The following is a 71,252-nucleotide window of genomic DNA, read 5'->3' on the forward strand; positions in this document are numbered from 1 at the left end:
GTCATTGGTAGCATAATAACCGAACTATTAGATGAAGGAATGCGTAGTTTAGAATATTATTAATCGCACCAAGTTACTGATGCTATTAGGTTTTTGGCTCTTAGATGAAGGGATGTGCATTAGAATGATAGTGGTCCTCTAGGGACGTGGGTGATTGGTGGAATAGTGTGATTTAAAGGATGAAAATGGAATACCTTTCAGTAATATTTGGCACATTAGAAACGTTAGATATAATAATAACATTGACATACTTATGATCATGTGAGGAGGTTCTTACTAGATTGGTATTGACAGTAGGTTGAGCTATGCTTAGATGCTTTCCATTTTCTACTGTACGAGATTTTATGGTTGTTGTCTTGATCATGCATATGCATAATATATATGATATGCGCAAAAGATTCTAGAGGCAATGACATGTGGAAATTCTACTAAGTGGTAGCCGGACATAATAGATAGTGAGGTAGCATGCTGCCTTTCTCATTTTTTCTTTTTTCTTATTTTATTTTATTTTATGTTATTTTATTTTATTTTATTTTTTGCGCCCTTCCCGAGGCCCGCGATGCCTCACCCATGTAGCTTAGTTCACTTCTTCAATGAATAAAGCAGGTAGCATGCTACCTTTCTCTCAAAAAAAAGAAAAAAGAAAAAAAAAAGATAGTGAGGTATATGTGATTGTTGGAAAGAACATTGCATATATTTTTTACACAATTGTTCTACTAATCTCCGACTTTTTCACCCTCAGGCTCTTTGGAATTATTTTTTCGGGCGTTTGATTTTTCTCGCTTTTGACCTTCCATGTGTGAAAATATTTCTTATACTTTTCTTCTACCATTTTTTCCAGTTTGCTGCCCTATATCTTGTAGGATGGGTATACTTTTATTTGTTGTATGTTTATTGCACTTCTATTGTTTTTGTTTTCGCCTTTCACTCCTAATGATTTTGATTCTGGTTTATACTTCTTTATTTGCTACCTCTATTGTACAACTTCGTTAACTACTGCTACTGCTACTCTTTCTTGGTTACAAGTTTTCTTCATGTCTAACTATTTGTGGCTAAAAAGGTGAAGAAGTACATGAGCCCTGTATTTGGAACAAGTGGAAGTTTGGACGGCCTGCTCATAGGCAACCATTTCTTGTTGTTCTTATACTTGGTGTCTACTTCTCATGTTATTGTCTTTTTTCATTACGCCTATATTTTCTTTGAGTTATTTATTTATTCTTTTATTTTCTTTCACATTCTATCTCTTCTCATGTTACTTTTAAATGGCGATGGTTGTTTGCAATAACGTATGTTTGGTTATGAAGAGAAAAGATATATGGGGCTTTTCCTGTGTGGTCTTTATTTGTTCCTGTAAAAGAGAGGTTCAGCCCCATGGTTTAATGGAATAACGGAAAAGAAAATTGATAAAGAACCATTTATTTGGCTCCTAGAATTGTTGGAAATGAATACATTGTATAATTTTAAATACCTGTATCTTTTATATGTAGTCGATCTTCTATTATGTAAAGAAAATAGTGATTTTACTTAGATATTGCTCTTCCTAATTTGAGCTCATGTCGAACTTAGAATTCTGCTAGGCAATTCATAATACAGCCAGGCAATTCAGGGGAGTCATGCAAAAGGAGTTTCATGCAATTTTTATGTATTTCCGTCATTCTCTATGTTTTTGTTGGGTGTTTATTTCTTCATTTGCTTTACCATCTATGTCTGTTACTTCCCTCTAAGTTTTATTGCTTTTTTGTTTGCTTACTTATTTTTTTGCACACTATTTTTTCTCTTCGACTTTTTCATATTGTAGGTCGTTTGATTGTGTTGGCAAGGGGTCAAACTTTTGTTTGATAGGAAACGGGAAATTTGTGGTCAAATTTTTGTTGGTGTTCATTTTGAAAAGGGCCTATTATATAGAATTCTAAACTTTGAAAATTCTGACTGAATTCTAGAAGGCCGTTGGTGCAATTCTGAATTCTTAATTTGAACCTTTTATATGCATCAAAAAACTTGATGCAGTTCAAATCTGAATTCTGAATTCTAAACTTTTATATGCATCGAATATCTTGGTTCAATTCAGAATTCCGAATTCTGAATTCTGGATCCAGAATTCAGATATGCAATTCAGAATTCATCTAAGCAATTCGGGCTGCCGTGAGGAAGGTGAGGTAGTTGCTCTTGAATGTTCCCATGCTATGATCATCTTCGCCTAAAATGTTAGATAGTTAAAAACGGACAGAACCATTTTGGTTGGTGATGGGTGTACTTTGGACGGCCTACTCCGTAGGCAACTAGTCACTCTTATCTGTGCTGGGAATACTTTCAATGTGCATGTGGCTCCTCAGTCAGTTAGCAGTAATAATGTTTGATGACTTGGGGAGTCTGAGCAAAGTATATTTATATTCACTATATTCTTCGTGGTATTTCGAATTGCCTAGCTGAATTCTGAATTGCCTAGTTGAAATCTAAATTATCTAGCTGAATTCTGGTGTGTGAAAATGGCATAAAACTCCTTTTACATGCCTCCCCTGAATTGTCTGGCTGAATTCTGAATTGCCTAGCAGTAATTTGAAGTCAGAATTGAGGATCCTAAATTGCATCGATTAACCCGAACATTTTTGCAAATTCCACCCTTTGCTTTGGTTAACTGGTGGAGCTTCTATGCATGCAAGTTTTTGCAGGAATCTAACTGGGCTTACTATACTCTATACCTGCAAATATGGGAGCATTAGTTTTTGCCCAGCTTGCTGTCAAATCAACCTTATTTGCTTTTGCTTTGTATCTTAGATAGAAAGTTTTAGCTTCTCATAAAATTTTTATAAGCCTAATTTTTTTTATCGTTTAATATAATTTGTTGTTGCCTTCTTGCAAACAACCGGTGGCTCCCATTTGTGCTAGGAATAGTTATATATATCGGTTTCAAATCAATATTTGATAAATAGGGGAGCTTGGGTGAAGTTTTTTATGTTGCCTATTAGATTTGTTCTTCCATGAAGAAAGTGAGGCAGCAGCTCTTGAATGTTCCCATACTATGATGATCTTCCCCTTAAATGTCAGATGTTTGCAATAATCAAGAGCGGACTCTTGAATGTTCCCATGCTATGATGATCTTCCCCTTAAATGTCAGATGTTTGCGATAATCAAGAGCGGACCGGAGTTTTTTCCCTTCCGATGGGTGTACTTTGGATAGCCTACTCCGTAGGCAACTGGTTACCCTTATTTGTGCTAGGTATACTTCCGGTTTGCATGTGGGCCCTCACTCAGTTAGCAGTATGGGTTCGACGCCAATCTAATAATGTTCAATGATCTGGGGAGTCTGAGCAAAGTATATTTATTTTTACAATATTGTTTATGGAATTCCAGATTGCCTAGCTGAATCCTGAATTGCCTAGTTGAATTCTGAATTATCTAGCTGAATTCTGGTGTGTGAAAAATGACATAAAAATCCTTTTGTTTGTCTTCTGTGAGTTGCCTATCTGAATTCTGAATTGCCTAACAGTGAGCTGAAATTGGAATTGAGAATTGTTATGTGCACTCTATAATACCTTCTATTTCAGCTCTTACTTCAATATTTAATATTATTATAACGAAATTTCATTATGTAAAATCTTGATCTTTTATTACAAAGTATGAGACGGAATGGTTCAAATTACCCAATCTTTACTTTGGTCAACTGTTAAAGCTTCTACAAATGCAAGTTTTTGCAGGAATCTCATTGCGATTGCTATACTATATTTCTGCAAGCATGGAAGTATTAGTTTTTGCTCAGCTTACTGTCAAAATAATCTTATTTATGCAAGCATGAAAGCATTAGTTTTTGCTCAGCTTACTGTCAAAATAACCTTATTTGCTTTTGCTATATATCTCAGATAGAAAAATATAGTTTCTCATAAAATTTTTATAGTCCTAATTTGTTTTACCGTCTTCTATAATTTGCTGTTGTCTTCAATTATATGGTTTGATTCGGATACTATATATCTTGACTTTCGAGACTTTATCTGGCCCTTTTTTGTGCAATTGTTTTGTTTGTTTTAATATGATTACCATAAGCAACATTTTATATGAATTCGCATTCTAAATTGTAGATTCTAAGGTCTAAATTTTGAATATGATTCTGAATTCTCGAAATTGTTTTGTGGGAGAGACCTAATGTGAATAGCCTTTTTCCGACATCATACACAAACACCTTTCCAATAAGTTCAGAACTATAGTAGCAATGTAGCCTATCAATGACCATCCTGCCTAACCCCTTACCCTCAACAGCTCAGTTATTCTCAAATTTGGCCGAAACATGAAAATAAGAAATAAATTGGCTAGGGGACTTTGAGCAAAATATATTTATTTTTCCTATATTCTTTATGGAATTTCGAATTACCTAGCTGAATTCCGGATTGTCTAGCTGAACTCTAAATTATCTTCCTGAATTCTGGATTAGAAATTCAGAATTAATTCAGAATTCAAATTTGCAGCGAGTTATTCGATGCATATAAAAGTTTAGAATTCAGAATTCAGATCTGAACTGTATCAAGATATTTGATGCATATAAAAGGATAGAATTCAGAATTCGGAATTGCATCAACGGTGTTCCAGAATTTTGAATTCTGAATTTTGAAAGGTTAGAATTACATAAAAAAAATTAGAATTCAGCAGAACTTCATATTTAATCTAATATTTCAAATTTAGAAACTGAAATTTAAAATTTAAAATTATAAACTTTTAAAATTTAGTTTTTTAGTAATTAAGATAAAATATAAAATTTTTAAATTTTAAGTTTTAAATTTTAAATTTCAAATTTTAATATTTTAAATATTAAATTATAAATTGAATTTAAAAAATTCAAATATTAAATTTCAAATATTGAAATTTCAATTTCATATGTCAAAATTTAAATTTTAAACTTCAATATTTTATATTTTAAATTTAAATTTAAATTTTGGATAATAAAAATTTTAAATTTTTAATATTTAATTATTTATTTTGATTTTGTTTAAATTTTATAATCAACTTCATTAAATAATAATATTGAATAGTCTATTTAAAAAATTTTAGAAATTACGTAAATTTTTCGCCCCCAAGCGCGGCCTATATATGTAATTCCAGAGTCCGGCTACTATGCTATTAATAGCACGAAGTACTTGGTACTACCAAGTTTTCCGCCGTTAGATCTACCCTTTTGATCATTTTTACCCGTTAAATTATACTATTCAACCAACCACCTACTCAACCCTAGAGAGCCCATATCATCCTAATCACACATCTCTTAAACCAATGACCAAAAACTTGGTAGCACTAATGACTCAGTGCTATTAATAGCATTTGATTATTCAATTTGTACGTTTGTTAGGCCTACCTTGGACGCGCAATTAATATTCGTAAATGTACTATCATTGTTCTCCCTTCTCCAATTAGTAGTACTACATCTAGGTCGTCCAGGTCGTCGAGTGTACTTCCCCGTTCCTAGAAAAAACAAAGTACATATCCAAAGAGAGCACCCTCCTCCTCCTCCTCCTCCTCCTCCTCTCACGTAACTCCATTAAATTCCAAAACCAAGAAGAAGAAGAAGAAGAAAAAGGAGGAGGAGGAGGGATTGTTGATTACCTTTTCCTGCAGGCATGGGAGACATGGGAGACATGGGGGACATGGACATGGGCAACCACACGCACGGCAGCGGTGCGCCGCCATCGCCGATGTCGATGGGCGGCATGAAGATGAGCTACGTCCACATGACCTTCTTCTGGGGCAAGAACTCCGAGATCCTCTTCTCCGGCTGGCCGGGCGCCCGCAGCGGCATGTACGCCCTCGCCCTCATCGTCGTCTTCCTCCTCGCCGTCCTCGTCGAGTGGACCGCCCGCTACGACGTCGGCACCGCGGCGAGGCTGGTCAGGACCGCCGTGCACGCGCTGCGCGTCGGCCTCGCCTACCTGATGATGCTCGCCATCATGTCCTTCAACGGCGGCGTCTTCATCGTCGCCGTCGCCGGCCACACCGTCGGCTTCCTGCTCTTCAGGAGCCGCCCGGCCTCACCCGCCGGCGATCGCGGAGAGAAGGCAGCGGATCTCTCTCCCATGGCATGCTAGCTGGCTTGATGATGAGTATACGCTTCTTGATTCTTGAAAGTGTGGTGTGTGTGTGTGTGTTTTTTTCTCTTTTTTTTTTGGGTTTCTTTTGGTGTGCATGCAATAAATATTTGATGTATGTCTAATGCTTTGTTTCATGCATAGGTAAATTGCACCACTAGTCCTCAGAACTTTTAAGCGCTTTTTGTTACTTATATTTACTATTAGAGGAAAAATTATTATCTCGAAATGCATCACGCATCTAACCAGCCCTGATTCCATCTTAGAAATCGCCTGTTGGATTGAGAATATGAGATGAATGAAAGGTGTGCAACTGAACAGGAATTAATAGAGACAATAGTTTTTTTGCTAATTAAGGTAGGGACAAAAGTAAAACATTGATGAATCTAAAAGATCGGGAACTGAAATAAAATTTGACTAAAAGTTCATGAACTAGTGGTGCAATTTATCCTTGTTTGAAGATACTGCAGTAAAGTTCTCTTCGTAATTGTGTGACCACAATAAGGTGCAGTGATGGACACAAATCAAATTCTAAGCAGAGCTTCTTACAGGAGTTATCATAAGATTGGATTGGATTACCCTTCACCCAATATCTTATTTCAACTTTAATCATAAATCGAAAATATAGAAACAATACTCTGATTCCATGAAGGAAATCCAACTCCTCCTTATGCTTCTTCTGAGCGGAGCTTTGTATAAAATTTTATACCTGTTATTCTTGTTGTGTGAGCTGATCAACTATATATACCTTATGTTATTTGTGGAGACTTAATTTGGTAATACCTATATTCAAGTGCAAATGAATATGTACTCGTCTACTTTACGTACATGCATGATTCTGAAATAGCTCCTTTTAACTTTTCTTTTTGATTTGCATCTTCTGCATCAAAGATTGTTCAAACTTAGGCTCTTTCATCAGAAAACAAGAGTATTCCCGTTCATCTTAACCGTCGATGACCGGCGGCGGCGACGGAGGAAACGGATAAAATTAGTCTTCTGTTAATTCCTCCAGTAATAGTGAAGAACTGAGAAGTTAATTGGAAGGTCAGGCTCCTCCTTTTTGTCTCTGTCACAGCCACAAAGATAAGGTGTCAATTTATGATTTTTGTTTTCTTTTTTTCCTTTTTTTTGGGGGGTCTTTCAATTTGAAATGAATATCGGCTTTCAGAAAGATAACCCTAATTCCTATATAAATCATTTCGATTCGACTATTCAATCTTTTAAAATTTTAATTTTAACACTCAACATTTTAATTTGTTTGAGTTAAATAATAAGATGGCTTTTCGGATACAAAGTTTAAGCTAATTACTTATATTAATACAGTTATATTTACATAAATTGTGTAAAATAAACTAATTAAATATATAAAAATAAACGATGCATTCAGATTTTTAAAGAGTCATTAATTAGCTTAAATGAAATAAAATAAAAGATAATATAGTAAAGTAAAAAAATTTATAAAATTAGATAGTCAAATTCAAATATTTTTACCTTTAAAAAGTGATGAGAAAAATAGAATGCAGAGTGTGGGAGGCATGTTAGCTCTCATATTTCATCCCTAGTCTAGCATCAGGTCATGTTGCCATATATGGGCTAGAGTTAATTAATTAGCATCCTACAGAATAGATTCTATTAGTTTCAGCAGAAAAAGGCTCTGCCTAGTATTTGATCAGAGGACGAAAAAAAAAAAAAAAAAAAGTTAAATTGTACCATTAGAGCTGTCAATCAGTGAGCCAGCTTACATTCGACTCGAAATTGGTTTGAACTCAGCTCGCTCGATCAATAAACAAGTCGATCACCAGCTCACTTTTGAGATGGAAAAATTAATGAACCAAACATGAGGTGACCTCGGCTTGCTTATAATTGGCTTGACAGAGTTCAAATAAATAAATAAATAAATAATATATACATATTTATTTTAGGTCGACACGTTGTAAATTTTTTTTTGTCTTTTTAGTTTTTGTTTTTTTGTTAGCATGACTCTTAGTTCTAATATTAATTAGTAATACTAAGAGCAATAGTTAGTTTTAATATTTTATTAAAATTTAGTTAAAGCAATTAAACTCAAAAAATTTTGAGCTTCCTCAAATTAATTTCAAGCCAAAAACGAGCTTGATTATCCTAGCTTTTTTAATTTCGAGTCGAAGATGAACCGACTCAAATTAATTTTGAACATGTTAAAGGAAAGGATAATTATTTTCCAGACCAATTAAGTAGAGGATTTTTTGAAAATACTAATTATGAATTTAACATAATGAATATTAATTAGTTTTAGAAATATAAAAAGAGTTTTAGAAATATTAATTTCGAGTCGAAGAAAAGATAAAGAGTTTTAGAAATATAAAAACAAAATTTTATTATAAATTTTTAGAAGGGAGTACCGTACGGGACCTAACACCCACTTTGAAAAAGACATCTTAATCACGGAACTTTTATCATTAAACCTCTTCTTATTATTAGCCATAATTAGAATCTCCTTTAAAATCTATATCTATCTATTTCCTTTTCTTTTCTACGGCGAGCTTAAGATAAAAATTAAATTTTCAGACATAAACTTATCCATCCCCGTTAAGCTAGGCTTTAACAGAGAGAGATTTCGCCTAGAAATCCCTTTCGACTTAAGTTTTTAGTATAGTGAATAGTATCTCGCTAATTATAATTAGTGTGAACAGTGTCACGTGAATAGTGCTCGGTGAATAGTGCCACGTGAACAGTACCCTAACGTAAATACGTGAATAGTACCTTATGAACAGTACCATATTAAAAAAAAAAAAAAAACCTCTTACGTAGCACCCACCTTTAATTACTATTCCTTAATTAAGCACCCTTTCTTTTTCTTCCAAAAAAATTCCAGAAAAAATTTCAAAAAATTCGTCTTCTCCTGATTCCCAACTTTAGATCTTTTCTCTATTTTCTGTGTTTCAGTGCTCTTCTTTCGCTCTTTATTAAATATTAGTTTAATATTACAATTTCATATTACATAGTCTGATCCAACCTCCTCCCACTCACGCTTTAGATTCTTGTCTTTCATCTTTCTCAAAAAATCAAAAAATATTTTTCGCTGTTGTAGGGTAATTTGCTTCTTTCAAAGGTTTGTCCAGCACTCTGAAAAAATCAAAAAATATTTTCCAACCTTTGTATAAAAATATCTTTTCTTTAGGGTTTTTCCTGCTTTTAGGGTATTTCTCCCTTTAGGTTTATCACTTTAGGTTTTTCTAAAATCAGAAAATCCAAAAATATTTTCTGTTTTCGTTTGTGTTTAAAAGCTTTCTAGTTTTTACTATTTTCTTTAAATTTACAGAAAACCCAAAAATATTTTCTAAGACTTTGCTCCCCGCTTCCCTCTTCAAACCTTCTCACCTCATCTTCGTAGCATCCAAAACCCTAGCCCATTTAGAAAAATCCAACCAACAGAGATTGTTCCCATCCAGCCAACCACAAGCACCCAATCACCCACTTTCATTAAACCCTAAACCCTCTCTCTCGTGTTCAGCTCGTTGACAGCCCTAAGTGCCACTAGTGCTTGAACTATATTTAATTTTGGCCACTAATACTTTGGTGCTTGAAATTTTAAATTTAGCATTTGACATCCAAAATTCCAAAATTATATCACATTTGCCATATCCTTATTTACTCCTACACCTGATTGTAATGGATTTAGGTTTTCTTTCTGCAATGACCATGCGGTATTCCCCTTTCTTCTCAAAGATGGACAAGCTTTGTCCTGTATTAATTTGTAAACTTGGGTCTACTAATAAGCGCCTCATTACAACAGAATTAGATTATAGGGACACATGTTTGGGACACTTTTGAGTAAGTGTCCCATTTATGCTAAAACTTAAAAAAAACATCTACTAATGTCTAAATATAAAGTCCAATCCAATCAAGAATAAAAGATTACTCTACTCAACCTACCACACCCAGTCCATTTGGCCCGATTACAAACAGAAAAGAAAAAAAAAAGAAAAATCAATTACCATCTTTTTTTCTCTCTTCACTCAATCCACTGAAATTCTAGACGAAGAGCCTTTTCTGTCGTCCTCCTCCGCCACGGCAGCCAACGAGATAAAGTTTCGGCGGTTGCTAAATGCTTAAATAAGTGTTGGTAAATTAGCAGCACTCTTTTAGGTTATAACGACACTATTTAACTGTCACTATATACCTAGCGACTCCACATATAGCAACACTTTTTAAAAGTGTCGGTAATTTTAGCTAGCATCACCTTTTTGACATGTACCTACATTTAAAAGTGTCGCTATAGACCGTTTTTGTTGTAAAAATAGAGAGAACTTTTGATGAAATTAGAGATATCTATATCTATATCTATACATTATTCCTCATAGCTTTGCCATATGACAATTTCTCCTTCATCCTTGTCTTCTCCCTCCTTTTCACTTCTTGGTGCTTCACCTTCCCATCTCCCATCTCCGTCTGATATTTTGTCTTCTCACTTACTTACTTTCTAATTAATGCATGCATATGGTCAATTGTTATATGAACAAATCACTTCCACAAAAAAAAAAAATGAGTAAAATAAGATCTCTTCTTACTTTTGTTTCTCATACTATTTATATTTATTAATGTCTCATTGCAACTCAAAAATTTTAAAATTGTTAGTTTATCAATCTTTTGTCTTTTTTATAGTATTAGCCCGCTGCAATGCATAGGTAACTTCATTAGTATTCCACTATTTTTGCATTATTTGGAGAGAGAATATTACAGCTGACTTGGGCTATAGTATGGCTTGAGGCTTTTTATTTGTTCTGTGAGCCTCAAACCTCGAGGAAGTCTACTATATAACACTTACACTACATTATCTATTCCCAACCAATCACATATCTTCATTTGAGAGAAAAGGATAATAAAAATATTTTTTTTAAAATTATAATGGGATGGATGAACCCCAGTAGAGTTTCTGTATTAGTTTGGAATATCATGTCAACAATATAAATATTGCATTAAACCGCCCACTAAGTATACTAACTGCGGGTAGCATGACGCTTATATGTAGACTATAAAGAAAAGGGAAGCAAATATCTACTAACTTTTTTTTTTTTTTCGAGGGAATAAAGTCGGTAGATAATTCATTAAAAAGTAGAGTTTGATTGTTTTGGAAAAGCAAGTAAAATTACATTCTCACAAAAAAAAAAAAAAAAAAAAAAAAAAAAAAAAAAAAAAAAACCCATAAAAAANAAAAAAAAGAAAAAAAAAAAGGGAAAAAAAATATCCCCAAAACTAAATGAAAAAAATAAAAATGACGGTACACAAACCTAAGAAACGAAAAGGAGAAGATATATGTATATCGGCCCCCCAAAATCTACACATCTAACTAAAAAAAGTAAATCAAGTTTCTAAACTAGAAGCCCGAGATAAAAATGAAAAACAAAATAAGAAAAAATATGAATAAAAAAAGCAATCAAAAGGAGTTGTTTATGCCTTCGAAAGCAGTACAGCTCTTTTATAACACAATCTCTCAGAGATCTGAGAGTATCAGCAAATCCTACACATGTAGAATGGTTTATAGAGTTACAAAACACCAATCCCATCTGTCAACCAAAATTCTCATGGGCTGAAAATCAATACCAAAGTCTCAAAGCAATCTAAAAGTAGCAATTATCTAACAATAGCGAATTTCTGATCAGCGAAATGTTTTTCAAGATTCGGAATTCTCATATTCCGACATGAATTCTTCTAAAGGTTCGCTAAAGGTTCGCTCCGTAAAGACGCGTGCCCACATATTCTAGGTACGTTTAAGAGCTGTAACAGAAGCTCATGGTTACAAAAACAGGAATTTTATTCATCCGACTCATTTGGAAAACATAAATGGGCAGAGTAATGCTCTGCTTTCCAACAGCCCGAATAACTCTACACACAGTAAACTCTGATACAACAAGTCAGGGCAATTGTGTCTTTACCTTCATTATACAACACCAGGAGACAGGGAATGGATAAAGGAAAAGGAAAAAAACCAAAAAGAGAAGAACCTCATACAGCTACAGGGACAGCTTCATCCAGTGCAACAACACCTGGAAGCTCCTTCCCTTCCAATAGCTCCAAGCTGGCTCCTCCACCTGTCGATATGTGGCTCATTACATCGGCCACGCCCACTTTCTCAACAGCAGCGACGGAATCTCCACCTCCGATGATCGTTGTAACTCCTTTCCCGCTAAGCTCCGCCAACTTCTTTGCAATTGCCTATGAAAGAAAACACGAGTCAAGCCTCATTTGGCGTTGAAACTGTAGTGCGACATGGAAATTAGTAGCTAAACAAGGTGCTGTTCGATTACCTCGGTTCCAACCGCAAACTTATCGAATTCGAAAACCCCCATAGGTCCGTTCCAGATAACAGTTTTGGTCGTTTCAAGAGCATCACTGAAGGTCTTAATAGAATCTGGTCCAATATCTAAGCCCATCCAACCGTCGGGGATTGCGGAGGCTGGCACAACCTACATAATCAAATTGACAGTTAATCAAGAGCATTCCAACTACATACTAGGAACTTCATTAGATCTTAATGACTGAATAAATAAAGCATAAATAGCATACCTTGCTTTCTGCATCGGGGGCAAACTTGTCGGCAATGACAACGTCAGTCGGCAACAAAAGGGAGACCCCCTTCTCTTTTGCCTTTGCGAGAAGTGATGTTGCAAGATCGAGTTTGTCATTCTCTACCAAGGAAGAACCCACTGAAAGCCCTTGTGCCTTGTAGAAGGTGAATATCATACCGCCACCCAAAAGAAGAATATCGACTTTCTCCAACAGCGATTCGATGACTCCAATCTTAGATGACACCTTTGAACCACCTACTATGGCAGCGAATGGGCGCTTGGGGTTTGAAACAGCTCCAACGAGGTAATCAAGTTCCTGCAAATTTATAACAAGCCGTTTAACCGAAGTTAAGACACAAAATAAAGAAAGAAGAAAGAGAGAGATGTTGCATATCATACAAGCCTCCTGCTTAAACTTGAGTTAGGTTATGACAACAAAAATATTTAATAGTAGGACAGGGACCTTTTGCAAGAGGAAACCAGCAACAGAGGGCTTCAAGAACTTTGTGACACCCTCTGTTGATGCATGTGCTCTATGTGCAGTTCCAAATGCATCATTCACGTAAAGGTCTGCAAGGGACGCAAGCTTCTTTGCAAACTCTGGATCGTTCTTCTCCTCCTCCTTATAAAACCTTACATTCTCAAGAAGTAACACACCACCCTCTGGGAGCTCGGAGACCAATTTCTCAACTTCCGGACCGATACAGTCATCGGCTTTCTCAACCTGTTTGATGTGCATCAAGGAATCCACGAATACACATAAATGTTAATAACTAGAGAACGCAAAACTCTAGAAGAGAAAATTTAAATGAAAAGACAATAATACCTTTATGCCAAGGAGTTCAGATAACCTTGGCACAAGAGGACTTAAGCTATATTTGGGTGTGACACCCTTTGGGCGCCCCTGTATACATTGAAGAGAAAAAAAAAAACATGCATTGAAAGTTAGATATATAGTTATTTGCAGCAAATATTTAAAAAAAAAAAAGATAAAAAGGATACATAAATATCTTTAGCTCAAGAAACATGATTTATGAGAGGAAAAATTATGTAAAAAATACACTATTATCCTCCTATAATTACTATGCATGATCAATGCAAAATGATGAGTTGCAACATCACAACATGGAAGGACGTTACTTGTTAGTAGGTTAAGCATTGGCAAGTTTTCCAAGTAGTTCGAACGGTAAACCTCAGTTACACTCCTTCCAAAGATAAAGAAGTCGAGTTCAATGATGCAACTTTTTGAAAATGATCTACTGGTAGTTTTAAATATGATCTACCAGTTCATATTCAAGCCAATTAACTGACCATAAAGTATGACTGAACAGACTACAACTAATCAAGCTTAATTAGAATAAATTCCACTTCTTATAGACCAATATGCAAAGAAACACCACATATCCACTAGCCAACCTATTGTACTTGACTGTTGGTCAAGTATTCTCCTTATCCTCTTAGTTCTTTTGCAGAAAACCTCCACAGTCAGCCACTCAACGTATCTTGCAGCACTTTTTGCATTTTCTTATATTCCCTTTACCAATTCACAGTCGGCTAAGCCACTAAGCCATAGAAAATATGGAGCCTTAGCTATTTGATTTCTACTGCAACAGCGTAGGTTATACATATCCTGATGAAATTTTCATTTTCATTTTCCTTAGACATTTTAGTCGGTAAGATTTCATGTACCCAATTCAAAAAAATTTCGAAAGTATGATTAGGTTAGTCAGTAAAATCAAATTTCTCGAAGTTCAGGTACCAATTTCGAAATTCAAAATGCGACAGTTCAACTACGATGCATAATATATTTTTTTTGGCTAACATGTATAAAAGTTATCTAAACTACTGTCCAACCTTTAAAGTTTTGATGGTGGTACCCAACCTTTGATTTAAGCCATTTAATAGCTCTTTAAGTATAAAATAAAGGCTCATCAATTGGTTTTTAATGGAATTCTAGTCGCATGAAGCATGCTGATTATGCCCGTAAAAATAATCATCGCATTCAAATTTCAAAGTGAAATAGTCATTAAATGGCTTGAATCAAATATATTCAAAATCAGAATATCAGTCATAATTCTAGTTCAGATAAGGTCTATACATTTGTACATTTTTTTGGTAAAAAAAAAAAAAGTATAAACTTACCTGAAAACATGTCCGTTTTGGATCTTTTGATTGAACTATCCAGCATTTTAAAATTTTAATTTTGGTACCCAAACTTTCAAATTTACTTTACTAGCAATTTGATGATTATTCCGGTACAAAATTTAGACTGATTACTTACTTTTATAAAATTTCAGTTGCATGAATTACACGAAATTTTGGTAATCAAGCCCGTAAAAACAAACACTGTTTTCAAATTTTGAAATGTAAGAATCACTATAGATGATATCAAATCAAAGAGAATAAATGGTTAAATAAAAAAATCTAAAATTCTCAAAGGACGAATGGTCAGATCAAAATCAAATCAGTCATAGTTCAGAAGCAGAAGTGATAAAGAAAAAAATCTATTTTGTAACATTTACATCACACAATCTCTCCTTAGTCAATCATATTTTTTTACTTGTAGATGGATGAATTCCGAAAAACCTAGAACTTTTCGATGGATGAATTCCGAAAATCCTTAGTCAATCTAAAATCTCTCCTTAGTGGGATGGATGAATTCCGAAAAACCTTTCAATTAGTTGGTGATAGCACATCATCAGCAATATTTATATTGCATTCTAGAACTTTTCGTGTTGCAGTGGGAAGTCGGACTTCGAGTAACTAGTGAATATAACGATTCAGAATTCGTTCCCCATCCCACCGAAGTCGAGAGGCCAATCTCCGTGAGCGAGTGAGTGAGAGTTTAGACAATCTCACAATTTCGGTGCTGAAACAAACACCAGGGAATGCTAATTTCACGAAGTCGCGAGTTCAGCGTCTGAGATCCACGAGAACGGAGAGGAAGAGGAGAAGCAAGAAGAAGGAGGAGGAGGAGGAGGAGGAGGAGCGGACCAGGTGGCTGGCGAGGATGACTTTGGCGCCATTGCTGATGAGGTGCTTGATGGTGGGCACGGCCGCGCGGATCCGGGTGTCGTCGGTGATGTTCAGGGCGTCGTCCAAGGGCACGTTGAGATCGACCCTCACGAACACCTTCTTCCCCCTCAGATCCGCCTCCTTCAGATCCCCCACGCTCTTCTTCGCCGCCATTGATGGNGCCATGGACGTAGAGAGAGAGAGAGAGAGAGAAGGGTGGTTCTGTGAGTTGGGAGGGGCGATTTAGAGGAGGAGGAGGAGGAGGTGGACTTAAGAGAGTGAGGGGAGGGGTGGGTGTAATAAGAGAGAGGGGATTTTGTGGCGGAGAGGGGGATCGGGGGATGATACTTTTTCTTATCGTCGGGGAGAGGTGGAGAAGAGGGTGTTGGAGGAGGGGCTTCGATGTTTCCGCTGCGATTCGTGGTTTCTTCTGACTTACATTGTACAAGCCGGGGTGCGGCGATCGCGATTGCGATTGCGATTGCGATTGCGAATGCGTGATTCGCGATTAAGGATTTGTTTAGGAAAAAAAAAATACAAAAAGGAAATTTACTATCACAAGTCTTTATTTGATGCCAAAATAAATAATAAATAATAGATAATAAATAATAATAAATAAATAATAAATGTAATAACTAATATACTTTCCAAATGTTTATTTTAATTTTTTTTTTTATTTCTGAATAATGACCAAAATACTTTAGTCGACTTTAAAAAAAAAAAATAATTGCTTACATACTCTCAAAACATCTAAAATATTTTATATATCCTTACTTTTTCTTTTCTTTTTAATATACCCCTTCATATGTTATTCTGTCATTTCAAAATATTCTTACAGTTACCATATGTTAAGTTAACTTTTGTTAAAAAAAAATCAAAATACTTTTTATACTCCTAACTTAAAAACAAATAAAAAAAATCGGTGATGGTGGAAGGGTATATTTGAAAGGGTAAAATAGTATTTTCATATTGATAACAGCTATTACTAATAATTTATTAACAGAATTTAACTTCAGGGGTATATTTGAAATAGGTTGGAACGTATAAAGTATATTTTCAATATTAACCTTCTAAGAGGGATAAATTAGAAAGTGGAGGTACATAAATAATTGCCCTTAAAAAAAATTATCTAATATCTATTTTTTATAAGGATTTACAAATATAATTAAGTTTTAGAAAAATATTTTGGATGGTGAGGATTATATTTAAAAGTTTTCAATAGTAACAAAGAGTATACAAGTAAAAAGCTTAACCCTTAAATGAGAATATATTATGTATAAAATCTTTTTGTACAATTAAGGCATCGTTTGGCATTTATGTTCTTCCTTCTCCATTTTTGATCTTTTCTATAGTGGCGACGGTACATAATTTTCTTTTCCTTTATCTACCAGCTCTACATCTTTTTATGCTATCACACCCTCTCTCTCACCCTCTCTCACAATCATTGTCCCCACCCCGACGCGCTCTCTGTCACGCCCCGAGCCTCGCCTATTTGGTCGAGTTCGGGCGCGTCGACAGACCGCCGAACGGACAGAGTTTCCCCTGTACGTCCTAGGCGTCGCAATCAATACAATGAACATTACAAGGGTTCCAACCAGGAACAGATATCAATCATGATTGCATAAGGAAAGTATCACAACATAACACATCCTATGTTATTACAAGCTTTCACATTCAAACATTTTACATTGTTCATTACATACAACCTCTGAATGCAATTAAGTTATAACAATTAATATTACAGGTTTGATACATTGTTTTCTTTTCATTTCCTCTCTACCCCTAGGCTATGCCGACTCGGGGTACCGCTATTTCTGGTCTCTGGGGTAGGGCGCTATCTATGAAGCTACGCCCTTGCCTCGCGCCGCCGCGCCGCTCACGTGCGAACCTGTAACACCCCAAAACAACGTGGGGTGAGAACCAACTCCATGGTTCCCAGTGGGTACGGCCACCCAAGGGAGAGCTCGATAATAGGTCCAGCCAAGGCCAGCCTGCAGGTTTATTCAATTATAAACAGATGAGCTAGATATTTGAACTATGCAATTAATAAAACCATAAATTGCTCGCATGCAATATGCAACATTATGCCACTTCGCAACCTAATAAAACAACTAGTGATCTGTATAATTCTACATTTACTTGCTAATACTAGTCATTTATCATTCATTGTAAGGTCTTCTATTACCCTTATGTTTAACTCAAGTCAACTTGCTTTAAGGTTCCTATTAACTAGGTTTTGCATTCACATCACATAGCATTATAAGGTTTCCAATTCCCTAAGTAAGCTAACCACCGACTACGTCGAGTCAATCATCTGCGATAGTCAGCGACTACTGCTGCAACTGCTTGTCGTCGGCGCTACCGCAGATCTGAATTAAACGATACTGCGGCGCGAACTCGTCGTTCACGCCAACAACAGTCAGGTCATGATTAGCCATCTGGCGGACTCATGAGACTACAAATGTTCAAGTCATAACTTAGTCATCTGAGGACCAACGATCGTCTCACCCACATGGTTCAAGTCAAGTAGGCGCGCCCGCCGGCGGCGGCATATCGATAAGCATAATGCCGGGAGACGAACCACACATCGAACAATTCAGCTTATTCTTAATGGCATCCCAGGGGAGGAGAAACAAATACCGTTGAAATCATGCCCAAGCGAGGAGAAACACAATACTGCAGTAGGATTCGCTTGGCCATCTCTTTACCACAATTTTCACCGCTCCATGTGCGGCCATCAGCTAGGGATTCCGGATCCATATCAAATCAAAGGGTTGGTTCAAACCCTATAGATTGAAATATTAAGTCAACTTTTTCACTCTAGAGTTCACTGACTCTAAGTTCAACGTCGTCGTATCACATAACCCTAGGTTTACTTAACTCTAGGTCTCAATTCATAACCTATGTCTTATAAACTAGGTTAGTATGCACTCATAATTCCATCCTAACAGGTTCAACACAGCTAAGTTCATTATGCATTCATAGTTAACCTATGTTTAATAAATAGGTTAAGATGCCACTCGATTAAGTTTAGATGACTTAGATTCATTAACAACCTATGATCTTTCATAGGTAGTGCACCTCGATTATTTGACATCCTATTGTCCATGTCGAGTTCCATAAACTATCCAATTGTTATCTAAGCATGCATTATTGATGACACAATGCATAATCTTTTACTGATATACATACATGTTAATATGCATGTACAACTCTAGCAATTCCATATGTAAATACATGATATTACAGCATATTTATTTATGTGCATTAACCATCATTTTTTTACCGATTGCTTTCACAATGCATTATATACATTTCATATAATATGTCATCATGCATCTATGGGTAGTCGTCATGCAATTTAACATGCATTCGCATAGATTTAATTCTTGCATTATTACCATTTATATGCTCAATATGAAATTTACATTATTTAGATACATAAAGAGGCAGACTAGGTGCTTCGTAAGACAAACCACTTAACACAGTTCGATTGCTATCTGTTCGAAGCCTCGAATGCCCTTCGCGGGCAAACCGTGACGGTTGGCCACAACTCTTCGCGCGAACCACACGACGGCCACATCCGCGATCCGTCTGTATCGGGAGTTTTATTCCGACATCGTGATCTCACGACTCATTTGTCATGCATTTTTTGGAGCTTTTTCGCGTGCTGCGGTATCTGTAACCAAAACCGATTGTTATACAATACTTGGCAGTACGCATCGTCGGATTGCTGAGCCGAGGACCAAGCGTTCGTTATACCACCAATTAGGTTGATATAGGGTGTCAATTGAGATCAAAACCCTCACAGCAAAAGCTTTTTTGGAGCTAAGTGCAATTAAACGGCAAAATCGCCATTAAAGCTTTGAGATTCATAGTGTATAATACATCAATTAAGGCTTGCTAGGATTCCATCTTCAACTATTCATAAGAGATAAAACACATCCTGAGAATCTACCATTACAAGGTAGCAAGTTAACTCTCAAGATGGCTCATGGCAAGGAAGGAGAAGAAGAGATGGAAGCATGACACTTTTGTGCTTTTCTCCTTCTTCTCTTCTTTCTTATCCTTTCTTCTTCTCTTTATTCTTCTTCTTATTCGTAGGAGAGAGAGAGGAACGTGAGGGAAGATGAGGAATGAGAGAAAGAGAGAAAGAGCTCTATATATAATCATATTAGATAATAATATATATCACCCCCACTCTTCTAACTCAAAAAACAGCAAACACAAAGCAAATGGGCGTTTTTCGCGTTCTGGACGTCCTCTGGGTGCAGCAGACGGTCGAAAAGGCCAGAAATTCCAGATCTAGCCAATTTTCAGATTTTCAGCCTTTACCACTCCTTTTTCGTCGTTTTCGCTCGTTTTTGCTGTTTGACCTCCGTTTCTTTTAGATGACCGAGACTTCTCCAAACATGGTTTTTTTTCAGCATGTTTTCATCATCTTTCACCTAGCGTAATGCAGGATTTCGGCTCAAGAGAACATAGGCCTTTGGGTCTGTTTCCCCGGCCTATGCGCACGACAGTGCCGAACGTTCCGGATTACGACTATCACCCGAAGAGCATTCAAACGGTATCTACCATGTAACAACCGTATTAATAGTTTTAGAGTCCGATACCTTTACACTTCCCTCATTATCTCTTAATCACGCTACTTTGTCGTCATGCATTGTCCATCCGTATGGCATCCGTCGTCATGCGGCAAGCTCATCTGTCGATCAGTAATCATATCCTACGCTGGCGTCGCAAAGATGTGGGAAGCAGAGAGAGAGCACCAGCGTCGAAGTCAGGAGTGAGTGGAGGAGGAGAAAGGAAGCAGCGGGCGGAAATAAAAGAGAAGAAAGGGGTGATGATGAATAGAAAACATACAGAAGGAAAAAGAGAGAAGAAAACATGAGTAAAGAATATTTTCTGATCGTTTACTAAATGTCAGACGCAAATCTAAATCTAAAGAAGAAGGTTTAAGTCAAAACTAGTGAAGTTTTAAAATGCAAAAGGTCAATTAAAAAAATATATAAAATTATATGGAATGTTGACCAATTTTTTGATTAGATTTACACGACCTTTAAAAATTTTGAATTTAATATCAAACATTTTAATTTGTTGATTTAAGTAATATAATATACTTTAGATACAATTTTAGCTAGTATACATATTTAATAATTTATAGTTAGTTCTGATTATATAATATATTAACAAAATCCCATAAAAATAAACAGTATTTGAAAATTTTAATAAAGAAATCACTACGTCAAATTAAATAATTCCAAACATAAATAATTAATTAACCTTGTTTAAAAATAGATAATTATATAAAAATAGGTGACAGTTTGAGATAATTTTACACATCATATCTATTAAGCTATATAAAAGTCAACCTATTGTTGAGTATCTTTGATCATTCCCGAATATTACGTTGCGAAGAATTGGCGGGTGCGGAATATTCACTTAAGGAAAAATAATTTACGTCAAGCTCAAATATAGATTTTTCTACTTTAGAAAATTAAATAGATTTTTTAAAGAAATAATATTTAGGAAATAAAATATAGATTATTTTTTACGAAAATATACTTTATGAAACAAAATTAGATTTTTTAGAAGAATAATATCTTTTACTATATTATAAAAATACTTGGAAGGGGATTTTATTTCCAAAGTCAGATATAATTATGTTGAGATAATTTGAGAATTTACGGATTTCACGTTGCGAAAAAATTGCGGATCGGATATTATATATAATAAAATTAGATTTATTTTATAGAAAATAATATTCGCCGGATATTACGTTAAGAAAGAAATTGCACTATAATTAGGAAATTTTATTATCACAGTCCTTATAATTATGTTGTGATATTGATAAATTAGCGATATTACATGGCGAAAGAATTGGCGAAAGAATTGGCGGTAACTTAGATTTTCTTAATGAAAAATATTCACGGATATTACTTGAGAAAAGAATTGACCACCTACAATTAAAGGAAATTTTATTCAAAGTCGGCTTTATAATTATGTTGTGATATTTGATAACATTATATTATGATTGCGAAAAAATTGGCTGGCGGATATTAGGTAAGGACAAAAATATATTAAATTTTAAGCCAAATATCTTATTTACTATAGTAGAAAATCTACGTCAAGTCCATATAGATTTTCTAATTTTCTAAAAAAACTTAAATTTTTATTAGAAAATAATATTTTTACTATATCATATAAATTAACCTATATGAAGCATTTTATTTAAAGAAGTCAACTATAATTAATGTTGTGACGGATATATTATACTGCGGTTAAAAATCATTTTATTAGTAGCGTGGATTTAAATGAGATATTTGAAAAAATTTTTCCACGATATTAGTTGCAAAGATGCGAAGTAGGACTACTACGCATGAGAAGAAAATATATAGTGACCGAGCATTTTTATTTTTGAATTTTAAAAGTGCAGTAGGAAAATACATATAACGTCGTGTTACTCTAATTATGTGTCACATAATGAAAGTTTAGTTAATCTCATTATACTGCTTAAATATTAATAGTCAATTGTAATTTTGAATATCATTTTAGTTTACTTATTTGTTTTGCACACCACCTATGTAATGTTAAATTATTTTGCAACACTATTCATAGAAAATAGAGTGGGTTGAATTCTTGCATTCTTACTGTGAGTATTTGACTGCTTGGTTACTATATTAAAGTTGATAAGTAATAACCACTTTTTTATTATGTTAAAAATAATAAAATTAATTAGAATATTGTTTTTATCATCAGTAATACTTCTTTAATTATTTTATACTTATTATATTAGCCGCTGCATCAACGGGTGAAAAGCTATGTTTCTATGTAAAATAAAGCTAAATATTAAAGAATTCCTAAATAAGTCTTTTTTCATACTCTGGCGACTTTCAAATTCCTATGTTTCACATCCCTAACCAAAATTCAATTGATGCACTTTAGTCGAATTCCTTAGGATTTCATTATTGTTTCGTCTACTTCATATAATTTAAAAAAATAATCTCTAGATATAAAAATAGATTAAAAATTATTACTTAGAAAAATAAGGACAATTTGACTCTTTCACTTTATTCAGATCATAATTTTTGAAAATATCTTAAAATTTTAAGAGAAAAATTGATATTCTCTGAAAGTAAAATAAAAAAAAACAATATTATTATAATCAGATTTTTCTGTATACTAATATTAGATAAAAAAGCAGAAAAAACAGAAGTATTGTGTGATGGATGGATTGAGCGCTGTTGCAAGTTACAAGGGATGAGCGGTGAACAAGCGTACGTTAATTGATTATCGTGGAGATAATAAACTTCTGGAAAGTCAGGAGACCACTGTTGGCGATCTAAGTGCAGCAAATGTAATCCTAGATCTAGCAAATTGCGGAGTCGAGTGTGTGGAATGAATTGTGGAACTATCAGTACATGTTGCTATAAGGAGTTAGACAAGTTTTTGGAAAGTTTTTGAAGTGATTGGATGGCTTAAAAGTGAGAAAGTGATTGAACAGCTGCGAAAATCGGCCTTTTTGGGCTTGGTAGTACACCCGGTACCGCCACTTATGGTGTACGGTACCACATGAGTAAACCAAACCCGTGGCAGCAGGGTATTTTGGGTATTTCACCACTATTGATACCTATCTCTTTCAGTCCAGACCGATGCTAGGAACTCTGTGGAAGGGTTTTGAGAACCAGAGGAGGGTTTTCACGTTATTTCTCGTCTCTCTCTCTAGGTTTTTCTCTCTCTAGAGAAAACCCGTGGATTCGCGGTTTGACCGCGTTCGTTGCTCGCGATTGGAGGACTAAAGAAAGTTTTGGCACGTGGGGAGAAGGATGGTTTTGCTGTTGTTTCTGTGAGGTTACTATGAGAAGCATGAATCTTCAGCCTTATAGAGAGGTACCCAACTAGATTTCATATATTTGACGTTCCTAGTATTGAATTCACGCTGTTTTGGTTTTGTTGCTTCTACTTGATTTTAGAAGATGTTTAGCAGTAAAGATGAGTTATTTTGGCTACCAATTACTTACTTAATATCAGGGAAAACTTGTTTACAGTTGATGAAGATAATTAGTAAATTTGCACGAATTCGAAGATATACGCGGTTTAATCGGGCGGGGGGGGGGGCCGTAAAGGTTGACAGCAGCTTCGTATGATCTCTTCGCAGCAGGTTGTTGAGCTCTTTGGGTAAACTTATACGCATTAGAAGGCTGGTTTGGAAGGTGTTTCCAACTGTTCGGTAAGCAGGAATTTCAGTTGGAATTATTATTGCGAGACTCTCGACTATGTATAGTTATTGTCGTTGCCCATGTTTCGTAATTGTTCGCAAAGCGAGAGGGTCTCTTGCCTTGGACGTCTTCGACTCCGGCCTTGGAGGACCTTTGTGAAGGCTAACGTCGAGGTATATAAGTTTCCACGAAAGAAAGCAAGTTTGGATTTTCAGATCTTTGGGTCAATGTACTAGAATAGATAATCGCAGTGCTCGCCACGAAATTGGGGCTTTAGGATAAGAATTTATTGAAGTAAGTTTTGATACGATATGTATGCTTGTGTTCAGCAGGATTGCGACTAAAGTGGAGATGAATTTGAACTCCTTGGCTTTTGGAGCTAGTTAACTAAGTGGGTCCGTGACCTAACCAGAGCAAGTGGAGGCTCCTAAGTTCTATATGTGCTATAAGAATTATTGTTTTTGTGCGGCTTTGGTGTTTGATATAGGAATTGAGAAGTAATTGACTTGAAATTCCTCCTCATGAAGTAGAGAAACATTAATGAACGTATTTAACTTATATCAATTCAGTTGAATGACTATATTGAACAAGTGTAGATAACTTATGAAAGTTAGAGACAATGACATTCTCCTTTACTCGCTTGATTACATGTAAGAAAACTATGAGCATCTTGTTTTATGTTATAGTGCTATGATAGTGAAAGATCCTAATCCATATGTAATTAAGCATTACTCCTGTAAGTTACTAATTAGTGGATTCTAGGTTGTTAATATTTTGTTATACTGACAATGTTCGATCAACAGGATGAGAGCGAGAAACATTGCAAATGGAAAACATGATAATCTGAGACAATGTTTGGACTGTGAACTTGGATTGATTCTGCCCATGTGCTCATTCGCAACGCTTGCTGAGGTATGCTTCCCTACAAGCCGCCATCGGAGTTTGCTAGCGACAGTTGGCTGCCCGTTGCGGCGGGATTGGGTTGCCGAAGTGGCATTGGCGGTGGACAATGTTAACTACACGGGCTTAGGTCGCGGCGCAAGCTGGACTACCTGAGTAGGTCCCTGTGAATGTAAAGGAAGTATAATAAAAGGACAGTATATGATGTTTATTATTTAAAAGTGACAGTTAGTCACTTTTAATGTTAGTGCTATAACTCGAGTCTATGTTCCTTGATTACAGAAGTTGCAATATCTCTTTTTATGCAATGGTCATTACTAGTTATGAAGCTATTACATGTTGATTACATGCTTATTACGTATTAGCATCATGCTTATAAATCATGCAATTATTGTTATTGCTTTCATTTAGTACATCTTGAGCCTAGTGGTGTAATTCGCCGAGACTGGCGGCTTACCCACTGGGAACTATTGTTAATAGTTCTCACACCCTTGTTGGTGGTTGTTTTTACAGAGCCTGCTACAGGAGAGGCTAGGGATCGTGGCAAGGGAGTCGCGCCTAGCTAGGGACTACTAGGAGCGTGCTAGTCGATCACCTTGCTACTCGGGCTACGGCCGAGGGTGATGTCCCTTTGTATAGAGAGACTACCATTGTACCTATTTTTGTATACCCATGATGTATATTTTACCTTCGGGGTTGAGATTATAGTGGTGTTACTTTCTCTTTTAGTTGAGATTTTGGTTTATGTACTCTTTGTCCTCTTGTTGATAGTCTTTGTGACTGGTACTTTGCTCTGATATCAGCATAGAATTTTCTATGATTTTCTTCCTATTGACTTGCTTGTTTGTAGACGCCTTATATACTGCAGGTGTATGGCGGGTCTGTTCACGTACCGGATATGCTTCCGCTGGTACCCGGGCGTGACAGCAAATCTCTTGGCAGCAGCAGCCGGAAATTAAGCGGAGAGTGCTGACAGGAAGCGCGAGAGAGAGAGAGGGTGAAGGACATGGAGTTAGGGACGGCAGCACAGATGGCCGTTCCCGTCATAGGAATCGTTGCCGCCGCCGCCGCAACCTTCTACGCTGTCAGTTTCTTGGAGATCCGAGAGGTGCTCCCATTAATTTTACCTTCTTCTTTCGCCCCCTCGTTCTCTTTTGCATTCAATTTGGATGAATAAAAATAGGGCAAACTTCAAATACTATTTTTATAGTTTCATACTATTTTACTTTAGTATTCTGTGGTTTAAAGTGCATCAATTTAGTACTGTGGTTTTATTTTTATCTTTTCGTCAGCTCCTCCGTTAACATTTCGTTAAATTATATACAAACAAACTTCAGATATCTTAAACTAGGTTTATCAAATATTCACTTTAATATATTTTAGTTTTAACTTTATCAGTGATTTAACGAAAAAAAAATAGTGGAGGAGATAATAAAAAGAGAAAAAGTGAAACTACAAGGTAGTAAATTAATACATTTTAAACTATATGGTACTAAAATAAAAAAGTATAGAATGATGGTATTTGAAATTTTTTCTTTTATTTATAATAAATCCTAAGCACCAAATTGAGGCTTTGTTTGGTATCAATTTTGATTTTTTATTCTTTTAATATGGTTTTGTATGTAAAGTAGTGTGTGAAGAAAGGATGGATGGTTTGTAATAAAAAGTAAAAATTTGGAAGTATTATAATTTTCTTCTATTCTTTATTTTTAAAATGGTCATCAATCATTTGGTAGAAATGCATTGCAACTTAATTTTATTTTTTTTTTTGGCTAAATTACACAAAACCCTCCTGTAATAACCCGCTTTTTCACTTTCCCCCCCTGACATTTAAAAACCTACACTTTGCCCCCCTGTAAAATAAAAAATGTTCACAGGGGGGTTACGGTGTGTAAAATGACCATTTTGCCCTTTGCCATTGTCGTCTTCTTCCCCATCTTCCTCAGCCGCCCCTTCGTTCGGCCGCGATTTCGACCTCAATCGGCTGCGATTTCTCTCCATTTCCTTCTCCACCTGCTCCTCTTCTCCTCCTGCACCCTCGCCGCCCTCGATTTCTGCGACAGTAGGAGAAAATCGAGGTGGGCGACAGTAGAAGAAGGGCAAAAAAGGCGAAGGCGAGGCGGCGGAGGATGGCAAAGGGGATGTGGGTGAGGGTGAGGCAGTGGAGGACGGCGAAGCGGCTAGGCGGCGAGGCGGCGAGGCGACGGCGAGGTGGCGAGCCGGAGGGAGTCGAAGCAACAGGGAGATGGCGGAGGGGTATTTTCGGTATAAAAATATATTTTTTAACGGAACCCTGACGGAACACTAACGGTAGGGGGTGAAGTGCACATTTTTTATTTTACAAGGGGGCAAAGTGTAGGTTTTTAAATGTCAGGGATGGAAAGTGAAAAAGCGGGTTATTACAAGGGGGTTTTCTATAATTTAGCCTTTTTTTTTACATTATTTACCTTTCACAGTTTTCGAGTTTTTGAGAGTTTTTTTCAATCACTAGTTAAAAAATATAAAATAATTTCTAAAAAGTTCAAATATCGTAAATTATTTAACAGTATTAATTGATCGTCGATTAGAATGCCCAATTAGCAAAAATAATATAAAAATCGAAAGAACTTAATTTTCCTTGTTATATGCATGCATATGTACATATACATTTGTATATATGTGCATGATTACTCGTTTCTTTCTCTCAATTATGTGCATGATTATTCATTTCTTTCTCTTGATGTTCGCAGAAATCTTTCAAGGAGTTAGACGAGTCATCGGAATCGGCATCGAGTGGGTCTGAGTTTATAAGGTCTTCTGCAAGCTCGAGAAAGCGCAGAGCCATGAAGAAAGCCGAGAAAGAAGCAAAAAGGTCTTAGTGAGAGCTATCTTCATTTTTCTGATGATTATAACCTGTATCACTCTCTGTGTTCTTACATAAGACATGTTTGTTTGAAAATAAAGTCGTTTTCGGCTGTAAAATATTAACTTATGTTATTTTATTCATTGTAAATTAAATTCGCGCATAACTTTACTTTTTTAAAGTATTGTAACCGACTTGGCTCTGGATAATGGCGAAGTTAATTATGAAGATAATAAACATTAGAACATTAGCTATTATAATTTTTTTATTCACTTATATTTAGCGTGAAAATTTTTAGTGAAGTAAACAAAAAGTGGAGTAACTAATGTTCTAAAGTCATTGACTTACTATCGAACAAATAGCAGTGAAGGATTAATTTTTTATCCAAACTTCAGTTCAATTAAAGTCATTTTTAATTTAAAAATTAGTTAACAAACAAGACCTTAATTAACACGGTAATGAGGAGTTTGAGGATTAGTTGATCCCAGTAATTCCCTTTTTCTTTTTCTCGATGAATAAAATTGTGCCTAGTCCGGATCATAGCAACAATATTTTCCGATTTTTTTTTTCAAAAAAATTGTGAATAGTTTTGGATATTTGATTGTTTGAATAGCTGTCCAAATTATTCTTTGAAATTTTTAATAGTATTACAAATTTATGAAAACAATAAATAATCTATACTTTTATATATTTTAAATTTTATGTATTTATAGTACATTAACCAAATAATTATTGAATATTTTGCTCAATTTTTCGACTCCGAACTTTTCAATCTTGTTAAAATTATAATAAATAAGATTAGAATTTTAAATGAATAGAGCGTAATTTTTATATCATACTAGTAGCTTTACGATAAAGTAAACATGTTGGAACGTACATTTATATATTCCTTTCTTTCTGCTGGGAACATGAATTATGTCTTTCCCAAATTGTTCTTAATAAAGAATTCTTCATTCATTTTTTGAGTTTTTGGATAACTAATTATTCCATAGATTTTTCTTTTAAGAAAATGATGAAAAATTCATCATTTTTATCAAATTTATATTTTTTTTTTTATGTTCAAGTAAAAAAAATTACCTCATTTAAAAAATTGAGCTTAATTTTGTACATACTTTTTAAAAAAACTATTTTTATAATTATAATATTTTTTTAAGTCTACTAATATCTTTTTTTTTTTTCGTTTTTACTTAGGATCCGTTTGATTCAACGCAAAATCGTGAAAAATATCTTTTCATGGAAAAAATATTTGATGGATTTTTTTTTTTTTTTACATTTTGTAATATTCAATTTACAAGAACATAAAAGTAGCTTTTCATCAATATTTATTTGGTTAGAAGAAAAAAATTCACATTTATTGAGTTTGGTGAAGAAAAAATAAATAAAAAAATTTTACGCAAAAATTCACATTTGTTGAGTTTGGTGGAAAAAAATGAATCGGAAAAATTTTGCGCAAAAATTTACATTTGTTAAGTTTGATATGAAAAAATAAATGAAAAAAATTTTACCCAATTCATTTTCTGTTGAAAACCAGCAAAAAATTTTTTTTTTTTAAATTTTTTATAAAATATTTGTATATATTTAACTAAATAAGTAAAAAAAATATTTCTCCTATCAAAAATAATTTTTCGAGTGGTTTACCACGAACCAAACGCCCCCCTTTGGTACTTGCCCCCCCCCGTTGACAGCAGCAGTGCAGCAGGGGAGACTTGGAGCGACACAAGCAGGAAAGAAGAAGAAGAAGAAGAAGAAGAAGAAGCGAACTCTGAAGTGCGAGGAAGATGGTGGCGCGCCGGTTCGTCGTCGTCCACAACGACGCCGAATTCCCCGTCGACTACGACACCGATCACGGCCTCGAAGTACCCATCCAAATCAATCTCTCTCTCTCTCTCTCTCTCTCTCTCTATATATATATATGTATATCATTTTTTTTTTAAGAAATAAAAAAAATCAAGAAACACTCGTCATTTCGCAGATCCTCAAAATCCAAATCTTCTCGCTCACCTCCGTCCCTCCTGACGATCAGCAGGTCTCTCTCTCGCTCTCTCTCTCCTCTTCCCGTCTTCTTGATTCGAATTCCATGTATGGGTTCGAAACTTCGAACTGCGGCGGAGAAAAGCAGCATCAGAGCGAGCGCGCTTTTCCCGCCGCAGTTCGTAAATTAGGGCATAATCGCCTCTGCTCTGAACGAGTGAAATGTCGAATTGTGCGCTCTCTCCGAAGATCTTGGCGGAGGAGGGGGCCCTTGTCGTTGATGAGTCCTCCGATCTCGAAGTCGTTTCCGAGAAGCTTCGCTTGGTGCCCATCGAAGAAGGAGGAGGAGGAGGAGATGAGGAGGCGTCGGCTCCGCAATCGGATGAAGAATCAGCCCTAATGGTGGAGAAGCTACGCTTGGTGCCGATCGAAGAAGGAGGTGGAGGAGGAGGAGGACGACGACATGAGGAGGAGGCGTCGGCTCTGCAATCGGATGAAGAATTGGCCCGAATGTTGCAGGTTGCTGCTCATGATCCATTCTCCAAATCAATTTATTAGTGTTTATTTCTTTATTTCTTGGGTAAAATTTTGCTTTTACACATATCCCACACATTTTAGTTTGTGACGGTTAAAAAATTTTGATCTTTAATAAAGGTTCTATCTCAGTTTCAAACAAACGTAAAAAAAAAAAGAGATTGTTTTTGATGGTTGGAGCGAAAGGTGCAGCATTTGTGAATATTTATTCGAGTGAAAAAGTACAGGAACCAAAATGCAATATCAGGATAGTGCGAAGACAACCCATATGTTTTGTCACTCGTCCGATCTTTCTTTTCTTTTTTCGTTTTTCCTCGTGTTTGTTCATACAGTTGTATTGTTTGGTAGGCAGAAGAGGAGGCGCTTTTCTTCCAGCAGTTCAGCGCTCACGATAATGGAGAGGAGTTCAAGCGGAGGGTTGAGCCGTATGTTGCGCAGGTTTTAATGGTAACTTCTCAGTTCTTGATTATCCCCAGCTAATGGATACTCTTTTTGTAGTCTGTTTGCATGTTTGTTTGGTTCCCCTTCTGTTAGGTGTGAATTCATTTGCTCTTTGCTTTTGCATCTCTTTCTGATTGTTCTTTTGTTGAATGTAGTATGAGGATCCGACCCGCCAAGAAGCTGCTCGCAAGTCAGTTCCTATTGATGAGCTTGAAGAGAAGGCCCTTGTTTCTCTAGCCAAGGTACAATTTCCCCCTTTTTTTTTGCCTTGTGACTTAGTTTTCCTCATTTTGCAGAGGATATGTGGCTCTGTTCTGTTCATTTCCCATCCCTAGCTTATTTATCAAAGTGAAAAATTTCTTTAATTTCTTTAATTAATCAAACTACTGGAGACCACTTGAGATTTCAACCTCAAATAGAGCCAAGTAACTCCACTTTGTATCTCCTCGCGAGCATCCTTTGCCTACCTGTCAAGTATCTATTAAGTATCCTGTATTTTTCTGGATTTCAAAATTCTTAGATACTCTTATGAAGCATCTGACACTGTTAGGTGTGTATCGCATGAGTATTGGTATTTGATACGTATCAGATATATGAACCAGACAGCTAAAGAAGTACTAGTGCATCATAGATGGAAAATGTTGTTGCCTGCTCCCGGTTGTATCCCAATGTATACACCACAACCAATTTTTGATATTTAAGTATCATAAAACCATTGTCTAATTCAATATGTGTGATTATCAAAATGGCCTATGTATAAAAATTGGAACTCTGGAAGACCCATTACTTAGACATTAAGTAGTTCCAGAATTCATTGATATTAAAGAGCTGTTGTTTGATTTACAAACAGTTGTTGTCCAAAATTTGTAGTTTTTGATGTATAATCTATTTTTAACATTATAATGATTTAGAACTTGGTAGTAATTCGGTGTGCGGTGTATGAGATTTACTTATGCACTCCGTATGGGCAATAAGTTTCTCCTCAAGAGGATTTGCATGCTCGAACTTTGTAGGGTAGAAAATTAGAATATATTTAATGTCTTTAAATTATTATAATGTGTCATGCATAATAAATATAGATAATTATATAAAAATTAAACTTTTCTGAGTGTCCTTGCCATGTCTGTGCCCTGATTTTTTGGAAGTTTGAGCTGTCGTTCGAGTGGTGAATCTCCCATGTCCCCATGTCTGTTAACCTAGCCAACACTATTAATTGTTGTTGCACCTTGTATCTTAGGCCTCTCTAAAATATGTCTGTAGCTTTACGATACTCTTCTCTCCGAATGTTGGTTCCTACATAATTAAGGTGAAGGTAATAATTGATTTTGAGCTTTAAGATTTGCTGACTTATCAAAATGAGCGCTAAAAAGACCAAAAAATTACTTATTGAGATTATAAATGTGTCAATACGTATTGGTTTTCACCTATGGCTACTCAATCTGTTAGTAAAATGATGCATGGGACATAATGTGCATGAATACAACCGAAAGCACGGTCAATGAAGTGCAGTAGTTGCCATAAGTTCTTTATTTCGTTTAAAGTCTTTTAAATTTTTCTAATGCTTAAATGTGCGTAATACAAACTGAAAGTTGCATTTTCATCTTTCTACTTTAAATAATTTAGGCTCTTCTATATCACAGCATATAATAGAATAATTTGCGCTATAATAGTGGAAATTGTTTATGTTGTATATCCATATGCAAATATTTTTTCCTTTTGGTTTCCTGTGAGATTTTTATTTTTAATTTTTTGTCTTTCAATATTATGCAATCTATAGCACTGTGATGCTCATCTGTTCTCTGCCATGATATCATGTAAATGAATTTTTTATTCTTATCTTTAGCATTTTTCAACAGGAGGGAAATTTCCATCCTTCGAAAGATGAGAGAGATCATGCCTTCTTGCTGCAATTGCTTTTCTGGTTTAAGCAATCATTCAGGTAATTCAAATGCTTAATATTTACTTAATTGACTAACAAATCTTTTTGAATTTTTTTTTGAAACTTTGGAATTATTAATGGACTATTGCACCATACAGCTATGTCTTAAATATGTCGCAATGATGTTTATTCTTTTTCACATATATTTCTTACTAAATGAGTTCAGTTGTTGAAGTTTCTCCATCGTTTGACTCTTAAAATAGGTTATTTCAGTTATATTTAATTAGCAATGCATATGCTACTCTCAGATCATTTGGGGTGGTCATTTGTTGCGTGAAATTGCAATAGCTTAAACATGAATTAACACTTCTTTGATCTACCCATTTTCCAACTATTTTTACATATACTATATATACCATATGGCCATTGATGATAGAGATGCACTTCATGACTCCGTAATCTCATATGCAAGAATATATATATATATATTTTCTTTTTCTCTCCTTTTTTTAGGTAAATTGTCCTATTGGTCCTTCAGCTCTATGCAAAGTTTTCTTAGTCCTCAGGAAGGTATAGTGACTTGTTCTATTTATCCTCCAATTCTTGAGGAAGTGATTTTGTTGTTACAAGACCGAAATTGCGCTTGAGACAATTATTCACAATTTGACCCGATTCTCTAAGCATGGAGCACTACGTTTATGTTGTGAGAAGATCCTGTTATAAAAGAAGTTTATCAGAGCCTTAGCTAACTTTTGATTAAAGCTGAAAGGCTAAGAAGCATTAGGAGAACTCGAAGCTTAGTTTATCTGGAATTACGTAAACTCTAAAGCTTAAATCTCAATTTGGTGAATTTGGGCATAGACTGAAATAGTGAATAGTGGAAGCATTTCTGGTCCTCAATTTGATATGAAGCAAAATAAAAGAGTGTGATGAACGCATAAGAATGTAGCATTTATTGTGTACACCTAGATGGACATGGTGCCTTGCATGAGAGTCATTAAATTTAATTGAATTCTACAGTTTTAGTTTTGATGCACAATGTTGGATTGCGTCATTACTTTTCATATTCTCCCAGGATGTAGCGACTGGATATTTGCTTTCTTTGTTTACGCCACTATGTGTGATTGATGCTTCTGAATCTCATGGTAGTAAGAGAATTTTTTTTATACTCTGTCTGTTGTACCATATGAAATAGGCATTGGGACCGTAAGTATGATTGAATCATGGGGACCAGAAAACCAGGTATCAGCTGAACCGGTTGGAAATTGAGCCATAAAAGACTTTTTCTCCTTTAGATGGTACCTTTCTGGTTCACGGATTTAGAAACTCGTATTTTTCAGGTACAAGTGTAGTATTTATGGGTACGGTCCGGCGGCATGCTTTGTGGCATTGTCGGCACGGCCCTCCATTCTAGTAGCACGCAACTGGGCAGATTGGCACTCACACATTGGCATAGATTTGCTTTCAAATTTTCTCGGAAAATTAACTTTCTTGCAAGTTAATCTATTAATTACTAACAACTTTGTGAGCTTTTATTACTTAATATATCTTCTTATTACTATGGTTACATTTGCAGGTGGGTTAATTCACCACCTTGTGATTATTGTGGACGTGAGACTAGCAACATTGGTATGGGCAGTCCACTTCCCTCTGAGATTGAATTTGGTGGTTATCGTGTTGAGCTTTATAGGTATTGAAGAATGCAAAATATATGTTACTTTGTATTGAGGATTTAGATCCTAATCATTTATCTTCATTCTAGTATGGTTTATTTAACATCAATAATCTTCTGCAGGATGAAAACATTTCCTCTGCACTGTTAGAATGCTAAATATGTACAGTTTGAAACCAATTAAACATAGCTTAATAGATTTTTTACTGGTTTATATTTTTTGGTATGTGAGCTTATTATTGGTCAGGTTCTTAAGGATGAACTATGTAGAAGCGCTCGTAAGATGTATGGCTAAAGCTTTAATAGGCAACCAGCAAGAGTCTTTTCTTGCAAAAATATCTCTGATTTGGATTTCTCCCACTTGTTTTTTTTGTAATTAAGTATATGGCCATGAATACACCTAATCAAATAGAAGACGGTAGAGGGAGAAGTAGAGTCCTCAGGGAGGACATACTACATAGATCTTGGCCCCTCCCCCCTTTCCTTCTCCCCTTCCCTCTCTTTGTTTCTTTCTTTGGAGCCTTGGGGTTGAAAAGTACTAGTCTATAAAATGCTCTTGTGAGTTATTTGTACTTCCTTTTGCACCATTGGAATTCAGAAGAAAAGAAGAAAAGGACATGTCGATCCCTCTATTTGTCATGTACACATGAATGGCTTACTCGTGAGATATGGAATGGAGAAGATAATGCCCTGGTGTAATCATGCTCAAAGTTCTAAACATTGTTATGTTAATTCTTTATATAGTTTTATAGGCTACAGCAAGTGGATGTATGTCGAGGGTAGTGGATGTATATAGACAGTATCTCTATTTACTCTTTTGTACATGTTTCTTATGACTTTTTTTTTCCTGCTCAAGGTTGTAAATAGCGGATAGCGGGTACATAGCGTTTGGAGAGTTTCACAGCGGAAAGCGGATAGCGGGCGCTATGAACCCATAGCGGGTTTCATAAAAGCAAATTTAATATGTTTATGTTTCTTATAAAATACATATAATTTTGAAGAAAAGACAACTAATCATTCTTTTTTTTAGTATTGCAAGCCTATATATTTAATGTTATTATCTATTAAAAATTTAAGATTAACTTTAAAATATTTAGCAAACCAAAAAGATGACGATATATGATTCTCTTTTAAAAACGGATCACCTTTTTATCTTCCAAACCCGTAGAAACAGGGTTTATTTCATTTAAGGATCCGACTCGATAAGCCATTTTAATCCGTTTGTATTTTTTAAAGGTTTGGACTCATAGCGTCCGCTTTTCTACCGCTTTATAGCGGCCGCTTTAGCGGGCGCTACGCCGCTAAAGCGGCCGCTATGAACCCGAAGCGCTATGTACCGCTTTATATATTATAGCGTAGCGGTAACACCTAAAAACCGCTATAGCGGCCGCTATGGCGGGCATAGCGGCCGCTATTTAAAACACTGTTCCTGCTAGTAGAAATATTGTTAAGTTGTTTGGAAAAGAAGATTATAAAGTTGACCACTGAAGATGACAATACTAAAATAGACAATCAGCAAAACCAGCACCATTGGTGTTTTTAGTGACCAGGTCAAGTTGTCTAGTCATGCATTTTGGGAATTATAGTAGAGATGAAAGCTTTCCACAGGCACATGGAATAAAGTATGAGGCATCTCTGAGTAAGTTCCCTTATTTGTAACATTCGAGAGTGAATTGATGAGCTTTTCGGCAGAGGAAAAAAATCTGCAAGACCTTTATAGATATAAGTATGGTATGGTGTAATAGGACTCAAGCCACTTGAATTTTTGAATGCAACAATATGTCACTCTAAATTCATATTGTTCTTTCTGCAATATGTGGTGAATAAGCTCAGTGCTTAACTAACCCTATAAAGTCTTTCCATGTATTTTGATATTTATGTCATTTTAGTTGACAATTTAATGAATTTCTAGGTGCATTTCTTGTTCAAGGGTCACTCGTTTCCCTAGGTACAACGATGCGCTTAAGGTATAGACCATTTCTTTAATATATTATTTTCTTTACTGTTGTGAAGTTCAATGAACTTTTGAATTGTAACATGTTTATCTTGTCCTTCTGACTGATTTGTTGCTTTTTTTTTGTTGCAGCTCCTGGAAACAAGGAGAGGGCGTTGTGGAGAATGGGCTAATTGCTTTACCCTTTATTGCCGATCCTTTGGATATGAAGCTCGTCTGGTTCATTTCTAAAATGCTTATTGAATTGTCGACAAAATTATTCTCTGCACTTCATACTTACATAGTTACATTAACCATCTTCAGGTTGTTTACCATGGATGCTTTTATCATTAAGGTAGAATTTAGAACAATTTAATTGGAGCAAATGTAACTTTGTAAGATTCCTTAGCATAGAGATGTTTGTCTAATTATATTCTGCAGCTGTGGTTAGAGTTTTTAAAAATGTTTTTGTGATGTTGGGATATTATTAACTGTTAGATTCTATGATTAATAATATATCATGTTAGATTCTCCTCGCTTGTTTACATTCTATGATTAGGACATTCTGTCTAGGTGCTTGCATTGCATTAGCACAGTCTGGCAAATTGACGTGAAGATAAAAGTTAGTGAAACACAGACAACTAGATTTGCTTTTTCTTTTTAGTAATACTGTTGGCACACCTTTTGGACTAACACTACTTATGAGAGGAAACACATGCTCGATTTTGCCAAACTTCTTGTTTTCATGAGCAAAAAGTTTTAAGGATTGTTTGTCTTGACAATTTTCTACTCTCAGATATTGGACTTCACCGACCATGTCTGGACTGAGTGCTTTTCCTCTCCCTTAGGGAGGTAATACCACATTTGCTGAGCTGCTTCTGAGGGGGTTTTTTTTCCGTCTTTTTTTGTTGTAAGCTTTTTCACATTTGTCCATTGATCATCTATGCTTATTGCTGTGTGCATGTTCAGGTGGATGCATCTTGATCCATGTGAAGGAGTATATGATAATCCCTTGCTATATGAAAAAGGGTATTTTCTCTTCTTGGACAAGTTTCATGCATACTCTTTCATCCCAAAAATGAATGTCCTTACATCCTTGGTAATTTCTTGTATTATCTTTGTTGGTGCTGACTATACGCTTTTACTGTAGATGGAATAAGAAGTTGAATTATGTAATTGCTATTGCTAAAGATGGAGTTTATGATGTCACAAAACGCTACACAAGAAAGTGGCATGAGGTAATTATTCCGTTTGGCGTCTGAAATTTTAGATCTTCTCTACGTAATTGTATCTATCTTTGTGGGTTAACTTGCTTTATTGTGCAGGTTTTATCTAGACGTACCATAACGACAGAAGCAGCTGCTGCTGCTGTCCTGTCGTCTATAACAAAAAAATGTCGTAGTGGATTTTCATCTGAAGTAGTTTCTCTGCTGGAGTTACGTGATAGGAAAGAGGCAGAGGAGCTTGAGCAAGCAATTTATCTTCAGATTGATTCTTCAATGCCGTTACCTGGAAGGCAAAGTGGGGCTGTTGAATGGCGCAAGGCAAGACATGAACTGGGTTCTAACGAAAGTGACTCACTCAGTTCTTCCTCTTGCCCTGTTCGGATATGTGTAGATGCACATGTTACAAACATCTACAATGCTTTCACTCTCCTTTTATTTCATTTTCGTGATAACAAGGTTTCTAAAGATAGAAGTATCAAAATATTGGAGGCGCTTAAGGGTTTGTTGGTAAATCTTAAAACTACCCCTTTCAAAAATCGTAGTTCTTTCTTTGATCCAACTGCATGTCAAATTACTGAGGAGATGATGCCCTGCATCAAACAACTGCTTTCTGCCATTTCCTTAAAGGAAGAGTTGAAGAATGATGGGAAAATATTTGTAACTTTGTCGTCAGATCCAGTTCGAACTTCTTTAGCTTTGCCAGTGGCTCTCGATGTAGTTGACGAAATAATCAATAACCTGAAATTCCATGAATCCCCAATTGAAAATATTGGATTCCCCAAAACAAACCGATTGTATTCCGGTTCAGTTCTTGCTAGCGGTGAACAACTCCCAGTTGGTATTGTAAGTACCATATGCTAACTGTTTCATCCTTTTGACAGTCTTTTGTTGTTGAGATGTTTCTAATCTAAAAGCTTTGTTGCTTGTAATGATTTTAGGCTACATCAGCATTTGATGGGACTCAGTTGTACAAATGGGAGGAGCCTAACGGAGCCAAAGGTATTCTTTAGTTTAATAATGAATCAACTTTAATTCCCCTGTAAAAAGAATTTAGTATGCATTTCTTTTCTTTTCACAGACTTACTCTTCATCGTGAGACCATTTCTTCTAGGTCTCTTTTCTTTCTGTGATCTGACAAGTGAATTTTGGCAATATATCTTTTTGTGTCTTGGGAAACAAACTAGTAAATAGCCATTTTATGTAAGCAAACACTTTGATTTACTAGTTTTATGTTCGAAATTTGTCGTTTGCTACATATGCAACCATTCTTCTTATGTTAGTTTGATGGCACTAAATCTTATTACATTCTCGCTCATACTTTATAGGGTGCTGGCTAATTTATAGAGTTCTCGATAAGCAAATGTATGAGTTGGATTCATATGACCTAAAGTCGGCAAACGATGTTCCGGAAAGAGATCCAATGGAGTGGTATGATAAAGCAATTTATGTTCTTTTGTGCTTCTGTTATGTTTATCGTAAACTCAATTAATGAATTGGAAATAATTTTAGAATTTTTTTAAAAAATATTTGGACAAAAATTTAGAAGTTAAAATTATATTTTAAAAAATCTTAAAGAAAAAATGGGCTCAGCTCCCAAGATGGGTTCCCTTGGGAGGTGAGCTAGGCCTATCTCTCTTGGGTTTGGCCTAGCTCCCTTGGGAGTTAGGAGAAGGGAGCCCAACCTGGGCTCCTTTCTCCCAGGATATTCCCCCAAGGCACAAGCAAACTATGCATTGGGGGTCGGGCCATGTTGGCTTGGCCCAGCACGGCCTGTCAGTTCGCGTTGGGCCGGGCCGGCACGGGTTCTACAATATGGTGCCGTGCCCATGCCCGGCCTCGAGTCGTGCTTGTCTCTATCTGTGGGTGAAGTTTATATTCTCTCCCTATCTAATATTTTGAGGATTTTCACCTCCAAGCGATAGCACAAAGGTGTAAGAAGTAAATTGCACCACTAGTCCCTGAACTTCTAGTCCGGTTTCACTTGAGTCATCAACTTTTCAAGTCCATCATTTAAGATTCCGAACTTTTGAAAAAGATTTATTCAAGTTCTTAGAGCAACAATTGTTGCCTGCTCCTGGTCCATTCTACATTCCTGCCCAACTCTGTTCATCTGTTGGTCCTCATTGGTCTCATATTTTTCAATCCGATTGTCCAATTTATAATGCAAGAAAAAGGTTGTTACTCAATGAGTGGTAGGATTTGAATACCGGTTTGGATCAAGGGCCGATTGATGCAAGGTGTATGGCTGTAGAGATGCACTTGTTATTGGCAATAAGCTTTTTTCTATTAATTCTAACCTTTAAGAGTTTATGTCTACAGTTAGCTTAAAAGTTTGATAACCAAAATGAAACTTAGCCAGAAGTCTGGGGGCTATTGGAGAAATTTACCACGTGAGAGATACTTTTTGCAATGCCAGCAATTGAAAGGAAGATCATTATCGAGTTCAAAAACAACAGAAACGATAATGATCAGCGTGAAGCATTCTACACCATCTTCACATAATGTTGTCGTGATGCATAAACATGAAAATTGTAGGTTTTGCATTAATCTTCAATAAACTCTGGTTTATAGGATTCTTGAAGGAAGTTCGGATGGAGGCTCTAGCTGGGAGGTCTTGGACAGGCAGAGCTCTCAGATATTTGAAAAGCGCTTCTTGCGAAAAACATTTGAAGTGCAGAGAAGATCTGCGTGTAACGCATTCCGGTAAGATTTATTTTATACGTAAGGATCTTCTTTTAATTCCTGCACCTTCATCTTGATTTATGCTAATGGATTGCCAGGTTTCGGTTTTTGCGCGTCAGAGATCCTAATAGTAATTCTAGATTTCAGATAGGTGGTATCGACCTTTATGCAAAAAGCAGTTAATTTTGAGACTTGCATGTGAATTGTAATTCAAGTGTGCAAGTTATACCGGAAAACAAATCGTATGTAATATGAAAGTATATGGCATAAAATTGCTGGTGTCAGGGCTTTTTCTTGTTTTATTTTTCTTCTTTTTTTCAGTGATGATCACTCAGAATGCTATTTATACCAATGATTTGGAATCAAATTATAAGTAAATGTTATGAGTTTCTGAATGAGGGTGAGATGCCTTTCATATTCTTGTTTGGGACTCGTGAAAATCATGATAATTAATTAATGATGGCACTGGAATTTATTGATGAAGGATTTTTTCCTCTTTCTTTTGCAATTTTAATAGAAATTATGCAAGTAAAACAGTCAAATTTGAAGGTAATGAAGAAGTACAAAAAAGATCTTGGCGTGGAAGATGATGGTACTTTTCTGTAATTTGTTGAAGAGAAGAAGGGTCAAGGGAGGACATTGCTTTGATTCTTGACCATTCTAAGGAGATGTGTGGGGCCTTAAAAATCTTAATATTCCCTAAGTTTAAAATCACAATACTGATATTTAGAAGTGCATCATCATCCTGCTTGGAACTGACTTCACTCATGTTGCAATGCGCTGTGATTTTGTCGGAAATCATAATTTCATTTCTCTCCTTCACTACAGCAGAAATTTTTTACTGTAGTATTTAAACTCTGTTTGGATGGGCGAATATCTTATTTGCATGGCTCTGTCATTTATTCAACAAGCTTGTTACATTTGGTAGATGGAGATTAGTTGTTGGTAAGATATATTTGGCCTTTAAATAATTATTTCGAAATAAGAGAAGTTATGTTGTTTGTGCAATATATTTTTAACTTAATCATAAATATCAAGATTTTGAAGAGCGAAATTCAACCCCTAGTTTCCAACTAGAGATGTCAATTCAGCCCACTGTTCACGAACTAATTCGTGTTCGGCTTAAAATGAACTTGAGATCGAATTGCTCGTTTAATAAATGAGCCAAATATGAGCTGGGTCAGCTCGCTCGTATTCGGCTCGATAACAGCTCGCATACATATATTTTATATTTATATAAGTTATGTATTTATTATTTGAGTTTTAGTCCAACCTAAATATAAAGTCCAACTCAATTATAAAAATATCCGGTTAGGTTATGTGTAAAGTTTTAACTATTAAATCAAAGTCTAATAGGTAAGATCTCATAAATTTGTTTTTTATACATATTCTTTTTAATCTTTTAACTTGTTGTTCGTGAACTAGTTCGTTCGTGTTTGGCTCATTAATAAATGAGCCGAATATGAGTTGAATTTTTCAGTTCGATACTTTAATAAGCCACCTCGAGATCGGTTTGTTTACGAAACGAGCCGAACACGAGTTGGCCCCGCTCGTGTTCGGCTCGTTGATGCCCCTACTTCCAACAACATACGGAAATTTTCATACGGGCTAAATTTTTATTAATTTTTCTATTCTCACATCCAGTCATGACCTAAATTAAAAAAAGGGAAAACTTCAAATATCCCTCTTATGGTTTTACTTTTTCTCACTTTAGTACCCTGTGGTTTAAAGTGTATAAGTTAGTACCGTGTGGTTTTGCACTTTTTCACTTTAGTACTCTATGATTTAAAGCGTATCAAGTTAGTACCCTATATTTTTGCACTTTCTTACTTTAGTAACCTGTTGTTTCGCACTTTCTCATTTTAGTACTCTGTGATTTAAAAATCACAAGATACTAATTTGATACACTTTAAACCATAGGGTAGTAAAGTGAGAAAGTGCGAAATCACTGGATACTAACTTGATACACTTTAAACCACAGGGTACTAAAATGAAAAAGTACGAAACTACAGGAGAGGTTTTTGAAGTTTTTCCTTAAAAAAAAATGTTGGATAAGATATTCATACATTTTAAAGACAGCAAAAGAAAATCCTCCTAGTATTAAAAATGCATACTATGATCTTGTTCAGCCGAGTAATGCAGCAGTGCTCCTCTCTCTTTTGTGTGTTTTTTTTAAGAGTTGCACGAGAAAAGACACACACAACCGCAAACTATTCGCTAAATTGGCTCCTAAAATTGCAGGTGCTGAAAGCGGGAGCAAATTAGGTCCCGTTTATTTTGATATAAGTGGAGGGATGGAACTCAAGTTCTATAATTTTTGTTATTTATTTTGGTATAAGTGAAAAATATAATGTAACTCAAGTTACGTTACACCTCTACTTCACCTACTCTCGACTTCCTTCTCTAAAGTGCCAAATTCGACTTCCACCACACTCAATCTTCTCTAAAAAATTTATTAAACAGTAAAATCTAAACTCTGCTTTCTTTATAATGAGTTAGAATTACCTTATTTATAATAAATTAGAATTACCTTTAAATAATAATAAAAAATTTAATTATATAATAGGTTAAATTTTATAACGGTAAATTTGCCACTATATTTAGGAGATAACGAGATCCATTTACTTACATCAAAATAAACAACGAAACTCAAAAAACTAATTTTATCAGCACCAAAATACATCAAAACAAATAAAAAAAACTTGAATTTAACTTTTAGACTATACGAATTACGTCAAAATAAACAACAAAAAAATAATAACCCTTCAGAAAAATTTAAATACTACTTTCTTACGTTGGATGTACGGATTCGTCAATCCAAATGACTAAGGTCGCTGATAACAAAAGCATCAGCAGTCAGCAGTTTGGGCCAAACAGGAGCAGTTTCTTGTGCGACTTGCTAGCTGGTCCACCACGCTTTTCAAGTAGTAATTAAATAAATAAATAAAAACTCTCACTCACGACGTTCCTCCCGTCGTCCGCGCAGTAGTAGTAGTAGTATACACTACACCGAACGCATGGTGGGATGGCAGCCGTGGCGCTCCCACAGACCGCCCACCACGTCGTCTCCTCCTCCTCGGCGTCCGCCTTCGCCATCCGGCGCGCCTCCTCCCCTCTCGAAGCCCTCTCCCTCTTCAAACTCCGCCTCCTCCGCCGCCGCCCCGCTCCCCCGGACCCCTTCGACCCCCACGCCGCCGTCTTCCTCCTCAAATCCCTCTCCCCTCGCCACTCCCACTCCCCGCGCTTCCTCCACGCCTTCCTCCTCAAGACCTCCCTCCTCTCCCACCCCCACGTCGCCTCCGCCCTCCTCCACTCCTANCCCCCTCCCTCGCCCGCCTCCTGTTCGACGAAATCCCCCGCCCAAACCTCGTCCTCTTCAACACCCTCCTCTCCTCCCTCTCCCGCTCCTCCGCCCCCCTCTCCTCCGCCCTCTCCCTCTTCCACTCCATCCCCCACAAGGACCTCGTCTCCTGGTCCGCCCTCCTCTCCGCCTGCCTCGCCCGCTCCCGCCCCGCCCTCGCCCTCTCCCTCTTCCGCCGCATGATGACGTCCCATACTCAATCTGTCTCTGCCCGGCTGCTCCCCGACCCGCAGATGCTCGTCACCGTGCTCTCCGCCTGCGCGGCCGCCTCCTCGCCCTCCCTCTCCAGGTCCGTCCACGCCTACGCCGAGCGCCGCGGGATGGACACCGGCTCCCACCTCGGCACCGCGCTCGTCGACTCCTACGCCAAGTCCGGATTCCTCAAATCCGCATTCCGCGTCTTCGACCGCGTCCCCCCCGCCCGCCGGAACGTCATGCACTGGACTGCCATGATCTGCGGCCTCGCCGCGCACGGCCACGGCAGAGTGGCCATTGCATTCTTCGATGATATGCGCCGCTCCGGCGTGCGCCCCAACGAGATCACCTTCACCGGGGTGCTCAATGCTTGTTGCCAAATTGGCCTCATCGACGAAGGGCGGAGGTTCTTCGCAGTTATGGCCGAGGAGTACGGCATCGAGCCCGGAATTCACCATTACGGGTGCATGGTCGATTTGTTCGCCAAGGCCGGGCGGTTGGAGGAGGCGTACGCGATCATCCAGAACATGAGGGTTGAGCCCAACATTGTCTTGTGGACCTCCTTCTTGGCGGCGTGCAAGAAGCACAAGAATTTCGAGATCGCCGAGGAGGGGATCGAGACGGTCATGAGCATGGCGGTTCCCGATGAGGACGGCGGGGTGTATACGCTCGTGTCGGATTTGTACGCTCTGGGTGGGCGGTGGGACGACGTGGGGCGTGTGAGGAAGCTGATGGATGAGTCCAGGGTTAGAAAAAGCAGAGGGTCGAGCTTCATTGCGGTGGATGAGTGCAGAAGCTCCGTGAATTGATTTGTTCTAATAGAAGAAGATGACGATGATTTTGGTGTCGAATCTGAACGGTAACCACTGCTTTGGAGAGATCATCGGGAGCTCCGGATTATTAATTCGGAGATTGGAAGAGAAAGCGGAGGAATCTACTAAATGAATTCTTGCTGAGATGGCTCAGATAGCTGCACAATTTATCACTTGATGGATCTCAATAGAGTAACAGATGTATTTATTTGGCGATATGCTCAATAAGCTGGTCGGAGAACCATCTTAAGCGAAATGTGGCATCGAAAATGAGACAAAAAGCTTTTGAAGGAACCAAGATGATTTGGTTTTGGGAAATCAGCTAACGTCCTGACAAAGTAATTCAGATCCGTCGAGAGACATTAGCTGTGTTTGAATTCAGGAGCTTGTCACAATCGCTTTGTTGTTGTTCAATACTTTGGAAGGCAAAATGCAAGGAAAGATTTGTGCAACAGTGCCAGGTGTTTCTCCTTTCAACTGCGTCAGGTTAGTCAGAAATGAGCCTATTTGAGTTTAAGTAAATTAATTTACAGCTTTGCATGAATCACAGAACTCAACTCTAGGAATATCAGAGCTCTTTTCTTCATCATAAGTTTGAATTTGTCCATAGATGCAATGCAGTAACATTTAGGACTTGCCTGTCTGACATCTAATGTATTAACCAATTCTTTTGGAATTAGCCAAGAGATGCCAGTATGCTACCACTCCCAATAATTTGTTTTGACATGTATTCTTTATTCTTGTTATGGATATCTCTTTAGAATTTGTTCGGTAAAAGGAAATGGCTCTCTTGGTGTATCTTCAACGTCAATTTATCTTTCAGAATCGTCCTCTGCTTGGAGAGTAACTTCTTTGTTGGTGTCATCATTATACAAATTTAACCCCTACATCGAGCATCCAGAAAGAATTAAGGCGCCACGGCAGTCACTATCTTTAGAATTAGCTTTGAAGAAACTCAAGAAGAATATCATCTGAAACAAGAAAATGAAATATAAGCTTTTGTGCTTCTTTGGACTGAAGCAAGCTCAACTTTTAAAAGCTTTTCTCTTACATACTTTTTGTCAAAGTTAATAAAAGAATATATAGCGTTGTTGTATAAATAGATCTTTGTATCATAAGACATACCAAGGGCTGGAAAATGATTTAATGCAAACTGGATTAGTAGATTGGTAAGCATCACATGTAATTAGGTAAAGTTTTTTAAAAGTATAGCTTATCCTATGTTTGTAATGGTGGAAACAAGCTCTTAGCCATTAGTATAAAGGAATCCTAACGCGAATACAAACCAGAGAATGCATATGTAACTGTATTCTAGTGTGCTTGTTGGCAGCAACATAACCTTGAATTTATTAATAGAGCAGTGAGATCCTTTATCCAACTAAATAACAAGACATGCAAATAAATTTAGATGGCAAGCACAACTGTACAAGTACTAGATAGCTCAGAAGTCCAAACAAAGTACTGAGAAGGTGAATTAACAACAATGGAGCTACAAAATAGCGAAGAAAAAGACAGTTTAATACACGACGCAAGCACATCATTTTCACAGGACAAGGCAAATATTTAGAAGCGTCCCAAATGGAACGCTCTTAAAATCCGAACACCGATGAGCCAGATGGAGAAATGAAAGGTGAGCTTGCCAAAGAACGAGGAACTGCATTCCGATTGCCCTAGGAGAAGGGGGTAATCGATGGGCCAGGTGCAAAATGGAAAGCTGAGCTTGTCAAAGAACAAGGAGCTGCTTTTCGATTGCGATTGCACAAGATGACCCTCTTGAAGCTGGCATCAGAATTTTTCGGGCAGTTCTTTGGCATGGCCCTGAAGTGAACTCCGATAGCGTGGAGATAGTTATAATCGGAACGCCCGAAGAACCCACATGCTTTGTTCTCCATCACTTTGAAGTGGAAACAACTAGCTGCGATTGCATCGGACTCACCGCATCCAAAGGTTGCAAATGATCTTTTGTTGCTACTGAATTTCAGAGACTTTATGACAGTCGGTGGTTTGTGGGGCTGCACCCCCCGGAAACACCCACTTATCTCTGTTAGATACTCCGAAGGATGGTCCAGTTGAATCTGCATTGGCATGATAACTGTAGTGAATGCTGCAAACATGTTATTCTGTGAACATTGTAACCACACACATGCACTTGGGTGAATCAATTCACAAATGTAAATAAATATTATACTGATTAAGTGTGTTCTCGTAGGTAACAATATGTATTTTACTGATTATGTGCGTTCTAGGAAAACAATAACTTGATATATAATCATCATCGATTCTCAGCAAATACCATCCTTTTTGCTCCCTCTTTACAACCACCTAATGCATTCAATATGTGTTTCTACTTTTTATACTTCATCCTCTTTCCTTTTTCGGCCAAATGCTAAAAAAGAAAGGCAACAGAAATTATCCCTATCCTTGTTTTTCTTATCTCAGTTCCTCTATTCTTCCTTGGTCCACTTTTTCACACTTTGGTCGCATCAACTTTACGTTGCTACTAAATCACTACTGAACAGAAAACTCCCTCTAGGATGTTGAGATTTAACCTAATCGTGTTGTAGATTAGAAAAATGTAGTATAGATGTAGAAAATTATAGTTAGAGGAAAAGAAGACATAGATTGAATTATTAGCAAAAGGGTAGAAAGACCTGACCTGTAGATGCCACTATTTCATACAAAAATGGACAGGAAGCAATTTTCCATTAAACTAAATTAAGTTCAATAACAAACCTATTTGCTTTGTACCTCAACAAGCTAGCAATTTAATATCCACCAAACTGACTAGTCAGAAAGAGGAAGAAGATCTAATCTTGTGTCAAAATTAAGCACCGTAATTCAATTATTATTTTCATGTTTCAGATGATGATTTAAAGATGCAAGTTGACCTAGTTGCCTGAAAAATCATCATATCGTAAAGCTGCAATTGCCAAAATGTAGACAAATAGTACAGGAGTTTGTGAAACTAACACTCTTATGTGTTTTTACAGGAGAAGGCTTTTCTAAGGATGACTCACATGATCAAAGTTCGTTCCATCCACACCATGCTTCTCAGATAACACCAATGTTCCCTTGCAGTCGTAGACAAATTGAATCGCATTTATTTCCTCTCCATGCCATATAAGAATCTCTCTGACTCCATCAAAGTACCCATCATCCCACTCACAGCCATGGTCGCCACCTCGAGGTCCGATTTTGATGAATGTCTCTCCAGTTCGGCCGATATTCTTAAGAACAGCAGTACATACATGTAATCAACTATAGAAAGCGAAATAATACGAAGGATTTCGCTAACAGCAGTTGCGAAGTCACAGAAATAATCTTACCATCTTAGCAGGTGACAAAACTTTAATTTGTCGCAGTTATGCACTTGGTTGGATCAGCTGATACACTAAAATTTGCTTCAATTGGGTCCTTCTATCGTACTCTTTTCTGTTTCGCTAACAAAGGGATGGTGTGGTAGCTGATTCTACTTCCATTGCATCCCTGCAAGGGAACATAACAACAGCATGGTTACTGATTCAACTGCCACAATATCTCTCCTCGTGATAAATTAAAGACAAATTTGATGGAAATTCTAAGAATTTTGTATATCAGTTGTGAACAAATTGAAGTTTAGTGCTATAAATGAAATTTTATGATAACGTCAGCGACCAAAGGTGCAACTTAAATGTCAAGTTTGGATATCAGAATTAGTTATTTGTTGATAGCTTATGCAGCAACAGGATTTCTTTTGTGAAGAGTTTTCTTTTTCCCCTTGTTCAAATGTCTTGACATCTATTATTTTGTAGGATAACATATTTCACTTACGAAACGGTTATATTATTCTACGAAAGTAACATAAAAGACCAAATATAGACTAGAGTATTCAATCTGGAAGATGGCATTGCTCAGGATTTAAGTGCCGTGGCACGGAATCGTGTCGGAAACTTACCGGCACGGTAATGTACGGTGCATACCGATGCGTGCCGGTCAAAAAAATTCTTGTGTGCCGACACGTAATAGTATGAATATTTATTTTCTTTAACAATAAAATATTTTAACTATTTATTATATCTTTTTATCACTTCTTTTTAATTTTATTGAGGAAATTACTTACTAATTTAAAAGAATAGAGGGTTTTGAGCTGTGCCATCGGCACGGGGTCTGTATCGTACCGATATTTTATTGGCACGGTACGGCACGGTGGATACGGCCCGTGTCGACAGGCACTTAAAACCTTGGCATTGCTTATCTACTGTTGGCATTCGGTTAAATCAAATCAGGTGCACTCATGATCGGGAAACAAGGGGAGTTTAATGCTCTAATAGTTCCACATCGGATAGGATATTGATTCTGATCAGTTTATATGAGATCTATACGTTAAAAATAATAACTAAGTTTAAGCATTTTGGACCGATAGTTTGGACCCAACGAGTTATTGTTGCTAGTAGGTCGGATCGTTACATCTGCTATTGCTACAGAATTGGATCGATGGTTTGGACCCAACGAGTTATTGTTGCTAATAAGTCGGATTGTTACATCTACTATTGCTACAGAATTGCAGTGACTGTACGACCTCAGCGGTGGTTCGTAGAGCTTCATGGTCCCCAAATGCTCGTTTAAAAGTCCGTCAGATACTCCGAAGGATCACCCAGCTCTATCTGCATCAGTTTGACATCAATACTAAATGCACCAAAAAGATAACATCAGAAGCATCGCATCCAATCAGGTAAATTATTTTCACCAGTATGGCAAAACTTGTGATTGTATACTTGATATAAATCCAGAATAGAATCATGGTGGAAACAAAGCTCTTGGTCGTTAGCATAAGATAAGTAACTGCGTTCTAATGCAATTGTAGATAGCCAAAATAGCCCTAAACTTATTTTTGGAACCGTGAAATCCTTCATCCCATGAAGTATCAGAAAACAAATAAATTTTCGCAGCCTTGTGAATGAGATGGTAAATAGGTGTAGGCTAAGCTATTCTTTTAGAAGCATGGAGATCTTTATGCTTATAGCTGCCTCATCTGGTGTAGATCATGTTTGATAGTATAGATTACCGGTTTGGATAGCTTATGACCCGACACTGCAGTGGAAGCGCCTAGATATGATGCATGCTTCTGAAAGCATAGTACCTATGATCTGAAAATATCGGCAAACTCAGGTACATATCTCAAAAGTTTTGCCGAGTACAAGTACACAGCTGGAGAAGTGAAAACAAAGTTAAGAGTCCATATTTGATCGTCCACGATTAAGCAACACAATAGAAAAGAGAAGGTGGTTAAATACACGGCGCTAGCACTTAAGTTTCACAGGATAAGACTAGTATGAAAAGCAAAATTCCAAACGGAAGCGCTTTTTAAATCTTTAAGGGACTGCGCTGGCGAAGGTGCCAGTAGTAGAACTGGAAGGTGAGGTTGCGCAAGGGCGAGGAACAGCATTTGGATTGCCCGTAGAGACATTGGTAACAACAGTACTGGAATTGGGAGGTGCTGAAGCTGGTCTTGGGAATTTTAGGGCAGTTTTTTGGAGGGCTCTGAAGTGAATGCCTATGGCATAGAGATAGTTGGCATCGGAACGCCCGAAGAACCCACACAACTTGTTATCCATCACTTTGAAGTGGAAGTGATTAACTGCGCTTTCCCTGGAATCGTACATACTAGCTGGTCTCTTACTGGGCTCGCTGCGCCCGAACGGTCCAAATGATCTTCTATTGCTGCTGAATTTCAGGGACTCTATGACAGATGGTAAGTAGTAGGAATCCCCCCAAAACCCATTTATCTCTGTTAGATACTCCGAAGGATAATTCAGTTGAATCTGCATTGGCATAATGACCATAGGGAGTGCTTAAAACATGTTAGTCTATGAACATTCTAGCCATACAAATGCAGTTGGGTAAATCAATTCACAAACGTAAGTAACAATATATATTACACTGATTAAGTGTGTTCTACAAAATTGATATCTAAGCATCATCAATTCTCAGAAAACACCGACCTATACACTCGTTCCAAAAGAGATCAGAAAAATAGAGTCAGTACAGATATAGTAAATTAAATTTAGAGGAAAAGAGGACCTACGTTAAATTATTAGAAAAAAAATGAAGAAAATCATGAAGATGCCACTGTTTGATAGTTCAATGCATAGGAAGCAATTTTCCATTCAACTAATTTTCGATAACAAAGCCATTGCATTGTATACCTTGACACGCTAGCAATTTAATATCCACCAAACTGATAAGTCAAGACGAGCTGCAATTGCAAAAATTTCACAGATGAGGTGAAAGGCTTTTCTTAGGATGACTTACATGATCGAAGTTTGTTCCATTCCCTCCATGCTTGTCAGATAACACTGATGTTCCGTCGCGGTCGTCGACAAATTGAATCGCATTTATTTTGTCTCCATGCCATATAAGAATCTCTCTGACTCCATCAAAGCAACCATCATCCCATTCATCGCCACGGTCATCACCTTGAGGCCCGATTCTAATGAATGTCTCGCCGGTTTGGCCGATATTCTTTGAAATAGCAGTACATAAATGTAATCAACTATAGTGATCAAAATATAACAGAGAATTTCGCAAAGTCTCAGAATCTTACCATCTTTGTAGATGATCCCTGGAAAGTTATATTCAGAATTCAGATCTACTGTATTTCATCAGACAAACACACATGTTACAATGGGAATTTCACTGACTCTCTCATGGAAAGAAACGGAATGAAAATATAAAAAGTATATGAATGCTGGTGATTTGTTATTGTGTACTAGGGAATATTGGTGATTGATTATTGCGAAACTTTTGCTGTGGTCATAAACTTTAATTTATTGTAATGATAAACTTTGTTGCTGCTGATGTACCAAAATTTAGCACTTGTTTCGGTCGAGTCCTTCCGTCAAACTCTACTAAATTTTCCTGATGAAAAGATAGTACATGAGAGCAGATGCAGCTCCTACATCATCCATTCAAGATGACTAAACAAGAAAGAACGGGAAACTCCATCCGTCATCGTATCCAATCATGTAGCATTTGTGTTTGAAAGTACAAAAAGAGGGTAACAATACCAAACAAAGACTCTAAGGCCTCGTTTGGCATCATTGCCCTTTTTTTATTTCTTTGAAACACTAATTCTATATAATTTAACATACCGGTGGAAAGACTTTTTTTTTTTTTGGCATCCCGGCCAAGTGATGAATGGCAACTTAAAACAATGTTTAAAGCAAAAAAAAGTTTGCTTCCAAAATTTTACTTTTTGTTACCAAATAAACAATTTGGATGTAAGAATTGTAAACAATCTCACATTCACTCCAACAAAATTTCATGTACAAATTTTGTTGGGTGGCAAACGCCTAGGTGGTTGGTACTCGAGACACAAGTTTGAATCCTAGTTGATTCACATTTTCAGCTAAGTTTATTTCTAAATAAAATAAATGAAGCGGGTAGCGTGCTACCTATCTCTCAAAAAAAAATTTCATGTACAAATTCTACTTAAAAAATAAATACACGGCAATGATACCAAACAAGGCCAAAGTTTTTTAAAAATTTTTTCCCTTATCAAACAAATACCTTAGATGCAAAAATTGCAAACAATTCATCATCCACTTTTGCACAATTCACTAAAATTTTATTAAAAAAGGCTTCATAACATTCTACAACACTGTACTTTAGTATTATTTTTATTTGCTACATTGTACTATTTTCTTTTCAAAGACAACATTTATTATCATACTTTATCAATCTAAACTATTTTAAATTTATTTTCGTTTTCTACCTTGTACTTTTTTTTTTTCTCATAGATGTCACTAAACTAATTTTTTTCTCGCCAATTTCTATATTGTTGTTAACATGTTTATTATAGTGTTTCTGAGCTTTGGATAGGATTGGCTTCAGTATTAATAACTGATCGACACTTCTGGAGAGTGTCGGACTGAATCGGAATCAATTCTGCACGAATTGGATGCAGAAATGGACTCGGCACACTCAAGTAAGCAAAACTGGAGTTTTACTAGTTTAGGGCGCCCAGAACTGGATTTAGGGCGCCTAGGAGTTTAGGGGGCCCAGAAATGGATTTAGGTCGCCCAGTACTGAGTGCTGAATTTAACTGAAACTGGAAGCCAATTCGGATCCTATATTCCAGGCGCCCAGAAGTGGGTCCGAAAATTTTACATCGTGAATATCGTTTGTGTTGACACGTGGCAGGAGGTAGGTGAGGTCCGCCGGAGCCGTTTACTGGCGCAGCACACCGCAGGCGGAGGAATCGAAGGGGAGCATTTGTGCAGGTTGGAAGTTCTGGGCGCCCAGAACTAGGTTTAGGGCGCCCAGATCTCGGATTTTCTATAGGGACATCATATTTCAGCAATTGTTCTTGAGGGTTATCGGACCACTCCAACACCCTATAAATACCTGGTATACGCCCCTTTGCTGCTCTTTTCCTCCCTTCTTCATAGAGAAGTTCATTTTAGCATCTTAAACCCTCGGATTGCCTCAAATTGCATCAAACTTCCATTGATTCAGCTTGGTGGAGTGCTAGTTCTACAGTTTTCCAGTGACGACCTTCGGTGTTTTAGCTCGTGTGTGATGTAGGAAGGTCGGATTGCGGTGAAACTTGGTTTGTTGGATTCTAGACTTCAAGAGGAATCCACGAAGCCCAGAATTGCAGATTTTGGTTGAGGTTAGCTTGGTCGAATCCATATTTTTCTTTGCTGCTTGTAGTTTTGAGCTAAAAATGAAAATTTTGAATTGTTCTTGATGCTATCTTTGGAGGCAGTGGGATTTTGGACCTGAGACACACCCTCCATCATTATTCACTGGATTTGGGATTGTCCTCACCTGAATTGGAGATCTTTAGGTGAGTTTTGACATTGTGGTTGAGACAATTTATGTTTAAATGCTGGAATTATGTGAATTGATAGATTTTTTGCTGAATTTTGGGATTGGATCTTTAAGGTGGATAGTTGCTGGTGGTGTGGGTGTTCGGCTGAACTTCCAGCAGATTGGGAACCTCCTTGCTGCTAGGGAATTGCTTGTGAGGTGGGTGTATCATCTGTTTCGCTCCTAAGTGCATGTTTAGTCGATGTGTATAGTTTTCAGTTCTTGTATATCATGCTTAAATTCATCGATTAGCATCTTGACTGCAATATGAATATAGAAGCATGCTGAAATGAATATTTATATTATACATGTTGGACTTGAAATTTGACTTAAGAGAAAACCAGCGTTTGACCCGTCGTATGCTTCTACTACCTGATTTAGCTCTAGGAGCCGTGGTCTGATTGTATCACTGCTGTTTCAGCGCGGTGGATACTCAGGGTAGTTTAGAATGCATTTACGCTCATGCTGGGACGTTGAGCTTATTTTTATAGCAGAGTCTAGGCTGTTTCTGGTTGTCGGGTGCCGTCGGGGTGGACGGTGGACCCGAATTCCTGTTTTTGGTATCAGATTGTGCCGAGGGCACGTGGGTTCGGTTTCTAGACTTGTTTTGACCTTAGCTACTTGCCTTTGGTTTGTTAGAGCCTGATTGAGCTCGACAGAGATACGCTTGCATACTCGGATGGGTAGCGCCCACGAGTGCCACTCCGGAGTCGGGCTTAGTGCTTTTGTGTTGGTGTCGTTCGTGCAGGTTGGACTCGCTCTCCACGGGCTTGTTAGTGTGGAGGTAGCTGGTTAGTTGCAACTTGGCGGGACGGGTGTGTTCACAGTCCCAGTAACGGGTATGATTACAGTCCCTATGTGAGATTGGGTCTGAGTTGACACTATTCTACAGTTGGTTAGATTAGAGCATGATAGTATAGAGGCAGATAGCTGTAGATATGTTCCAGCTTTCCTTACTATTTCTTGCTTACTCCTGTAGACTTAGTGGGTGGACCGATGTGTCGAAGGCGGTACCCACTGAGGACTACTTCTTTTTGCAGTAGTTCTCACACCCAGTTTGTTTCCACTGTTTTGCAGAGCCATCGTCCTCGGCTGCTGTTGTCTTTGATTTTGATTGTGGCAAGGACGTCGCGAGTTAGAGTCCTTCCAGTTGAGTTGCTGAGCTAGTGGAGGACCGCTGCAAGTAGTGTAGTTTTGGTTTATACATACAGATGTTGTACTCTCGCCAGTGCGAGTGCTTTTGTATCTTGGATCTTATGTATGTATAGAACCACAGTTTATATATGCATGTTTTATTTTTCTCTCCTAGCTGCTCTATACTACTGTCTGTAGTATTGTTTGATTACAGGTACTTTTACTTTTCGCTTCGTATACAGAGGAAATATCTATGTATACGGCGGGTCTGTTAGCGATTTAAAATGAAAATTTTGAAACTGATATTTAAATTTAAGATTTGAATTTAAATTTAAAATCATATTCAAAATTTTTATTTTAAATATTAAATTTGAATTCAAGATTTGATTCCAATTCTAAATTTGAATTTAAACTTTGAATTCAAATTCACGTTTTGAATTTGAAATTCCAATTCTAAATTTAAATTTAAACTTCAAATTCAAATTCACATATTGAATTTGAAATTCCAAATCAGTTTGAAATTAAATTAGAATTAGAATTTGAAATGTGAATTTGAATTTAAAATTAAGTACATAATTGGAATTTGGATTTGAATTTAAATTTGAATCCGAAATCAAAATTTATATTTAAATTTTAAATTAAAAATTTTCTTTGAATTTATAATTTAATTCAAAATATAATTTAAATTTAAATTTAAATTTATAATGTAAAATTTTAATTTTAATTGTATAATTAGCTGGGCGTTGACACGGCGCCTCCGTGGTGCTGACGTGACGATTCCGTTAATTTTAACACTTTTTTAACGCGCGGCTGAGATTTAATTGTAATGAAATCAAGATATTAGGAAGTTGATTGCCAAAAACAAGTTGGGGTCCAAATTAAGAAACTGTGCAAAGGTTCGGGACCAATGGTGTAATTAACCTCCAAAATAATTGATAATCAAGGTGTCTATGAGTAAAACAAAATAGTATTAGTATATTATAAAAAGTGAAAAGTTAAGCTTTTTTAAAAACTCATTGATAAATGCCAAACAAAGCATTAGTTTTTTTCTCTCACCATATGAAATCACCCTATTTTTTTTTCTGAAAAAACAAAAAAAAGGAAAAAAAAAAACTTGGCAAATTGCTATCCAACAAGTTTAGACACATCTTAACTGCAGCTGCTTCTCAGTATGTAATATAGTACGTCAAAAAAAAAAAACAGATCGAGAAAATAAAAACATGACAACACACATAGAAAAACTGTACATTACCTTCAAGCCTTCCCCCGCTCCTCCCCAGGCCGTAAGGAAATAGGTGTAGTGTGGAAATGGAAGGAAGGGTAAGGATATTAAAAAACCAAAAGGTTAAAAAAGAAATCGAAAAAAAAAAGAAGAAAAAAAGTAGCCACTGAAGTGAGAGGATTAGCGCGCTCACACCATAAAGATTTAGAGTTGAGCTGGACCTTTGGGGTGCTTTTAGAAGTAAGGCTATTTCGATACCTTCAATTTTTGTAAGCAAAATCAACCTATAAATATTTTTTTTTTATTTTTAAAAATCTATATTTTTATTTTTTTAATTTTAAAAATATTTTTAGGGGTATAACGTTAATAGAGAGGGCAAAATAACTAAATTATTCTTACTTTTTCTATAAAAAAATAATTTTTATTATATTTCTGTTATTTTAAAAAGTATTTTTAGTATAAATTATTAAAAATTGACGGAATAGTGATGGAACCCTAACGAAGGAGAACTAAATGCAACAACTTGAAATCTTGAGGAGATAAAATATAGGTTTTTGAAAGTTTAGGAGGAAAAAAAAAAAAAAAAGGTATTTATAAAAAGGTTTTATGTAATTTAGCCCTTTTAAATAAAAACTTCAAATATCCCCATGTGGTTTAGCGTCTTCTCACTTTAGTACTTTGTGATTTAAAGTATACTTTTTTAGTACCCTGCGATTTTATTTTTCTCTTTCCATCAACGCTTTAGTTAACTCCCCGTTAAAATATATAAAAAAAAACTTCAAACACCCCCTTATAGTTTATCGAATATTCACTTTAATATTCTGTGGTTTACAAAATTTTTACTTTACTATCTTGTGGTTTTAACTTTCTCACTAACTTAATAGAAAAATTAATGGAGGGGATAACGGAAAGAGAAAAACTAAACCACACGGTACTAATGATAAAGTTTAGAACATAAGATACTAAAGTGAAAAAGCGCCGAACCACAAGGTGGTTTTTGAAGTTTTTTTTTTTTTTTAATGATAGAACTTTCAAATCGACAATCGACTCTGTTAAACTGAACATACAGTATTTATAGTATCTAAAAGTTAATTTTATAATTTTTTAATATTATTTATCGAGTGAAAGAAAGGGCTCAAAATTAACGAATAAAGTAAAAAATCTTATAAAAAATAATGATACAATACTAAAGTTTTAGTTAAGTTATATTAATCTTGTTTTAAATAGTATAAATAATTTTCTACCAAAATTATATCTGATTTCAATATTTTTATACTGTTAAATTTTAAGCGACTTATATCCACCATTAAAATTATTAATTTTGAGTCTCCTTAACTATCAGGTAAATGTTATTAAAAAATTATAAAACTTATTTTAAGATGCTTCAAATATTCTAAATTAAATCCACCATAGCCAATCACCGATTCAGAATTCATGTCATCAAAAATAATTTGCAAACACGAAAGCTATTATGCCCCTGGAATTAAGCTCCCAAGCTAGACTCATAATCATAAGACATTTTATCTTTTTATGAGAAAAGAAGCACATTTTTTTTTAACACAATGAGAGAGATGCAGTAGTCTATGACCTGCTTTATCATTCGGTTTAGAAATAAGCTAGTTAATTTTATTTATTCCTGATACAGGTATAACTTATTTATACTTTATCATTTGGTTTGTGAATAAGTTATTTCTTATTTATTTTTTATACAAATACAAGTTTTGGAATAAATAGAAATTAAACTAATTTTGTATCTAGATGAAAATTATCTTACTTACAGAAATTAAAAAAAATACCGTTTGAATGGTTAGAAGAATAGTGGGAATAAAAGTAATTATAGTTTTCAAAATAAAAATATTTTGCCAAATTAATTAACACCAAAATATTAGCTAAATAATAATTTAATAAATTAATAAACTATGAATAGCGTATAAAATAATAAAGAAGTGCATTAATTAATTAACTATAAAAAACAAGTTAACTTATTATTAAAAAAAAGTAGTTAATTATTTAATTAGTTAGATATTTAATTAAGAAATTAATTTTATTAGTCAAAATATTAACTGTTTAATTAATAAGAATAGTAATCACGAATGAATACATTACAAAATTATTTTTTTAGTTAGCTAATTGATTATAAATAATAAATAAATTGCTCGAATAGTAATAACTATTTAATAATTTAATAGGTCAAATGGATAATTACTTCTCTAGTTAATTAATAAGCTAATTAATATACAATAATACATGAATTAGTAATATTTTATAATAATTCATTATTTAATTAGTAGAGGAAGGTGGAAATGCTATTTTTCTGTCTTAACGGGTTATTCAGAAAATATCCATTAAAGCATCTTTATCTTTATATCATTATTTTTATAAACATAAATTATGAACCCTAAAGATGCCTATGCTTATTTTGGAGGGTTGTGGAGCCCACATACACCTTTTTTTCAAAAATTAATTGTACATTAGTCCCCCAACCTTTCCACTATTTTTTATTTTTGGTCTCTAATCTTTTTTTCTTTTTTTTAGTAATCAAATTTCTAAATTTCTATTTTGATTTCGAATGACTTTTGATTAGTCTTATTTTTTATGCTTCTGATAATTACTTACTGATTTCTTCACTAATCTAAAATTTAGGAATCAAATACTTTATTAGTTGTATGTGTTACGATAAAAATTAACGAGGGCACAATGAAGACGTCACCGCCAAGAATGCCAAAGATAGTATTTTCACTCCAATTAATTTTTTAATATTTCTTATCTGTAAATTTTATCTTACTGTAATGAGCTTTTATTTTATTTTAAACTGATTTATTTATTTTACTTATTAAGTTTAAATATTTTTCAAAAGAAATATACTTTAATTTTTAATTATTCAATACTGAGATAAATAATATTTAAAAATATTAATACATAATAGATAAAAAGTGATGTTAATAATTATAATAATTTACTATTCTATTATCTTCCTGTCGCATCGTGCAGGGCTCTTAATTAGTGAATAATAAATTTAGATAGCATTTGGAGGAATAAAGGAGATAAGGGGTCCTTTGCTTTCTCTTTCATCTCTCTTTTCTTGTTTTATTTTTTCTAAAGTCTCTTTGCGCACCTTGCTTTTTTTGTACTAAATCCTTTTTCCTTACTTTCTCTTTCTTTACTTTGTTTATGATACAAATCAAATATTATTATTAATATTTTTTTTACAAAATTGCTATTTATTTTATAAAATATTATAGAAAAAATTATTTAATTTCCAGCCATTAATCCTGTATCGATCTAGCCCTTCAGATGTAACGACCAATTCTCTTTAATAGAAAGAAAAAATCAAGGGGTCTGTTTAATCTAATTGTTGAAAAAATAATTTCTGTATAATTAATCTTAGATAGAAATTGTTCAGCGTTTGAATAAAGTTTAAGAGAAAAGTAATTTTTCTGAAAATTTGTTACAAAATTATTTGACAAATTTTTTTATAATTTATAAAAACTATTTTTTTTTGCTGTCTCAAACGGCCGGCGAGCATGGCCATTGGCCTGTTGGGGCAGCCAACGGCCAGGTACAACTGAATAATTATTTATTGGGATAATTACCTATATACCCCTTAAAACTTCAAAAATATTAAACATGAGTTAAATGTCTATCAGAGTTAAAAAAAAAATTAAAATATCTCTTTTGCCCTTAACTTAAGGGCAAATAAGAAAAGTTGATGGCATAAGGGTATATTTGAAAGGATCAAAAATTAAAATACTTCTTTTGTCCCTGACTTAAGGGCAAATAAGAAAAATTGATGATGACAGAAGGGTATATTAGAAAGGGCAAATTAGTAATTTCACAGAGATAACGACTATTACTAAAAGTTCACTAACAGAATTTAAACGTAAAAAGGATATTTTTAATATTGGCCTTCTAAAAGAGATAAATCAGAAAGTTAGAAAATTTTCAGGAATATATAAGCAATTGCCCATTATTTATTTATTTTATTTTTTTTGTCTCAAATATAATTTAAGTAAAAATATATGTATAAAAATTATCCAAACTATAACTTGCTTCTATCCAATTATCTAACCATAAAAAATTTTAATTTTGCTACCCAACTTTTTAATTCATTTAATTTGAGTCATTTAATGATTTTCACATTTCCAAATTTGAATACATCATTTATTTCTATAGACTTGATTGGTATATTTTATATAATTTATACGATGACAATTTTATCAAAGTAATCAGCAATAAATCATCAAAGTGCTTAAATCAAATAAATTGAAAGTTTGGGTATCAAAAATCAAAATTTTAAAAAATTGATTGATTTAATATATTGAAAGAGTGGATATCAAATTTAAAAGGGTAAATTATATTGTTACCCCCTGAACTTTTGACGAAGTTTCACTTTACTCCTCGAACTCCTAAAATGGACATCTAACATCCTAAACTCTAATATTTTATTTATGTTACCCCTTCCGTCAATTTTCCGTCAAGCTCCATTAACCGGAAACTGACGGAATGGATAAAACGAATGAAATATTAGAGTTTAGGGTATTAGATGTCTATTTTAGGAGTTTCGAGAGTTAAGTGAAACTCACCAAAAGTTCAGAAGATAGCAGTGCAATTTACTCTGTAGGATTCTTGACTATAAATTATTTTATTATAATATGTTACTTATGGATTGACTACTAACTCTCAATTTAGTGATCATACTTGATTTTGAATTTATATATATTTTTTATCCTAAAATAAATCATACCATAATTTATTCTATATTTTATTGTAATAAAATAAAAGCGAAAAAAATGAATTAGAGTGGCTTAAAGATAAGAAAAGAGTGATACTAACTACCTACGATGCTCGAACACTCTACTGTCCTGGTGTACTCGCTAATATGGTTGATTTACAATAGGTGTCCTCACTAAGATATAGAGATTTTAATTCTCAGTTAATTTTCTTTAATACTCGTTTATTTTTTTTATCTTTAGAAGTATTCCTAATAAATAACAATTGTGATAATTCCCTATGAAAATAATGTCAAGGAAAAAAAAAAAAATTATTCTTATCTGCAGCTTTTCCATTCCATTATTGCTCGTACTACTAACTTAAAATTAGAACAAGGAAAATTTCTAACAATTCTAGGAGTTCGCAAAATATGTTGATTTGACCGAAATAATTTCAGAAACTCAGATACAATGTTAAAAGTTTTCGAGCGGCTTACAGAATTTTTTAATTGTAAAAATAGATATTTTAATTTTTTATTATAAAACTAGACTTAAGCAGTGAATGATTATTATTTTTACCAAATTTATATGACTAAATTACAGAAAATCTTTCTGTCAAAATCCGATTTTTCACTTTTCCCCCTATCATTTAAAAACCTACACTTTGCCCCCTTGTAAAATGAAAAATATTCAGAGGGGGTACGGTTTTGCCCCTCACCATATTCACAAGAGAGAAGGCTGGGAACATTTTTGGCATAAAAAAATATATAATAATATTTTATAAACGGAACCCTAACGGCTTACTAATGGTAGGGGACGAAGTGAACATTTTTCATTTTATAAGAGGGCAAAGTATAAGTTTTTAAATGACAGGAGAGGAAAGTGAAAAATCAAGTTTTGACAGAGAATTTTATGTAATTTAGCTTCTATATCCAAACTCTAAAAAATGCATAACATTAAATAGTAAAAATAATTTTAACGTTTTAAGAAAGCAGTAAACAGTTATCTGCATTTAGAAATTGGTGAATTATTTATCAGACTAATTTTATAAATATTTTTTTAAAGGACTATTATTATAATTATAATATTCTTTAAGCCTATTAATAAAAACAATCAAGTTTTACACTTTGAAGATTTTGTTTTGTGAGTGCAACTAAGATTTCTAGAAGTTTACTTTTAGCCATTATAAAGTCCACTTGTGCACTCTTCATTAGGAATCCTCCAAAATTTTCTATCAAAATATTGAAGTCATCACCATGTAACTCAAGTTAGAAAAGTTGTAACAGCTATTGACAAAGTTGTAGAATCATCATAGATTCACAACCAATAAGCATATTATGAAAGCACGAGTTAAAAGAGATTTTTATCCATTTCACATGCAAATCATGATTAATTTATTAACAAAAATACACAAGTTTCTAATAATCTCCAAACTCCAATGGCAGGAACTTGTCACTCCAAATATAAAAAATACAACATTTGTAGAATGCTATGAATTGGTGAAAAATTTATTATTTTAGTAGAAATATGTCTTTCTGAATATTTTGATTCGAAAACATCTGTTTTGAATAACCACATGCAAGAATCATTATCCGAGTATTATAGAAATAAAAAGTTCAGATGAAGTATGTAGATTGAGACGTGCTAGACATTGTTCTAGAAACAAAATTGCTCCTCCACGTGCGAGGCTTCCGCAATCACTGCTAACAATACAACGACAATGAGCTACCCCGTCAATGTCTCCAAGGTAGCGCAACGTGAATCAGAAAGGCTCTCAGAGATCCAGCAAGTTGAGGAAAGATTAGAAGGAAAGTAAAGCTTAATAAAGCTTAGAGAGGCATACTGAAGCTTAGAGTATGTAGGCCAAGGTCCCAATAGCTAGTTAGACCAGAACCACTAACCTCAGGTTAAAAATGTAACCAACTCAGGTTAAGGTTAAATTACAAATTAAGTAGCCTGAAACGAAAAATAAGAAGATAAGATTTACATGTAAGTAAACCAAACCTAAAAGTCGAGACCGTGCATAGCTCGACTTGTGCTCGTGCCGTGCGCAGGTGTGTGATTAGTGGATGGAACCACTCTCTTTATCACCTAAGCAAGCGACTTGAAGATTGTGGAGTGTACAAGTCACTTCTACATATTATGAATTTTCTATGTAGAAAAAGTCCATTTAAGTTTGGGCCACCCAAGAATCCAATGGCCCTAAATGAAGTTTATAAATCATATTTAAAAATAAATACTAGCACAGCTACCATAAAACATATACCAAAAACCAAAGCAAATAAAATCAATTAACTACGTAAATCATAATCTAAATGGCATGCATATAACGATCAGGTATTCTAAACTCCAACAAGTACATGATACATCTCAAGAAAAAGAAGATGATCGTGATGATGAAGAAGACAACGAAGAAGAAACGCCTAAAACTTCACATACACTGATCAGTAAATTCACACACATCAATAGTAAGGAGATAAACACAGTAGCATATCAATAACTCTCGAACGAACCCATCATCTCTCCAAAATAATCATCGACACCTTCGACATCTGTGACTAGTAAAGAGATACAGCATCGATTTTAAAAACGGTTAGTTAATCAAGCATTCACTATGAGGATGCAAGTAGCAAGATGTCTTAGAAACAGACATAAGAGTACAAATCAATAAAAATATTAAAGAAGCAGCATGTATCAAGTCATGAGTACCGCTGTATAAAATACAAGGTTTTCCATGATGAACATTAGCACCTTGCCATATCATAATCATATGTCATTGATAAGTTGGTACCATACATATTCCAAATAAGGCTGAGAGGTTAGTGCAAAAATAGGACTATTTTATAATTTAAGTTTCAGATAGATCATAGCTATCGTAAGTCGATAATATAACAGATTATTCATTTACCATTTATCGTACACTTTAGGCCAACATGGTCGACATACAAAATAGACAAGTAGAGAAAAATAGGCATGCTGTGAGCTTCATCATGAATCTTAAGAGTAGAATCATCAGTCTTCTTTTTCTTACATAGCTTTACATCTGGCGTACTGTAAAGAATTACAAGTATGATCATGTAGCATGAGCCAATCAGAAACATGAAATCCAAAGCACCATAAGCTTGGCTCAACATAATCATAACATCTCCAAATTTGAAGAATTTATCAGTTCTGAGTAATGATCTCCAAAAGGCAATGCAAGCATATCATATAACTTGAAATGCAATGGAAAAAAAAAAAAACACTAGGAACAACATTTAGAAAGTTTAGGAATTGTGAATTCATGAGCAAACTGTGCAAAAACAGAATCAAATAACGAAAATCCAATGTCAGCACATAACAGTTAGCACATGGCATCAAATTGCAATTAACAATAGAGGCATGAGAATACTTGAAAGAATACGTTTCGAACATTTAGAGCAGCAACTTGTGATATTACAAGTAACAAGAGGCGTGATAATGTTCAATACAATATATATATGTATATATATATATATATATATATATATATATTGAACATGCAGAGCAGTAATCAGGAGTTCACGAACCAACAATTTCTACTCAAATGACATAAAAACAAGCCCGAGCATGAAGGACAAACTTCGAAGATTCCATTTGATGCATATAATTCAGGATCTAATGGTACAAAAGAAATAAACTTGATCATAACAACTAAACTGCTCATATTGCCTACTTAGTGCCTACTTGGCCTAGCTTCCGCTTCTGCTTCTGCTTTGTGTAGTCATATCTACCAGAGTGGGTGGCAGATAGAAATAATTGGAGCTTCTGCTGTAACATGAAGCTTCAATGAGATACTGAGCTGCAAAATCTGAAGCTCCAATATGGAATTTAGCTTCTGCATGTTTTAATATGTTCAGTTTAGATGAATTGCACGCTATCTTTGCAACTTGAGCCATTTTCCTTTGAATTTAATAGTCGCAGGAGCTTTTACAAGCAAAAATAGATTAACCATAGCGGCCGAGACTTAAGGCAATACTAGAGGCCATCAAGATATCAACAGAGTTGCAGAATCATAAGGTGGTCATTGAAGTCTAGCATAGAATTTACCCACTTATTGCATCAATGACAGGTAGCAGCCTTGGAGCACTATGCACATTATTTTGACTTGTAAAACCATTCTTCAGAGGAGGGACGGGGTAGTTATTGACACTATATTCAATGATACACAATTGGGAGCAGATTGTCGGTCAACTTGGCATCAAACTCTTTTTTCGACTCGGAAAGCTCTCTACCTATAAAGTTCACCGACAATCCTTTTAAATAACCTCCTCGCAAAGTCTTTTATAGTACTCTTGCTTCTTTATGAAATAAACAAACCTCTGGATTCTTTTCTTACGAAAAAAAAAAAAGGAAATACTTCAGCCCTTTTTCCCAGCAAACAGCAAATGAAAAAGTGCAAAGAAGCTATATGCTTATCTGTTGCTTTCTGAAATGATTTCCTCTTGACATTAGATTGCCACCTAAGCACGAGGCAGGCATAGATAGCCACTTATATTAATGATACTATCAGTCCAACACAAAAATAACTTGCATTTTCCATTTATATGACTTACAGCTGAAGAAGAGAAAGGAAAGAAACAGTCGATTGCTTGCACCATTGGCCTGCGAACTTCAAATTTGCCCACAGGCCCTTAAAAATGGATAAGCAGCATCCTAAACTTGTAAAAAGGGGTCCATCCAAGCCCTTTCCAACATCTTACCTGTGACTCTCAACATAAACTGCACTATCTCTTGTTATCTTTTTTAAAAGTTTCACTGCGCCCACGGAGTTATTTAAAGGGGCAAGAAGCATGTTGAAGTCTTATATATAAGACTTCCATTCAAGCCATCTTCATCATTTCTCATTAATAGGGCTCCCACTATCTAACCCTCGTGCTACAGGGTCTCACTGCCAAAGCAACTAGAAAATAGCTAATCCTCCACTTACGGACCATCCCTTCGCCCAATTTTCCAACATATTGCAATCAATGTTCTCCCTACAAGCTACCTAACTTATCCCTGCCTACCGCTAGCCCAAGTTTGAGAAAATGGCTTTTTTTTGGGAGCAAAATAAGAAACAAATCTGTAAATTGCGAAAATGAAATTAGGTGAACTCTTTGCACGAAGCTGTAAGCTTAAAAAGCAACTTTATTAGTTCCATTAAAGGAAGTAATGGAAAGGGCTTGGATCAGTCACATAAGTTCATAAGCGCTTCTTATCCATTTTGAAAGTTAGGGGGAAAGTGAAATTTTACAAAAAGAGCAGTGGCAAATAATGTGATAAACCCTTCAATTTACAGCACCCACATCGGCATTGCCACCGGTCTCCTTACCGCAGATGATGGAAAGGGCTTGGATGGAGCATGCTGTATAAGTTCAAGGTGCTTCTTGTCCATTTCGAAATCAGGGGCCAAAATGAAACTTTCGAACAAGCACACAGACCAAAAATGCAAATAATCCAACACCCCCCACCCCTCACACCCCACAAGGGAGGGGGGGAAAAAAAGCAGCTCGGCTGTGCAACCATTAGGCACTAGTGGCAAAAGTATAATATCAAACTAATATACTTCAGAATTGGCTGAAGCATGTTAGTTGCAATTACATGCAAGCTTTCATGTTTCTTTTAGTATGAAAATAGATATGAATTTACTTCTATTATTGCCAAAAGGAAAGAAATAGTGACAATAGCATGACCAAAGATGCACAAAGTGATTAAGAATGATCAAATTTACGAGTAGAAACAAATTAAGGAAAAAAAAATACCCAAGCTTTTACTGAAGAGAATTGTAGAAAAGGATCAGGACTACAGAGATTCCAATCACAAGCGGCAAAGCAGTCACCAAGTAAAGAGCACCATATCCCTGCATGAAATAACGAAAACGATGTAAACCAAAGACAACCAGGAGATCAGGAACTTTGGTAAGAACAGCCGAGTCAACTATCATCATTTTCTTTTGATTCTATAGATGGTCAAAGTTTGAAATCTCATATGTAGTCTCCTTTTTGGAGTCGGGTTCTTCGTTTCAATCCGGCAGTTTCAATGGTTTCAACAGATTAGGGCTTCACATATTGGTATAAAAGATATCAAGCTTTCAGAAAGATAAAAGAATATGAAGAACTGAAGGGATCGTAGTAAGACTTAGCACTTTCGTCGATTTAAGGTAACATTAATGCTATGAAAAAGTAGCTACTTCGTATTGTGCTTCTATAAAAAATGTCAAATATGATAAAAGTATCTACTTCATATCGTGCTACTTCGTATTGTGCTACTTCATATCGTGCTACTTCATATTGTGCTGCTATCATAACTCCAATGCACTGATTTGTCATAACTTGGGCCATTTCAGCCAATATAATAGGAGTTTGTCAAAGTTGAAAACAATAAAAGTTGAACTGAATGAGCAGAATTGTGAAAAGATCAATACTTTGAAAAGACCCAATAGCCAAAGAAAAAGATAAATACCACAGCTGGGGGCACTTCTATGTCAGCCGCCTCGTCGTCAGATTCGATATCAGCGGCAGAATCCCAGTCAACGTTAAGTCTCTTCGCAGCCGTTTTAGGATCGACTCCTGTGTCTGTAGCTTTTGCATAAAGAGATTTGTTAGGCCTGCTCTTCTTTTTTGGTGCTTCAACCTGTACAATCAAATTGGTGGAGCAATATTCATAATCATTATCAAGTTACGTGGAAGTGGAACACATTACATGAAAAGCTGAAAGTAGGCAATAAGCTGTCCAATCTAACATCAGGGAGATAGAGATCATACTGTTACCTCAAGGTCAGGCCATTCTGTCATCTCCTTAGCAAGCAACCGCAGAGCATTTCGATTCTCTGGAATTCTCCCTTCATTTACCTATAAAATATCAGCACAAAATTTATTAGTGGCTAGCAAATACCATAACAGCACACTGATGTTACTTTTCACTACTCACTGGAAATGCACCAGACATTGACACATGTTAGACCTCTATTAGACTTTTTAAGGGAAATAGCATTTCATTTTTGTCAAGATTGGTGGAACTTCTGGACCTCTTCTAGGATCTTATTGTTTCCTAGGAAAGAGTATAAAGCTCACATCTTGCAAGAGTCACATGCCGGTTCTTGCGCTACAAATAGTACATAGTGTAAAATGGATATCTACTAAAAACCTATTAATTCTATTAGGTATGCATAATGCATAATGCAGCATGAGATGCACTTTCAAACCTATCAATTCATCTATCATTATTTCTCTTTTTTAATGAGAGAGAAAGAGAAAATTTCTATGATATAGAATTGAGAGGTTGTAGGATGAACTTAACATGCAGTCGTCATGCTTAAATTATGAGACGAGATCATACCACAGTTTCTTTAACAGCTAGTCTAGTTTATTCACTTAATAAATGCCACAGGAGATTTAGGGAAGTTGAATTGACAAAGAGTACAAGGATGAAAAGAGTTGAAAGTCAATTGATAAATTCTAACAAATCTTTTATTTCTAAACGGTTTGCTTGAGTTGAATCATCCAAATTGAAGTGGCTGGATACTTTATATAAGGTTGTTAGTGGCTTCTTACGGTATATTTAGGAGATATCCACTATTGCAGATAACTACTTGGTTGTCCTTCTAGTTTAGGTAATAGGTACTCTTACACATTTCTCAACTAATTAAAAGGGGTCAAGAGAGAAATATTTATATTGCTGAGCATTTAATTTAGCGATTAATGTCGATGCGAATAGAGTTCTTAGGTTGTGTTGATAATTGACAAAAGTCGGTGCAATTATTCAAGCATTAGTGAAGGCCCTGTGCTTTGCAGCCGGACCACTCTATTGTTTTGTGAATGAAAGATTACACATACCATGATCAGAGAAGGGGGCAACAAATGTAGCAACATGATTGAACAGTGCTAAAAGCAATCTGATCCATTGACTCTCGCTTGAGTGATGTGGTAAGAGATTGAAACGATTGAATTGTGACTAGAATTTGAAAACGATACAGAGATTAAAATACTCATTTAAAAATGTGAAGAGGTTACAAAGAAAAGAGGTTAGCAGTTATCCTCTTTATTTATACCTCTCACAACAGCTATACAAGGTTATAACAACAAAAGAGGAGGAAGTCTCTCTTCTGTTCCCTCCCTCTTCCTTCTTCCTTGAAGACTCAAGAATTTTCTTCCCAGAGTTTTCCATTGTTTTCCTTAACAACCAGAAATCCTAAAACACAATCCTAACGTGGTTCAACAACACTAATATTCCATCATCCTACAGAAGAAAATGGAAAAAATTGACTTCATTGTAGATATCGCTTGATATCAACTCTACAATAATTGTTAACCTTGCCTTCCCAGTGATGTCCCTTTGAGTTCCAATAAACATCAATCTGAACAACCTCCGCACCGCAAAATTTTAAAAGAAGTCTATAGAGTAGTGTTTTCCTGCAAATGGTAAAACACATGGTTTGGGCCCTTCGAAAGCCCACTATGACAGATTCACCGATAAGGGGTCTACTGGACATGCAGGAAGCTTAGTACATGAAGTACAGGAAATCTCCTTTCCCTTCGTCAACAAAGTGAAATATCAAAAGTAGACTAAATTATTAAAATTTCAGCACCCATGTATAGGTTGAGAATTGAGCAGGACGATCTACATATTCCCCTATCTATATCGTTAACTCTTGATTGACTCACCCACACCTATCATGCATGCCTGTTATTTAATCTTGATATATACCATTTCCCTTTAAAGTTCCAACAAGGGTTTAGTTTGGTAATAATAATAAAACCAATTCTGCAACAGTTAAAGTAATTGACCATGCATATTGACCAACTGACTGCACTTAGAGGCCGTTTGGTTGGATGTAGTTACAAAAATAGTGTAGTTGGAAGTACATGCAGTTGTAAATGCTGCAGTCATAACTACACCTAGTCTGTTTGGTTTTATGTAGTTGCAATTGCTGCAGTTATATTTTTTCTATTTGGTAGTCTGCAGTTGAAATTTGTATTTATAAATTCTGTCAATTTTTAGATAGAAAGGTGAGATTACCTCTTCACAACGTAATCATGTTTTAATTATTAATTAAGACTTTTATATCTATATATAATTTATATATTATAAAACTATGTATAAATTTAATAAATTTTAAATCTAAATATATTATAAATTTGGTCAAAATAAAAATTAAGATATTATTAAACTAGCAGATTGAAAAATAAGAAGCGTATGAAAAAAATTTATTGATTAGCAGATATTACTAAATCCTATCAGATTTCATAAATTTGTATTTTTGGAAAAAAAAAAAAAAAAGCCTTCTTGTGCAGATGCAGCTGCAGCAGTTGGGCCTAACTACACCAAACCAAACAAAATATTAATAGATGCATGCATTTCCATCTGCAATGCAGTTGGAAATGCATGCAACCAAACAGCCCCTTAGAGTAGCATTCCTGTAGAAGAATGATAGCATAGTATTAGGAAAGTAAGTCTGCCAAGGCCAATCATAAAATATAAAGCTCGTAAGACAACTTAATTTTTTGTTTACTATTTTGAAATGGTGGCTAGAAAAAGGGTTCAAAGTTATGCATCTTACAGAAATGAAGAACATACGTCTTCCAAAGCAACAGCCAGATCATCCCGAGTGACTTCATCAGGATCCTCAATGCCAAGCAATCTCTTCCGCTCAATGTCTCTAGGGTCCTCAATCATAATGGTTAGCTTAACCTGCGATATGATAGCAAGAACGAAAGAAGAAATTAAATCTCAGAGAAAAAAGCAGCAGCAATGCTTACAAATCTTCTCAGCAATGGTTTCTCTTGAAAAGAAGATGACCAAAAACTATAGCATACTTGGTGAAGACGGTTCAATACACAAGAATAGCCTTCAGAAGACTAGATTCATTCAATCATTGTACGAACATCTAGCATGCACATTACTACTTACAAGGCACCAACAAGTAGTTGTATTTTCTGCTGTGCTTCTTATGACGCAGACAGATTTAACTAGATCTGAATGAAAGATGAAGAAAATCACCAAGACAAGCAAACATTATCCATTTTCTATAGGAATACAACAAAGAGCACAGAGATAATGCCTCCAAAAGATTGAACAGCTCAGTGAACGCTTAATGGATTGTCAAGTCCTGTTTTAAGTCAGAAAAAGTCCAACATCATACAGCAGTAAGGCAACAATGAGGCAGGCAAATGTCGTAATGCCTAGGCATTCCGGCAAGCCGCTAATGCTTTTATGTGATCCATTTTAAAAGCTTGAAAGAAATTGCAAAATCATTAAAGAAGGGCTCTATTAGTCTAATCTTGCTTTAAGTCAATTATCTAGGCCGCAACAAGCAATTCGAAGAACATAATAAAGGTCAACCACAATGAACGGTAGCAGATGCTTGATGCTACTTCAAAGTTCACGCTACTTGGGCTACAAACAAAAGTAGCTTCAGACAATGATGAAGTGAAATCCCTTGCGATATTACAACTAAAGTTAAACCAAAAAAACAAAAAGATCAACCTAAAAAGAAGCAATTAATAAATAGTTAGGTGTTTATGAATCATAGCATACTGTATAGAGAAGCACCTACTACAAACTAGAAAATAATGGTATGCTATTTACAACCTAGTGGATTGGGTCTATCTGGTACATGATGTTAAGATGACATGAAGGCAACATATAATTGAACCTAATAAGTATATATCTAAACAAAATGAATTTATTTCCCCAAAGGCAACGTTCTTTATAATTTTGCATTTCAGCAATGGAAAGTCCTGTTTCCTCAATAATGTGATTTTATTTTGAAAGATACATAAAAAAAAACACTCATGTTGGATATGCGAATGACAGCTAGCAACAATATCTCCATGATAACTTATTATCAAAAATAAGCAACATTTCTTTGATCGCCGAAGACCGTAATTGAACAATAAGATGAGCTCACCTCACCGAAGAGCATGTCTCTATTTTTCTTGAGAAGCTCCAAAACCTGCAAACAATAAATAAAATTAGTGCAAAAATCTTGCACTTAAGATAAGCCACATTTCCAGTTGGCTTCTTTTCATGCTAGA

General features: G+C 35.6%; 8 protein-coding genes across 8 annotated transcripts in view; 4 read left to right on the top strand and 4 right to left on the bottom strand.

Annotated features, from left to right (window-relative positions):
- On the top strand, positions 5,409-6,330 carry LOC109708990 (copper transporter 6-like). The gene has a single exon (XM_020231001.1). The coding sequence runs from the start codon at positions 5,601-5,603 to the stop codon at positions 6,063-6,065; it is 465 nt and encodes a 154-aa protein (XP_020086590.1). The 5' UTR covers positions 5,409-5,600; the 3' UTR covers positions 6,066-6,330.
- On the bottom strand, positions 11,794-15,802 carry LOC109708989 (phosphoglycerate kinase, chloroplastic). Its single transcript, XM_020231000.1, has 6 exons — positions 15,608-15,802; positions 13,440-13,517; positions 13,077-13,337; positions 12,612-12,929; positions 12,353-12,511; positions 11,794-12,260 (listed from the first exon to the last, which is right to left on the bottom strand). Exons 1-6 carry the CDS (start codon positions 15,800-15,802, stop codon positions 12,051-12,053), a joined length of 1,221 nt encoding a protein of 406 aa, XP_020086589.1. The 3' UTR covers positions 11,794-12,050.
- LOC109708575 lies at positions 25,677-27,782 on the top strand. Its single transcript, XM_020230374.1, has 2 exons — positions 25,677-25,858; positions 27,480-27,782. Exons 1-2 carry the CDS (start codon positions 25,757-25,759, stop codon positions 27,606-27,608), a joined length of 231 nt encoding a protein of 76 aa, XP_020085963.1. The 5' UTR covers positions 25,677-25,756; the 3' UTR covers positions 27,609-27,782.
- LOC109708955 (peptide-N(4)-(N-acetyl-beta-glucosaminyl)asparagine amidase) lies at positions 29,291-40,345 on the top strand. Its single transcript, XM_020230930.1, has 17 exons — positions 29,291-29,448; positions 29,565-29,618; positions 29,813-30,082; positions 30,446-30,544; positions 30,694-30,780; positions 32,395-32,477; positions 33,994-34,107; positions 36,002-36,056; positions 36,176-36,262; positions 36,819-36,874; positions 36,992-37,051; positions 37,173-37,260; positions 37,348-38,091; positions 38,187-38,247; positions 38,574-38,676; positions 39,820-39,951; positions 40,029-40,345. The coding sequence occupies exons 1-17, from the start codon at positions 29,371-29,373 to the stop codon at positions 40,111-40,113; spliced, it is 2,256 nt and encodes a 751-aa protein (XP_020086519.1). The 5' UTR covers positions 29,291-29,370; the 3' UTR covers positions 40,114-40,345.
- Positions 42,956-47,723, top strand: LOC109708774 (pentatricopeptide repeat-containing protein At5g66520-like). Its single transcript, XM_020230595.1, has 3 exons — positions 42,956-43,154; positions 43,199-44,784; positions 47,289-47,723. Exons 1-2 carry the CDS (start codon positions 42,956-42,958, stop codon positions 44,293-44,295), a joined length of 1,296 nt encoding a protein of 431 aa, XP_020086184.1. The 3' UTR covers positions 44,296-44,784; positions 47,289-47,723.
- LOC109709700 (jacalin-related lectin 19-like) lies at positions 44,791-47,754 on the bottom strand. The gene is made up of 3 exons (XM_020232028.1): positions 47,625-47,754; positions 47,316-47,525; positions 44,791-46,373 (listed from the first exon to the last, which is right to left on the bottom strand). Exons 1-3 carry the CDS (start codon positions 47,625-47,627, stop codon positions 45,969-45,971), a joined length of 618 nt encoding a protein of 205 aa, XP_020087617.1. The 5' UTR covers positions 47,628-47,754; the 3' UTR covers positions 44,791-45,968.
- On the bottom strand, positions 49,440-55,587 carry LOC109709699 (jacalin-related lectin 3-like). The gene is made up of 4 exons (XM_020232027.1): positions 55,538-55,587; positions 50,882-50,899; positions 50,590-50,799; positions 49,440-50,099 (listed from the first exon to the last, which is right to left on the bottom strand). Exons 2-4 carry the CDS (start codon positions 50,882-50,884, stop codon positions 49,650-49,652), a joined length of 663 nt encoding a protein of 220 aa, XP_020087616.1. The 5' UTR covers positions 50,885-50,899; positions 55,538-55,587; the 3' UTR covers positions 49,440-49,649.
- The window catches only part of LOC109709349 (protein CHLOROPLAST ENHANCING STRESS TOLERANCE, chloroplastic), a 10,003-nt gene continuing 1,267 nt past the window's right edge, over positions 62,517-71,252 (bottom strand). The window contains exons 2-7 of the mRNA XM_020231539.1: positions 71,126-71,170; positions 69,793-69,906; positions 66,987-67,067; positions 66,679-66,849; positions 65,979-66,076; positions 62,517-62,774 (exon numbers count right to left, since the gene is read on the bottom strand). Coding sequence (XP_020087128.1) covers positions 65,987-66,076; positions 66,679-66,849; positions 66,987-67,067; positions 69,793-69,906; positions 71,126-71,170 — 501 coding nt within the window. The 3' untranslated portion in view covers positions 62,517-62,774; positions 65,979-65,986. The remainder of the gene's footprint in view (positions 62,775-65,978; positions 66,077-66,678; positions 66,850-66,986; positions 67,068-69,792; positions 69,907-71,125; positions 71,171-71,252) is intronic.

The sequence above is a fragment of the Ananas comosus genome, linkage group 4 (assembly GCF_001540865.1).
Source record: "Ananas comosus cultivar F153 linkage group 4, ASM154086v1, whole genome shotgun sequence".
NCBI classification, from domain to species: domain Eukaryota; kingdom Viridiplantae; phylum Streptophyta; class Magnoliopsida; order Poales; family Bromeliaceae; genus Ananas; species Ananas comosus.

What these genes read in the sequence shown, in the direction of transcription:
- LOC109708575 (XM_020230374.1), top strand. Translation starts at nt 25,757, where the DNA reads ATGGAGTTAGGGACGGCAGCACAGATGGCCGTTCCCGTCATAGGAATC. An exon ending in GTTTCTTGGAGATCCGAGAG is followed by an intron (nt 25,859 to 27,479) that starts GTGCTCCCATTA and finishes TGATGTTCGCAG; the next exon opens with AAATCTTTCAAGGAGTTAGA.
- LOC109708955 (XM_020230930.1), top strand. Translation starts at nt 29,371, where the DNA reads ATGGTGGCGCGCCGGTTCGTCGTCGTCCACAACGACGCCGAATTCCCC. An exon ending in AATTGGCCCGAATGTTGCAG is followed by an intron (nt 30,083 to 30,445) that starts GTTGCTGCTCAT and finishes ATTGTTTGGTAG; the next exon opens with GCAGAAGAGGAGGCGCTTTT. An exon ending in TCTGCGTGTAACGCATTCCG is followed by an intron (nt 39,952 to 40,028) that starts GTAAGATTTATT and finishes ATGGATTGCCAG; the next exon opens with GTTTCGGTTTTTGCGCGTCA.
- LOC109708989 (XM_020231000.1), bottom strand. Translation starts at nt 15,802, where the DNA reads ATGGCGGCGAAGAAGAGCGTGGGGGATCTGAAGGAGGCGGATCTGAGG. An exon ending in CTGAACTCCTTGGCATAAAG is followed by an intron (nt 13,338 to 13,439) that starts GTATTATTGTCT and finishes CACATCAAACAG; the next exon opens with GTTGAGAAAGCCGATGACTG. An exon ending in CCCCCGATGCAGAAAGCAAG is followed by an intron (nt 12,512 to 12,611) that starts GTATGCTATTTA and finishes TTGATTATGTAG; the next exon opens with GTTGTGCCAGCCTCCGCAAT.
- LOC109709700 (XM_020232028.1), bottom strand. An exon ending in ATGGAACGAACTTTGATCAT is followed by an intron (nt 46,374 to 47,315) that starts GTGAGTCATCCT and finishes ATGCCAATGCAG; the next exon opens with ATTCAACTGGACCATCCTTC.
- LOC109709699 (XM_020232027.1), bottom strand. An exon ending in ATGGAACAAACTTCGATCAT is followed by an intron (nt 50,100 to 50,589) that starts GTAAGTCATCCT and finishes ATGCCAATGCAG; the next exon opens with ATTCAACTGAATTATCCTTC.
- LOC109708990 (XM_020231001.1), top strand. Translation starts at nt 5,601, where the DNA reads ATGGGAGACATGGGAGACATGGGGGACATGGACATGGGCAACCACACG.